A 72089-nucleotide genomic window follows, 5' to 3' on the forward strand; every position below is an offset into this window, starting at 1 on the left:
GACAAATTTCTTAATATCTTTGAGTTTCCCCATTTACATAGTAGCAAAAATAACAGGTTAGAGTGAAGATCAGAAAAATAGCATTTTTGTTCAATTCTAGTATAAAGGATGAAGGAAACTTCCCTATATTTCTAAGTTTTTCTGGCTGGTCTAAGAATTAAATTGACATGTGACAGGATGACAGGAAAAAATCAAACAAATTTAATGATGTGTATACATGAGAGAAACCCAGGAAAACTGAGTAACTTGCTACAATGGCCAAAGACACCACTTTAAATATTGTCTTCAGCCAAATGCAAAAGAGGATGTTAGCGGTGGTGGTTTGGGACCTCAAAGGGCAGGAAGGCAATTCACATGGAGATGGAAAAGCAAATGTTTGGTAAACAAATGTTTGCCATGCCTTGCAGGCACAATGGGATGTGGAGAAGACTCAGATCAAATAGGTCTTGCTAGCTGCCTCCCTGTCTCCCACACCCAGTTCATAGTAGATATAGAATAGTATGAAAATGGGCCTTCTGTCCTTATATTCTTTTAGGCAGTTAGAGAGAAGATCAAAGGTTTTTTTCTGAGTCTTTTGTTCTTAAAAGTAATCAAGCCAAAGAGACATATTTTGGGGTGGCAAATTCTGCTCACCTTTATTTCTGCCTTTCAAACTTCTCCAAGAAGTTTCACTGTCCAGATGCTGAGTTGACAGATTGTTCCATCTCATTGAATCAGTCTCTTGGTACTGACAATAGGTCAGTCCAGTTAAATTCATTTCAGGAGGAGGTGATGCAAGTGGGCTCCCAAAGTTAGGCCTACATTGTGTAAGTAAGCAATCATGTATTTAATGAAGGATTTCTATGGAAACAAGAAAAATAAAGGTTAGTTATTGGAGCAAATTATAAGCCAGTTTCTGAGCTCGGGACAGCCCATCAAGATTTCTCAATGTCAGTATTGAAGCATCTTTTGCAGTTTGAAATGTCTCTGATGACATCATGGGGTGTTCAGGTATCTTTCTGAGTGGCTTGCATAGCAATAGGCCTGAAGATTGTCTAAAAATGGGCTATTGTGGTGATCTCTCTTAAGTTTATATCAAATTTTTTAGCTTCAGTTTATAGGGCTTCAGGAAAAAGGGTGGTTTCAGTTCTCAATGATTCCAAATAAAAAAGATGGGAAAAAATTGAAAATAATAGTTTGAAGATTTGTAGCCAGATATCTGAGGAAATTAAAAGCATTTAGAATCCAGTCCAGTTAACAGGTAGAAAACAAAACCTCAAAGACATTAACAGAACTAGAATCTACTATCCACAAATGTGTGTTATGGTTTCTATAGAAATATAATTTATCTCTAAAATCACCCTCATTTCTACCAAGGAGAGCCAAATTGAGACCAATTTGTTTCCAAAATGTCTAGTTTAAATAAACTTTTCCTGTTTATTACATAAATGCAGCAAGAATGGCAATTAATTATAAAGGTTCTTTTAAATCTACTTTGCTGGAACTTTCCATAAGGAATCTCAGATTAAACTTTTAAAGGCCTCTTGAAGCCAAGAAAGCTAAGCCAAAGACTTGTCATCAGACTCCACCTGCGATACCTATAGATTTGGGTGAATTCCTCTCTTCTCAAGGTCCCCCAAATATCCTGAGTTTCTTGCACCTGCCAGGCAGTGACCTTCTTTACTTCACCTTGTAAGCTCACTGGGAACTGTCCTCTTATAGGGAGTATGGATTCTTATTGAACTTATGTAAACAACTATTTTGCCATGAAAATAAGAATACTCAATAAGAGTTTCCAAATTCTAGAGGAATCAGGTAGGGAGAAAAAGATGAATATTTCCATCCCACTTACAAAGGTATAATGTATCAAATTGCTATAAATCATAGTTTAAGAGAAAACGAAGCTTAAACCGAGTTTAAGTTTAACTACATTTAAGGTTATAAATCAGCCTAAGAGAAAAAGCTTTCCTTAAATCTAGAAAAGCAAAACATTAAGAAAAGCAATATTTCAAACAAAAAGTCATAAGAATTTTGATCATCCTCATTAGTTCATTCAGTCTTACATAATCAATTCTTGATCTTTTGTTAGCAGTTTTATGAAGCCATCAGTTTTTCCATTAGAATTTTGTAATTTCTTACTCAGTTCAGTTTTATGATCTGAGAGTTTACCAGAAACCTGTATTCTAGAGTAAGCATTACTCTTCAGTAAGAGTTAGTAAGAGAGATTTCATCAATCTTTCTGAAGATGAAATGCATTTCCAAAAGCATCTGACTAAGGTAACAACAGTCTGTAAATGAAAAAAGACTTAAAATGGCATGACTAAAGATCTGATTACAATACAATCAACAAAGAAATTCAGTTATTTCTGTAATACACATTTTAAGATAACCACTAGAATTATACCATGACCTATCAGGTTTTTAAGAGTTTTACATAATTTTTAGAACATTTACATTAACATTTACTCATGCAATATAACTTCAGGAGGTTTATCATCACTTATTTGACAATGCTCTCCATGCAATTTAACATACCAAATAAGCCTAATTAGTTTAATATCTCCCATTTTATAGGAAGAGAGAACAAATTCTTTGAGAAGTCCCAGGGGCCCACTGAAAATTCTCAGTTACTTTCAGGTCAAAAACAAAGAAGACTTCATTCAGGATTTGAATTTTTGGAGTTTTGTCAAAAGTAATAAAAAACGTTTAAACGTTTGGTTAAACAGCATCACATGTCCACTGGGAAACAATGCTTAGTCATCCATTTATCCAAAGTGACAGTAAAATAGGGTAAAGGCAAACACAATGAGTTAAACAGTTAAAAAAAGAAAAAACCATGGCTCTCAATAGGAAGACCAACTTTTTTGAACATAAGAAATGATTTTGACAAAACAAAGAATCCTTGCCTTTTAGGTAGATTTCCTCAAAAATAAGGAAGAACTTTTCATAACTTCTTCATCAGGAGTAGATTAAAAGTCCAAGAAAACTATCCTTTTAGGAGAGAGAAAACCAAATTCTAATTTTGTACCAGCTTACTTTTGATATTAAAACTCATTTACTGAATTAAATTCGTTTCAATCTTAGCCAACTTGACCGTGCGCAAAACTCTTTTCTCAGGGTTCCTCTTCCACTCACCTTCTATAACTTTCTTTCTTACACTCAGAATTTGTCCCATGCCTTCTCTCCTTCTTAGCCTCTCCTTAGGACAAAAATTACCTTTATTCTCCTTGACAAAGAATCAATCTCCATTCCTCACATCTTCCTTTACTGAAAGCATGGACCTTACTTTCCCTGCATACAGAGATCTTTCCCTCATTAATTTTTAGTATCTTTAATCACATGTATTAATTAGAAATCCTAACCTTTAGAAACTTTAATTTTTAGTGAAAACTAAGAAGTAAGCAATTATGAACAGTCTTTTACATTAGCATTCTGTGGAATGGCAGACTTATAAATACTTTCTAGAAACGTGCTTTCTCACAGAAAATTTTTGTGTGGCACAAAATCTGTTATTAATTAGCCCAAACATGTTTAGTTTCTCTGTAATAAGAAGACAAAAGTAGGTAAACTTAGACTTGTTTAGCAAATAACATTTCTGTATTTTACCCTATTTGAAAATGATCTAGATATTCAATGAATTTTCCATCATTTAATTTAACTTAGCAAAACTCTGAGATTTCAAGTTACCAAAGAGATTTGTGCAAATTATTTTAAGTCCACATGACCTTAAATATAACTTTTCTAAAATATTTATCTATAAACTCTTACTTCACTTACATTCAACATAAATCACTTGCTTCCAACAATTGTGTTTAGGGTACCAATGAAAACTTCAAGAGACATCAGACAAAATTCGCTATCATTCTAAGTTACTATTTTTGTTGACAAATTTTGTAACAGAGATGACATGAGCTTATTTGACTAATAAGCCCAGGTAGAAAAATGGCTGCATGTCTGTATCATATACAATGCTGATAACTCTGAGAACATAACCTGTCTCAATGAAACCAACCAAGTGAAATGTTTTTATTTAGAAATGGTTATTCTATATCATGATAATTTGAAAAACATTTGGGTTAGTTTCTATTACATTAGAAATGATTTATATAAATGCTTACTTTAAGCCAATTAAATGAAGCTCTTAATTTTGGCCATGCCATCTTGAAGTAAAAAAAAATCTCCCATTTATAACATATATATATGTATATATTTATATACACATATGTGAACACACTGACATAGAGACCTTATAGTTTCGGTTAAATTTTTGCTATGAATTAGGTACAATACCACACTCATTAATTTATAAAAGAATAGTTGAATCCAAATTTTGTTTTAGCAGTTGGAAAGGGTTAAGTTGACCTGCTAAATGTTCTTGCTAACATTTGTGGAGAGGATATTTAAGATTTGTTTTTGCCAAATTTCCAAATACTTTCTCCTTTTGTTTTTTTAATAGTTTCTACCAATTGAGCTAATCAGGATCAGTTTCAGGAAATCTGTCGGCTGCATTTACATTTCTGATTTGGTAGAGATTTGCAAGACAAAGATACTTGCTATCAATTTCTCAAATACTTGGGTTGTAGCCTGAATGATATGAAAAGGCTGATCTGCTCATCCAACTACATTTTCTTCAATTTGCTTCATTATGTCAGGGAGATTTTTAGCTAAGAAGCACATTGAAAGATTTTTGTGTTCTAAAACTTCAGGACAGTGTATGACATTGCACAAAGCCTTTAACTGAGGCTCTCTTTCCGAGTGCATAATTCAACCCTAGACTAATTCACCTTTTGGAGGGGGAACTTCCAGTATCCTTTCTATTAGCCCTTGAATATCATCCTCCAGTTTCCATCTTACACTGTGTGGGCTCAGGCAACCCTCTTGACCCCCTTATCATGTTTAACTAATGGTGCCTGAAGGGCAGATTAATGTGCTCTCCATTTTACAATATCAGGCAAGGGAAATATTCCCCAGTGAGACACAATATCCATCCCCGTCATACAACCCATAATACAATCACGCAAAAGAGATGTAATCACTTCACATAAAGCCCATTCAAATACACCAATTCTCCCACAAAATTTCATCTTAATTTCATCAATTCTTAAACCTATAACCACAGCTTCCATTAGGACCTTATGGAGAAGTCTCAATCTTATAATTTTGGGCAGGGGAAGCGTTCCTGGCCAGACATATCATCCATTCCTTTAAAATATTCAGGAAAAGTTGACATAACCTCTTCATATGATACTAGCTCAAACATTCCAAACTTTATAATTCTATCAACCCTTATACTTTTACATTTTCTCAATCTAATTGTAGCCTGAATCAGAGTCCCATGAATGGGTCTTGGTACCACAGCTCATGGGATTCCTGAATCAAAGAATCTTGGAAATTTCTCTTCTCCATCTCCTGGTCATTTCATCCATTCTGCCATGAGAGGTCGAGCCAGGGGACTCTGGCCCTATTGTCAGTCTTTAAGATGATTAACTTGTCTAACTGCTACCTCAAGTGATTGTTGGTGAGGTTTCTCATTGTGATCTCTGCCTTCTGGCTTTTAAAATTTCTCCAAGCTGGGCTAAATAGAGAAGACTTGTTTGGAGCCCTTTAATATTGGGAGGGCCAGTAGGGAGCCCCTTTTGCCCACCCAACATTGGGTAGTGCTTTATGTCAACTCTTGTTTTAACTTCATCAATGTCTGTTCTATTCATCTCATTTTTAAATAATCATCTAAAGATTTCCATGCTATTGGGAGGAGTCTCATGACTCTTCCCTTTCTGATTCCTCTTTTGCCTCACTTTAATATTTGCTTTATTTACCTTGTTTCCTAATAACTATTTGAAACATTTCAACCTTGTTGAGAAGAGTCCCTTGACTTTCCCTTTGGTTTCTTCCCATTCTCTTGTTAATGAACTAAATGTTTTGTTAGCATCTGTAAGACCATGAGAGGAAGCTGAGACCCAAATTAGATTAAGTTCTTAAGGCTAGTTGTTATTTCTATGTCCACCCCTTTAATTTGGTCTTTTCATAGATATTAATAAAACAGCAGTTTATAATGAGAGCTCTCAAAAAAAGTTTCCAATTTAGAGGACCCATCATTTGGCCGTTGATGAGTAGGATTTTAATAGTCACCTAAATCAATAAGCCTTTATGGCATAAACATGGACCTAAGTGGCATCCTCAAAAGAGAGTGCAAAAGAAACAGCCCTTACAAGATCCAGAAAGTTTGCTCCCCAAAATAATCTAAGAAAGCAAAGGCCTTCATTGCACAGATAGTAAGGATGGTGTAGTGAAAACAGTCTCTCTGGTGTCCCACATTCCTGTCACAAACCCACTAATCTTTGACAACATGCAGGCTACTGCAATGGGATTTTTCCAGCACTAACAAGCAATGAAGGTTAAGATTATAAGGGCCTCTTATGGGCTGGGACCCCTTATGACAAACTCCCCTGAGAGCTGACACAGTTGGACAAAGAGTGCATCTCAGAACCTCAGTCTATTTGCCTGGCTGCCAAGATGCACACCAGTACATGCATCCTCTGGATGGCAGGGAGGATATCCTCACTGGTCACAAAGCCAAGCTATCAAAACACAGAACAAGACAAAAGGAAAACCTCATGTAGGTTTTTTTGTTTGTTTTAATGTGCACATTAATAGCTGTAGCTAAGCCTTGGGTCTCTTGGGGTCAAACTAATACCTGAGAGGGATTTGCCACAGAATTGGGGATTGTGTACTGTTTTTACAGTGTACCTCTTTGCAGGAAAGTTTTATTGAGGTTGTCAGGTGACCTGTCTCCATCTAACCTCTTCTGTGACCAACTTATCCTATCACAGGAGACCTCTTGGGATGGTGAGCACCCTAATGGCTCTTAAATGCTGGACTTGTGCCCACCAATTTTACAGCTTGGCTTCCAAGATGTCCCTTAGTAACAGCTTTTACCTCATGTGCTCATTAACTCACAGCAAGGTTTGTCACCAGACTGTAGGGCCAGTCCAGACAACAGGCTGTCAACGAAAATAATCCATAACCAATCTATAAATGAAAATTTGGGTGAGATTATTCTGAGCTTAAATCTGAGGATTATAACCCGGGGCCTTTCTTCCTGAAGGAAGAAAGGGCACCAAAGAAGTGGGGTGCACAGAGTGGTTATATACCCCCAGAGAGGATGTTTCACATAGGATTGAAATGTCCCTTTTACAATAGTCGCGAGACTGCTCTGTTGGCACAGCGATCGATGGAAACAGCAGGTAGGTCTTCTGTCTCAGTGAACACAGCAGGGTGGCACTCTGTTGTCTCCAGCTGAGGTCACAGGTGAGCTGGGTGGTCAAAGGTGAGTGCAGCAATCAGTTCCTAGCCTAAGGAAAAATGCTTATCCCTAAGGAAATGCTAATGTGGGGGGGAAGTTGCACCTTTATCTCAAGGGCCTTTGTTCTGGCCATAGGAAATGTCTAAGCAGATATGCAATGCGTGCTCAATAGCCACTGTCAGGCCCTTTTGGAAAAAACAAAGTCAGGCTGAATTAGGTTTATACCAAATGGCTTCCTCATATGCTCCAATATATCCTATTGCTTGCCATTTTTATTTGTCAAGGCTTATAGGGCCCATGCCTGTGTCCTGCCCTATGGTTTTTCATTTTGATGACATACAGCACAAAAGACAGAGATAGGGAAAAACAGTGACCATCTCTGGGAGGAGAAGGACCAGTAAAAACCAAAGAGTGCTCTACCAAAATTCCCAGAGTCCCTGAGTCCAGGAAGCTAGTTTCACAAATATTTTCCCTGGCTAATTTAAATTTAGAAGAGGAAAAAACTCACCACTCTTTCTTCCGCTGGACCCTGCAGGCAGAGATCTGGGACACGGACATGGTAAGAACTCTTAGCTGCTGCCAGCTCTTGTCAGAGGTCCAGGATCTGTCAGCTGCAGTAGTCCCAGAACAAGCAGCGTCCAGCCAGTTAAGTTTTATCCCATCCTCATCCTCAACTGGAGGGGAGAAAGGAATTTCCCCCTACCTGTCTATGTTCTTCTGGCTGCTCTAAGAAATTGACATGAGACAGGATGACAGGAGAAAATCAAACAAATTTAATGATGTGTATATATGGGAGAATCCCAGGAAAATTGAGTAACTTGCTACAATGGCTAAAGCCACCACTTTAAATATTGCCTTCAGCCAAAGAGGATGTTGGGGATAGTGGTTTGGGACCTCAAAGGACAGGAAAGGCAATTCACATGGAGATGGAAAAGCAAATGTTTGGTAAACAAATGTTTGCCATGCCTTGCAGGCACAATAGGATATGGAGAGGACTCAGATCAAATAGGTCTCGCTAGCTTCCTCCCTGTCTCCCACACCCAGTTCATATTATAGTATAGTAGGAAAACAGGCCTTCTATCCTTACATTCTTTTAGGCAGTTAGGGAGAAGATCAAAGTTTTTTTTCTGAGTCTTTTGTTCTTAAAAGTAATCAAGCCAAAGAGACACATTTTGGGGTGGCAAATTCTGCTGCCCTGCATTAAGATGTCAACATTATATCAAGAACCATTGAGTAAATAAGAGACTATTTGTCGATAAAAAATATCATTGACATGAAGGAAATCATTAATTGTAAAGCAATTCAGTTTAAGAAACTTTAATGTATAGAACGCTGTGCAACTGAGAATTAAAAGATTATAACTATATAAAACTTAGACTCTAATATACAGAATGTAGGATTTTAGACAGAAGATGGACTACTTTTGTACTGTAAAAAAATAATCCTCTAAATAAATCATTTAAAGAATATTGCAAAGTAGACACAACTATTTTACCTTTGTGAGTAAATAGTTTGCAAGTAGTATGAAATTATTTTCATGTGTGAAATTATTTCATGTTGCATCCTCTTCACACTATTACTTATGCGCTCTCCTAAGTTCGGCTGCTGAAATTCTTTGAATCAAGACTTCATGTGGTTAGTGGACGGGTAGTGAGTCAGAGTCCAGTTGCTGTCAAAATGTCATGAGGCTCGTATTCAAATATTTAACATGAGAAATACCCTCCTATCTTTTTCTTCTTCACCCATTGTCTCAACTTCAGTAAAGAAAAGGAGTGTGATTGACAGTCTCTTCCAGCTCCAGTTGCCCATTATGTTTGGAGTATGGAAATCAACAGGGAAACCAAATTCATGACTCTCTCCTTAAATACTTCCTAATTTACATTCTTTCTATAGCTACATGCATAGATGCTGTCACCTATATTTTTGAAAAGAGTGATTTTGAACTTGGAGTACTACCCACAATAAATTCTTGGAATGATTTAAAATGATTTATTTTATTCTAGGAAATTTAAGAGAGAAATCAATTTAGCAAATCAGATCTCATTGGGCAGGTTTCTTTTTTATTGGACCTGCGGCAGCAAATTTAGCTTAAAGATCTCCTCTCAAATTCTGATAAGGCTAACCAAATAATTAATTACAAAATTTTAAATGTTTATAATAGCAAAAGTGATTTTGTGTCAAATATTGATTCAATAATTTTATATTTTGTGTGCTTTATAAACCTTTATGCTGCATTGAACTCCATGTATAATCAATGTATTTAATAATCTTATTTTATTTTTTAAAAATGTGAATTCATAACTATAGTGTTGAGAAATTCTGAGAGGATAAGGCACAAACCTATTTATACAGGCTGGATGTGTTAATGGAAGGATGTTGGAAGATTTTAGACAAAAGAATAGTCCCCTTTACTTCACAGCTAAATTCTCAAGGTTTTCAGATCATCCATAAGCAACTTAACTGTTTTGATGACCCTGCCCAACTTACCCAAGTGGGAGCCTGTCTATGCTGACCCCTTTGTGAAGCAAGTTGCTAATTTACCTCCAAAATGTAAAAACATGATTTGCTGTGTCCAGACTGCATTTTTTTCTCTCTTCTTTCTCGTCATAATTCTCATTTTTCCCTTCGTTTGCCGAAAACAGTTTCTCCATTTACATGCAAATAACTAAAAATCTTGCAATTATTCTTTGTCAACTTTTTCACAATTTTTAGAGCTATGTATTTCTTCCGGCTTTGGTTTTTGTTCATATGAATTTATTGGTGCTGAGTTATTTGTTGAAAATATGAGCTGCAGGATAATTTTTCCTTTGGGAAATATGATTTCAATTGTGAACATCAGCTTCACTATATGGTTTCAAAGAAGGCTGTGGATTATAGTTTAAAATAATTTATGAGCTCCACGTGGTGTAAGAGGCCTCTTTAGTTTACCAATTTAATAAAGTAATTTCTCACTTATTTGAACAAGACCCCCAAATAGCTCCTGGTAATCGGTAGGACATCATTAAAAAATACCAGTGCTATAAGTCTCACTTTTTACTTGTTTGATGTCTATTTTCAGTTGTTTTTAATTAATAAATTTTACTAAATTTTACATATTTCTAAGGTTTTTTATTTTGAGCCTTAAAGTAAAATTAAAAAATAAAAATTTGAAAGAAAAAATTTTTAATTAATTTTGATTTTCTTAAAAAAGTTAGTAGGTTAATTGTATTCAATTTTTAACAGTGACTATGTGAAATAATTCTGTATCATAATTTTTGACACCCAAAATATTATATAGGCATTCAATTTAATTGAAAACTCTTTATAAACATAATTTTAATGACTTTTATAATTCCACCATAAAGATATTTCACAGGTTCTTATCTATTCTTTAATAGATTTTTCAATTTATTGCTATTATAAATCTATTAAGATAAATATATTATTCATGAACATTTTTCCTTATTTCCTTTACTTCTATTTAGTACTAAGCAATTATATCTTCCATTTATTTCATTCTCTTTATTCTCATTCATTATTATGACATTAGTTTGTAATGTCACTATATTGGTTTCTCTCTCTCTTTTGCTTCTTTGCTGAGTAAGTTGTGTTGAAGTAACTGTGGATGGGCGTAAGGTGAATTGTTACCACCCACAAATCTGAAACCTTTGAGATAATTAAAGAACTTCGGAATCAAACAGGCAGCCATCTTGTTTACTTTGTGTTTAAAATCTCCTGCGGAGGGAGCTCTGAGTCTGATGATTTTCTCATGACTCTTCAGTGAGAGGGAAGCAAATGAAATTATTTGATATTTTAAAATGAGCATCTGAAATCTAGCATTTCTGATCTATAGTATTGCAGATGTGTAATTTCTGAGAGAACAGAAAAGAGTAAATGATGAGTCTACCTGTTAGAATTCTAAGGCAAAGATGACTAAATTGGATAAAATTGCACTCCAAATGTTTGTTATTCATCCTTGCTAGTTAAAAAGTAAACTCCCTTTATTTATAGACTATAAATGTTTATAATTTCAAATACATTATGTACATTAAAAATGTAACATAAAGGAGAAATTTGAAGAATAGTATAAAAAGAAATTTAAGGTCTAATACTTTCTTCTTGTATCCCACTTGTTCTTGTGGGGACCTTGGCATGTCTCTTTTACCCCATTTTGAGATAAGTGAGTTGAAGACAACTAAATGATGCCAAAGTATGAGCTAATAATATTATGCTGTCAGACTATCTCTGTCTCAAATGTATGCAATTGTTTCATCAAGTGTTAGAAGCTATTTTCCCCATGAAGCACTGAAAATTCCTAGGACAACTCTGAGTTATATTTATGTGTAAAACAATTTATATCATATATCTCTAGAGAGATGTGTAAAGCCCTGAAGTATAAACCTAGCCAACTTATAATGGATCAAGAAGTGTTAGAAGCCAAAAGCAGAACAAAAGAGATATAAATACCTCTGCAATAGAATCAAGTATTGCAGGAAATGGAGGCAAATGAGTCAGTAGTCTAAACGTCCTCAAAATGATTAACTTTTCGTAATAATTCAAGTGAAAGAGACTTTCTGTAATAACTGCAGTTTGTTTTTATGTATCTAGTACGTCCATAAATGTTTACAAACATTTTTGTGTATGCCTAGGTACATATGCATGCATATTTAAATGCTGTAATAGCTGCTCTTGATTCTACTCTGGGAGCATTTCTTCAGAATCAAGGTTGGATATCAACACAATAATGGGAGAAAACACTAACCTTACCAATATGTGTTGGGGAACAAGTGAACAACTCTTATGATGAGAAATTCTGTCAGCTGCTAGGCCTAAAACATAAACATCAAAGTAATCCTGAGTAAATATATTATACCCCCCTCAAATTAAGTTTTAGTAAAAGCAAATATTATTATTTAAATAACTATTCTGATGATAATCAAAGATTAATTTTCACCCAGACAAGTATTTTCATCATGATTTTGCTGATATAAACAAAATTCCATTGAAGGCTCTGATTTTAGGGGGAAAACACCCTTAATTAAGGGTAGTGCTTAAATTAAGAGATCAAGATTATTCCTGAGCAAAAATTTTTTGAATATTACATCTTAACCAGGTTAACTTCACATGCTAATTTATGCAATCAAAATGTCTTGACTTTATATCAAATATATATCACAGATGTTTTAACATGTGCCTGGAAGAGAAAGAATCATAAATCTATTAAAAGGGGCCATTTCTGAAGACTCTGGTGTTCCCTGCACACATGACGTGTTGGGATGTTCAGAGTCCTAGGAATGACTCAGTGATTCCTGACTTTATTGAGAAGTTAGCTTAATCTGAATCTAATGAGAAAATCAAGAATATGTTCTCTTCTACTTTTATTCTCCTAGGAAGAGGGAGAAACGAACAATTACATGATTACTTGTGTTTTAGTTCTCAGTACTTCCTGAAGGAAAAGTAAAGTGACACTTGTTTGATAAACATGTATTCTTTATATGTGGTTCTCTCAATAATGTACAAACCTTTACCTTGGAATTGGAAGAGATGGCAATAGAATGTGATATTTTGTAGGGCCACTCAACTAAGTAGTTTACACAGCCTGTTCTACATCCTATAGCTATTTTAAATTGAAAAAAAATGACAACATTGATTTATATCCTTTACTCCTAACTGACTGGTAGCAGTTGGTGGTCTAGCAGCCATTTTGCAGACCACACTTTTAGTAGTGCTGCTATCATCGGCAGTTGTCATGCAAGACTGCATGCCCATGGCACCAAATCTTTCATGCTTTTGGGAAAAATCTGGATTTTTATAGGAGATTTCCTATTTTTTTAAATGTTTATCTATTGGCAACTAATTCAGTTGTTAAAAGTACTGTTCAAGTCAGAAAAATTGAGAAAATTGGATGTTCTTTAATATCCAATTTAAATATCACCTCTCTCTTAACACTTCTCTTTTTCCATGATCACTGCCCTGGTCTCTCAGTCTCTAAGAAATCTTCTCTTCTGTTTTGGATTGTGCCATGATCATTTATGTACGTGTGTTATATTCCCCCCTTTGCTGTGAGCGCCCTCAATCACAATCATTGTTCGGGTCTTTTTGTACTGTCTCATGGCACTTAGCACAGAGACTTGCTATTGGTAGATGCTCAAAATATATGTTGAATGTGTTAATTTAATATTTCTAGTTATCTGAAATTAAAAGTTGCTTATACAATAAAGAAACTTAGACAAATTTTAGGTGTGAAAAAATTCATAAATGTCTAAGAATAAGCAGAGAAGTTGGAAGAAATGTTTTAGACATGTACGTGTGTGGAGCTATGGAGCAGATTCAAATTTATGCCTGTGCTTAGCAGATCCTTACAGTATTTCTCACCTACAATTAAAATATCCTCAAAGGCTATAAAAAGAAGAGAAATCTTGCCCACTAATTTGGTTTGAGTTTATGATATCAATCTAGTCTAGTCTAATGTGTCCATCAAATAGCATGAATACATTGATTTTAAAATCTTCTGTGGGGTAGACTTGAGGAAAAATATTTTAAGATAAAAGCGGATCAACCTAAAAATATCTCTGTTTTTTTCTTTTACAATTCCAAGTCACTGTTTTATGTATGCTATTGACTCCACTCGGTAGCAGAGAAGAAGGAATTTGTGATGAGAAATGGAAATAATAAATATGAGTGCAGCCTTTCAGGTGAGATCCACAGGCAAGTCTCTCTCTCTCTCTCTCCCTTTCTCTCTCTTCCTCCCCTCCTCCTCTTATCTTCTCTTTGTCTCTCTCACATACACAGGCCCTATAAAATCAGATCAAGAACAGTACTCATTTCTCAGAGGATATAGAGATTTTAAGGAAGAGTGATGGTCACGGAGAGAAGGAACAGGGGTAGGACTTCTCAGTTTAGTTCCCCTTGGGTCCCAGCCTATGACTGTGTGGTTATAGTAGTAAGGAGAGGGCAGGTCCTAAAGATGCCAGTGACATTTTCCATGCAAGACAGGATCTTACTGGATCTAAGAAGGTCATTTCTTACTCTTCAAGTGCTTTATAACACATGAATAATTTAAATATTCTTTTCCAGACTTCTGGGGCCCTCTTAGTATTTACCAGGGCCCAATTTTCATTCAGAGGAAGAAGGCATGTTTAGTTCCTAGATTCTCTGAATAATATCTTTGCCTCTAGTTTTACAGTATCCTAGAAAGCTCATATCCTACATATGAGATTCCTGTTATTCTATAGGTAACACCTTTAAGCGTTTATTTCCTTTTATAAGGATGAAATTCACCAAGGTAATTAATTATCCTTCTACATTATGAGACAAATTTTTGTTGAATAATTTAATCAAGGTCAGTGAATGAGAAACTTCAGTGCTTAAGAGGGGAATTAAGAGAATTTAGGGAATCTTGCTCTTAGGAGATCAAGGACTTTTTAGAGTGCAGTGAGAGTAAATGACAAATTCCACTTTGATGTCGAGTACTGAGGCCTGTGAAATGAATTCAGTCATCATAATAAAATACAATGACAATTCTTTTTATGGTACTTCAAATATGTGATGTGATATGTTAGCAACAGACAAAGAAGAAAGACTAGAAACTCTAAATACTGTATGCTTAAAGAAATGCTGCATTTTCACTGCTAAAATTTTCAGTTTTCATCTTATACTTTTGATTTTTGGTTGGAGTGTTCACCCAATATTCAAGGGCTTTGTATAGTAAATATCACCTTAGTGATATCAGTTATCAGTAGTAGTGTTATTAGTTGTGGGTTCTCAGGCATTTTGTATAGGAGTAGTGGCTGCTGGAGCTGAAGGAGTGATAGGGCTTATGGCATTAGATTCTGGAATTGTGGTGGAATCTTCATTAAGCTCTGGGTCATATTCATATTCAGAGGCTGAATCATAATCTTCAGTGCCATAAGCATACTCTTCAGCGTTGGTGACATCTTCAGGCACAGTGTCAACAGTTGTATTGGTAGCAGTGGTGGCATTGTCTAGAGCAGTGGTGGCATCAGGGAGAGCAGAAGCCACTGTTTAGGCATAGCAGTTTTCTTCCTTTTTATGCCAGTCTTGGCGGGAGGTCACTGTTTGGATTTGGACTTGTCAGCTTAGGTCACTTTGTGTGCAGACTTGTGGATTAAGTTCTGCTTTATTGAAGTTGATTTTGGTTGAGGCTGTTTCTGTGCAACCTTGTTAGCTAGAAATTGCTTTTTGTTAGAAGTAGACTTCTTTGCTGTATCTTGGGAAGACAATGAATGCTTGGGTGTAGACTTGGAAGTTGAAGATCTTTTAGATTTAGCTGCTAGAGATTGGTTTGGTAAAACTGATATAGATGATTTTGGTTCGTCCCAGTAAGTGAAGCCTGACTTGATAACTGCTTTGATGTCTGGGCTCATCTTACTGCAGCCTGGGCATGTGAGGACTTTGGTTTTCATATTTTGGAAGGTGAATTTAGCCTTGATGGCTTTTGTCTTGACTAGTCATGAGTTTTAAGACTCTCACTTGTCTGCAAATAAAAAACATATAAGTAAGGTACTAAATATGTGTGGCTTCAAGTCACAGTGGGCGTATTTAAAAATATTCACCAGTAAAAATTTTCAAAAAATTAATTTTTTCCAGATTTGATTTTCATTTTTTCTTTTCTTTTCTTTCCTCTTCTTTCTTTCTTCCTTTCTCTCTTTCTCTTTCTCTATCTCCCCCTCCCTCCTTCCTTTCTTTTTTTTTTAAAAAGACTATTCTATGAAACAGTTTTGGGTTCACAGCAAAATTGAGTGGAAGGTACAGAGAGTTCCTGTATACTCCCTGCCTTCACACACACACAGTTTCCCCACTATCAATATCCTGCACCAGAGTGGTACATTTATTACAGTCAATGAACATACATGAACACATCATTATCACTCAAAGTTTACATTAGAGTTCACTCTTGGTGTTGTACATTCTCTGAGTTTTGTCAAATGGATAATGACGTGTATTCACCATTACAGTAACATGCAGACTAGTTTCACTACCCTAAAAATTCTCTGTGCTCTGCCTGTTCATCTCTCCTAATCCCTGGCAATCACTGATCCCTAAAGGGAGTAAACTCTCTCCATAGTTTTGCTTTTTACAAAATGTGATAGAGGTGGAACCATACAATATGTGGCCTTTTCAGATTGGCTTCTTTCACTTAGTAATGTGCATTTAAGTTTCCTCCATGTCTTTTTATGGTTTAATAGCTCTTTTTTTTTTTTTTTTTAGCACTGAATAATACTTAATTATTTGAATATTACACACTTTATTTATCCACTCACTATGGAAGGACATCATGGTTGCTTCCAAGTTTTGGCATTTCTGAATGGAGCTACTGTAAACATCTGTGTGCATGTTTTTGTGTGAACATAAGTTTCTGACTGGTGTTTTATAATATTCCCATTATGTGAATATACGGAAAGGGATATAGTCAAAGTTCATGGTAAAATTTTTTTAAAGCAATGAAGCATGTGTTATCCTGGTTACAAACATAATGATGTTTTACTCTGAGATGTTTTGTGACATATGATCAATATGAACATCTTTATCTTTTTCTAAATGAGAAGAAAATTGCCTGTTGATGAGTATTGAAAACTTACCAAGAAGAATGTAGTGAGACTCAAGATCATCATAGATAAGATGAGGACTTTCATCTTTTCTTTATGGACCCTAGCAAGAAAAAAAAAGAACAAAGAGAATGTGTGCTTAATAATATAGTGATAAATAAGCTATTCAAATTCACAGTTATTTTAGTAAATTGTGATATTAAGACTTCTCAGGAAGCAATACTATGACTAAATAATTTGCTGATTACTCAAGGGCTTTCTGCACCTTTTATAAAGGTCTAATAATAGAGTAATTTAGAGTAAGTGGGGTTAACAACTTAATGCTTGTTCAAATATGAGTAAACACATTATTTAAGTAAAAATTATTTAAAATTGTTTTAAATGTATTTAATGTATTTAAATGTATTTTAAATGTGTTTAAAAATGTTTTTAGTTTAAACATTGTAATTTGTACATGTACGATGAAAAGTCAATGCTTCCATAGAGGCTTGGAAGGATTAAAGCAAGAATTGGAGTCAGCACCCACTTTATTACCAGGAAGTGCCTTAGACAGAGTGAGGCATTGGTATTACAGCAACTTTTACTCAATGAAGACAACTTTGTGTTATGATTTTTTACTTAAATCACATTTTCTCAAAGCTGCTATTCAGCCACAGAACCTGAATAATTCATAGGAATAGGCTTTGATTAAACTGCAAAGATAGTGAAAGTGAATGGGACTCTAGCCTTTGAATGGGTATGACCAGTTCCCATGGGTAATTAGTATAATAATTTTAGAAACAAGTTCGATTTGTCTGAGTTAGCAGATCATTTCAATTATTAGTTTATTTAGCTATTAGAGTTGTGTCCAAACTGTGGAAAGTTCAGAGCCTAAAATAAAAATCTGTGTCCCAAACTCTTATCTGCACGGATACTTTGGGAGTTTCTTCTCTGTGTTCTGGTCAGATTTTATCTTCTCTTAACCAAGCTGACTCTTCTCTGGTAGTCATTGTCTCCAAATGAACACTAGTGAGTACCTTTTGAATAAATAAACCCTTTATTCCTGGATGTCCCTCCTACTTGTTTCCTGTTGGGGAGGGACTGAGAAAACTAATATGATTACTGTTGGCAAGGGTTAATACTGATTAAAAGAAAGTCAAGTCTGTTGGCAAAATCAGTTGTTTGCGTGGATTCTTCTCATGGAAATATTATGTTTCACTGTTACATATTTATTTAAGAAAAAATAAAGAAGAATTTTACTCTTTACAAAATTTTCATTAGTTGTACTATTACTTGAAATCATTAGTTTAAAATTTATTGCTTTGATGGCACGAGGTACATCAAGGTTTTATTACTTAAGGTTCTTGACTTAACCAATTCAACAGTGGTTGTAGGTATTTTGTGATGAATGATTCAAAAGAATGATTTTTATATATGGGAAATAACTACATTAATGTCAAATATTAATTTCATAGGAATGTTTAGGAGTTTAGCCTCACTTTCAAGAGTTTCTGGGATTTCTCAGTATATTCCAATAAAATATACACATAAAAAGAATACACTTGATTTTCCAAGTCTGTTTCTGTTCATTAGCCTTGGCTATTAGGTTTATAGCCTTTTTTCCAATATTATGGGCATCTGGTCACCACTACAGTGTATCACATTAGGAAGATTAAGAAGAGAACATGCCATCATCACCTTTTTCTAAATAGTACGCTAAAGTTAAGATAATACATAATATTGATATTGCAATTTTGATATCATTCTATTGACATTAAGCTTTCTTTCCTTGAAAACTGAGATTAAATTATAAAAGCATTCTCTCTTTACACTTTTATATTTCTGTGATTGGTAATATGATCTGCAGCAATTTTCTTTTGAGTTTAAAAGTAGCCTAACAATATGTCACTGACTTTGGTAGTTTGATTCGTTGTCACTATTCAACATTTTTTTCCTGGATTTTGGTAAGAAAAGTCTATCTTATTTAACCATATTAAACAGATATTTCAACTTTAGTCATTAACAACCCATTTATTCCTTTACTTACTCATTTGTTTAGCAAATATTTATTTAGCTCTATGCTGTATTAGGCCTTACCTTAGAGAGACAGTAGTGAGCAGAATATGGTTCCTATGCTCATAGGGGCTTACAGCCCAGCAGATGTGGACAGGCAGGTGTGACAGAGTTTGATGAGTACTAAGGGGGAAAGGAACCGTCAGGGGCAGGATGTTATGGTAACGTATTAGTGGAGCACTTGATCTTGGAAGTTCAGGAAACATTTTCTTAAGGATATGACATCTAAGCCAAGGAGTCAAATTTTGATTACGTGACACAAATTATCAAAAGGGCTTGAGCAACTTCATAAAAGTGCAGGTGATGGTGATGGCGCAGCTAAAGCAGTCACAGTTTTTGAGTGTCTGAGGTGTACGGTATGAAGATCTAATGGAGAGAGATGAGGTGGTAAGAGCAAGATCGTGAAAGCTGACTTTATCTTGTGGACAATGGATGTCTTTGGAAATGTCACTTAGGAAATTTAGGGATAAAAGAATGAACATTTACTGAATGCCCAGTTGATATAGGGTACATTAATGAACATCTCAGATTGAAGGTTGTATATCCTAGTAGTAAGATAACGAAGGCTGGTGGATTGACTTGCTAGGGTTCAGAGCTAAACTCTACCACTTACTATCTTTTTGATTTTGGGCAAATTACTTAATCTCTCTGAGTCTCAGTTTCTTCATTTATATTTGAGCATAATAATAGTACCTCTGTAAGAGAGTACTGTGTGGAATAAATAAAGTAATACCTGTAAATTCTTTGTTATAGAACCTGACACATATATCAATAAATAAATATATATGTTAATTTCCATTCTATTTATTGCCCAAAGTCACACAGTTAAGCAATGTTGAGCTAAAACTTTAATCATATTCTCTGTAAATCTAAAGCCCATAAATTTTCATTATCTTAATGTTTAACCATTTTGAAATTGTTTTCACATACACAAAATGAAGATCAATAACAAATTACTCAGGAGGTTATTGATGAAGATTAAGTAGTAGATATATGTGAAAAAGCTTTTTATATTTTAAAGTGCTATATGAATGCTTATTGTATAATAACACTGGATTCTGGAAGACGTGAGAACTTTCATACAAGGCTGTTTTGCAGGACTGAACAATAAAATGTTTTTCTAAATCTCATTAGACTATGAAGTCCTAGAGGTGGGGAAGAAACACGCTATATTCACATAGTGGACACTTGGCAAATAATTGATGATTGAATGATTGAATCTCTGGATTTCTTTTCTGTGCTGAAGACCCAATTTCTCATTAGTTACAAACCACCTCCACTTAGATGGACCATCACATCTGAAAATAATTTAAGAAAATCCAAAATAGCCAGTTTATTAATGTATTGTCTTAACATATAAATGGTAGGTGAGGGATTTACTATGCAATATTAGGTATGCAGAGTACTTCACCTAGTTAATTCAACAGATACAAGTATGGGGTAACATCATACCAAGGAGGTAAGTATTTAACTTAAAATCATACTTTTAACAAGTCTTATTATTAATGTTATTTAGCTAGATATATCATTATTATATTAACATGAGACAATATTAATACTTGACTGTTTTTCTTGTTTCAAATTATTCTGCTTCATATTCTTATTTCAACTACCAGACTGGAAATGCTTTTATAGTAGTGTTCACGTGATTAAGAGCATGAACTTTAAAGAAAAATTATCTGGGTTCAACTCTCACCTCCACTTGGGGAAGATTATTTCTCTTTCTAATAATAATGACAACAATATGTAGTCCATGAGTATGTATTAAATGAGTAAATACATGTAAACAAATAGACGATTGACCTGTAATATGTATTGTATAAGCATTTATTATTAAATATTATTATTGTTTTGTATCCCACAGTAATTTTAACAGTACCTTGTACATAGTAGATGATAAATGTTTAACTATTGAATTAAATTCTACTTCTTCTATGTTTTTACTTTGTTTTTCAAGAAATTAATGTTATTAATGGTCATAACAAGTGAGGCCCGGCCATGCCATGTTCCTGAGCGTGCCTCTCTTCCAGACTCCAGCGTTAGACTGTGAGAGCAGGTAAAAGCCTGTAAGTCACTCCTAGTAAGAGCACATCTGTTGAGGTTACAGGAAAAGATTAGTTGGATGACCAGTAGGGCCTTCGTAAGGACTGAGTCATTTGTATTTTTCCTGGCATGATGTGTTAAATATGAAGCAAGCACATAAATGACCCGGTCATTTTCCTTGCAATATTTGTTTAGGGAAAAGATTATGTCATATTTTTGGACTTTGAGTATTCACCAGTTTTTGTAGACTGGAGACCTCAATTCCGGAAGCTTTCTCATGTGTGTGTGTGTGTGTGTGTGTCTGTGTTTGGACAGATATGAGATTGTAACTTCTAGTCTAGAGGAAACTGGTCACGCGGGTCTAGAATCTCTGTCAACTCTTGTAATTGTGCCACGTATTTATTTGTAGTTGTGGTCAACTGTAGCCTGCCTGTGCCCAGAATTTGCTCTTGGGAGTGATCTAGACCAGAGTTAGCAATGCATTTGGCACTTAGATTTAATGCTAACTCTAGAGTTCTATGACTCCCAAGAGTCACTTTGTGGTCCTCTGGATTGGAACATCATGGATCAGTTCCTCTCTGGTCCCAATGACTTAGCCATAAATTTAGATGTTCCAGTGTCATCCTGGAGAAGGCATTTTTAATCAGTGTTAGACCATGGACCCTGAGAATCAAATGAAATTATGGACTTTGTTCCCAGATCAGTTTGTGTACTCAGACTCACACTAAATTTGTCTTGGAATCTCAAGGTTTTGAAGATCCTTGGGGCGTAGCCACAGACTCCTCCCGAGTGAAGAGATCCAGTTGCATTCAATTGGTTTTATTGTGCAAGAATCAAAAAATTAAATGTGGCATGAATGTAAAATGTAAAGGGAGAAGAGAAAGAAGCAGAATCTGTGAAAATCACATTCTCTCTTGACTGAGGCAGACAAGCGGTCAAAGCAGAGTTTGAAGTAGTCATGTGGTTTCAGCAAGACCTATAAGAAATGATGACAGTTTAGGAATTGAGTTCATAACATGTCAACAGTTCTCATGATATGTAGACTTTTATTTAGCTTCCATGATTTGTCTTATATGTCTGTATTCAAAGAGTTTATCAAATAAAATATTTAAATTTAAATATTCAAAATTGACATATAGTGAGCTGAAAATAATTGACTTCACCTAATATATACAGAAAGATGCTCTCTTTTACCTGCATCCTTATAAGTGACATACAGTGATTTTAACTTAGAAATTTAGGTTCATGCATTTTGAACAAATGTAACTATTGAAATAATTATTATTCTATTAAAAACATAATTATGTAATAATATATTTTGGATCAATAAAATATATAACTACGTTAAATTACTTCCTTTCATGTTGTCTCCATTAATTTTCTCATTTTGTTTTCTAAATTTTAATAAGTCAAAAACTTATCCAGCTTAATAACTTCTTTTTCTTACTAGATGTCCTATTAAAAACCAATTAAATAATACAATTTACACATATGCAGACCTAAGGAAACCATAGTGTATTTTCTGTTTTTCTGCAAATTCGACAGCCCATATGGAAATAGGTGGCATAATGATTAAGCCTCATTATCTGAAATCAAACAGATTTAGTGTGGCTCCTGGTCTGGAACTTTCTAGCTATAGTAACTTAACATCAACAGGCCTATTTTTTTTCACTTGTGAACTCAAGATAGTAATATAATCTGTTCCCTATGGTTGCTATAGGAATAAACTGAGATAATTATGTAAAGTTTTTGTCATTTAGTAAAGACTTGAGATGTTTGCTAAAAGTAAATTTTAGTATTTATTAATTTTACTTTATCTTTCCTAATGCATTACACTTTACAAATGGATCAACTTTTAAAATTCTTTCGTAATACGCATTCTCACTTGAATCCCATAGCAACCAAAATTATGAGAAAATGAAAATTCAGAGAGAGTAATGACTTGTAAGATGGAGTAAGATGGAAGAAGCAGCTTTCTCCGGTCTAAAGCTATTACCATTATATTACAGGTCACTGCGTTATATTTTAGGTCATAAAACACGTAGACAGTGTGATGCACTAAAAATATGAGTTGTAAAGACTCCCAAAATTTTGTAGCTGTCTCCCCAAATTATTTCACACCCTTTGGTCATTTTCTATTTATTAATCTTTCTCCTGTTTACCTTCTTCCTATAAGTTTCAAATTATTTTAGACTCTGCCATTATCTATTGATTCAAATAATACGTAGAAACAATTTGCATCACATTTAAGGTTCTGAAAGTATCCTTTTAATATGTATGTACTTTTCAAGTTAGAAATGAGAATTCTTCTATAGATTTGTCTTAGAATAGGAGAAATTTGAGGTGCTAAGTTCAGGGATTCTTTCAGAAATGATGTCTGAAATAAAGGAATGCATGGGAAACATATTATGCCTTTCATTCTCTTCCTACTAAAATTCGAGGGCAAGAACACTGTGAAACAATTAAAATGTATTTAAATTCACATCCTATAAAAATTGTTCTGAGAAAATTCATTTTTGAGACTAAAAAACCCGTGAGTTTAACATAGTACTTAACTCTATTGTCTTTGTGTGTGTAGCATTGAAATAAAGCTGATAGATTCTAGGAGTGTTCCAATTGTTGAAGAAAGGTTTGATAATAAAATCCCCATTTTTCCTTCATTTTGTAAAATAAGATTATTTTTCCTTTCTTGCTGGAATAGAGTCTAGTGTAATAATTGTATGGCACCATCAAATTAAAATTATAATTAGCCCATTTGCCTGCTCTCAATAGACTTAATCCCTTTATATTATTACAGATTTTATGATTGTATTGATAAATTCATGAATCTTGTCTATTGTTCATTTTTGTCTTTTGCTCACTTACCTTTGTTGTCTTCTTTGATGTTTCCTTAGAGTTTTTAGACCACAGGTGAAGTAACTGGAACTGTGGTAGTCTCAGGTGTGCTGGCGATGATGAATTCTGAGGAGGCGTCTGGAATGACTGCATTGTTCACTGTTGGTTCAGGGGTAGGAATAGGTGTAGGCTCAACAGTAGCAATAGTATTGATCTTAGGGATGACTGTTTTCTCCTGAAGTTTCTTTGGAGGAATGGCAATAAATGATGGATGCGGGCGTGGATGACGTACCACAGTGGATGGGTAGATATTTGGCAGGACTTGCCATTGAGGAATTTGGACATGTGGCCTAACTGCAGCTGGTCTTGCATAATATTGGTAAGGCATATGTTGATTATTAATTAGTACAGCTAGTCTATGTTGGTAGTAGATGGGTTCATAACGAGGAGAGCTATTCAGCACATAATAAATTGGGATATATTTGACTGTTTTCAGATCGAAAAACCTTTCATCATTCTTACGGCACTGCAAAAAGAATAAATTATGCAGAATGGCATTATTATAGGCGGGCACATTGAGATATCTTAAAGCAGAATTTTTTGAAATAATATTTTATAGCATTTGATGTTGAATAAGTACAGTATTGGAAGTAGTGAACCCAGCAACTATATTATTTTACAAGATATGGATTTGAACACTCCCACTTCTTGATTTTCAACAAATTTAAATATTAAATGTTAAAAATAATAGTAGTTTCAGACAAATTAGATGAGGTAATCCATAAATATAAACCACATTGCCCAGAGCTTGGCATATATGAACAGTACTCGGTAAATGTTGGGCATTATAATAAATACAACAGCAAGAAAGATCTCACAGAGAACTTTGACATACTATACATAAGCATACCACACACACAGACATATATATGTATATATATTTTTTCATATGTGTGCTTGTATGTGAATATGTTTTTTCACCACATATTTGTAATTGTTTACAAATTTTATTTATCTAGAGATTAGGCTGAGGACACATTTTATCTAAACTAATTATAGCAGAATAGTAAAATAATGTGATGTGGGAGCCTTCCTGGATCTAAACTTTAGATTCTTTTCAGCTTAATTTTATACATTAAAGATGAGGGAGTTTTCTATTTTTGTTTGCCTCTGTTTTATTGATTATGTGCAGTTATAAAAAGATGTCATTAGACCTTTTCATATGACTAGAAACAAATCAGCAAAATTGCACTGCAGAGCAAGCATTTCTCATGAAAAGAGACATATTTCAATGTGTTCATTCAAACATATTTGGGAAACAAAAGGAGAAAGTAAATACAGGCGTACGAGAAGTATTCAAAGATGGATCAGAGCAGGATCTTTCCCCAAGTCTTAAAATCTAGTCAATAGAGATATCGAGTTTTGCTTTTGTTGTCATTTTTTTCCCAATATTAAATTCTGAGAGAGTTTTCTCACGTTACTAAATATACATGAAAACCAAAAGCACGTGACTTGGACTATGAAATGAAACCAAGATTTTCAGATGAACTGAGGTCAGTTCATATGATTGGTTGCTAAAGTGATGTTTTTTACAAAGATTATTAGATTATTTTGTGGAGTTTATTCATTTAGTTTTTAGACAGAAGGCATTTTACTGTCATTGAACTTTGCGGAATATTATACTTTAGAGTTCATGTTTCTAACAGAAATAATTAAAATAAACTTACTGTTGGTTGTTCCTGGTTTTGCACCTCTGCACCCTGGGGAGATTCAAGGAAGTAATAAGAAATTAAAAGTTAAAAAAAAGCAAGACAGAGTCTAGTTTTTTTATGGTTTTAAAAATTAAGAAGGCAAAACATTTTTTTTGTTTTTATTTTAATATTGTAAAATATTGTAAAGTATTTTCTATGATTGTTTAATCTATAAGACCTGTGAACCACTCAAGAAGTGTCAGCAGGGGCCATGGCCGAGCGGTTAAGTTTGCGCACTCGGCTTCAGTGGCCCAGGGTTTCACCGGTTTGGATCCTGGGCGCAGACATGGCACCGTTCATCAGGCCATGCTGAGGCGGCGTCCTGCATGCCACGACTAGAAGGACCTACAACTAAAAAAAATATACAACTATGTACTGGCAGATTTGGGGAGAAAAGGCAGAAAAAAAAAAGTGACAGCAATGTACTACTTAAATTAGTAATAATAAACTGCGTGGTTAAATTGTCTTTAAAAATCACCACCTAGGCAGAAAAATTCATGGTTGAAAATAATTTGATTATCTGAACACTGTGCCAACAAATGTACATAATATTTACTTGAATGAAAAATATGAATGATAAATTCAGTTTGTGTTGAATGTACATTCTTAAAAATAAGAGGAGCATTTAGCATATTTTGTCTTTTTCTGCTCTCCTACTAAGATGATTTATGAGGTTTACTTAGATTGAAAAGAATTGCCTCTAGCATAACATCAATATATAAATGTTATATAGATAATAGTGTTTTTAAATCAACTTTCATTTATCTTTATGGTAGTTTTCTTAATTCTAGATTGCAACATGCATAGGGAATCAGTAGTGAAAAGACAATTTCCATAGGCACGTATATATAAAGCTTTAAAAACTCATGAAGATTTTGTAAACTTTTGGGATGAGGTCACTATATTAAATGTTTTTTAAAAGACAATTCTAGTTTAGGACTTTTCACACATATTTTTGGATATAAAAAGACTCTAGAAACTTTTTGGAAGGTGTAGGTACAGAAAATCAGAAATTTGATTAAATAATAAAATTCGGGGTGTGTTCAGACAGACTTTTCTCTAAATGTATTAAATCACTTTAATACACTTAAATCAGTTTAAAATTAAAAAATATGAATATTATAGAAAGTTTACCTACACAAAAATTCCGATAATCTAGACATCTTACTTTAATATCAATCTATATATGTATTCCTGGTATATGTTCATTTCAGTATCTGTATCTTGCTTTTTTTCAAGAAGCATGATCCCTCATTATTTTTCCATTTATCTCACTTTTTGTACTTACATATGTGTAGTTGAAAAATAAATAATCAGTGATTGTGTCATGAAATTTTTATTCTTTATTGTTAAGTATTGTCTTCTTTCAAAAAACTGTTTTATTATAATCAGATGAATAAGATCTGTATACCAATGGCCTTTTTAATAATTTTCATTTATTCCTTAAGACAGTTTTTCAAAGATGTGATCTTTGGGGGAACAAAAGTTATTTGCTAGTGTTGGGCCCTGGGGAGGCCACCACAAAATATCTCACAATAGCACATTGATTACTTGGAATTAAAGTTACTTAAGAAGCAGAAATGGCATTCTGACCCTCCTGTCTCTGTTCCCCCTGAAAGCAGAAATGAATCTCTCCTGTGAAAGGTCCTCTCCCTACAATCTTATCACCAGAACTAGGGAATTTGGGGCCAAGAAGCCTGCAGAAACAAACCTTTTTAATTTATTACCTCAAGCCTAAACTCTGCATTTAAGCAGAGTTAATCAATCCTCACTAATTATGTACCTCAAATATAGGTTTCTTTGTCCTGTCATTCCTCACAAATTTATTGTTTCCTTGTGTAAAAGATATAGGTACTGCCTGCTTCGTTTACTTTCTGAGCATCATTTCTCTATGATCTCCAGTACATACATATTAAATTGGGTTTTTCTGCTGTTAATCTGGTCTTGTGTCAGTTTTATTATTAATTCAGCCATAAGAGCACAAAAAGGGTAGAAAGGGGATTTTACCCCTCCTCAACAATAAAAATTATCAAATTGCTGTACAAAAAAGTGCCAACTTATAATCCCACCAATAGACTATAAGATTGTATAGTTCACTCATAATTGCTGGTAATAAATCTTATTTTATCTATTTTTATTTTGGAAAGAAGGGATAAATTAGCACTTAAAAGATGTTATCACATTGCTGTTTCAGTTGCATAATTTTGGCTACTCATAAGATTGAATGGTAAAGTGTAGACACTGTCGTTCTTCTTTTGAGTTATTTGTTCACGTCCAAGGGGCTTGAAGCCTCTGTGAAAATGGGAAGGAGTGGCTGGGGAGCTAGAGCAGGCTCAAGTAGCTCAAGAAGAGTTTGCCATAAGGCAGGCAATTGTGGATCATTTTCTGATTTAAACTTTAATGCCTGTCACTCAAAGAGAAAACCGAAGTTCTAAATGTGCAAGTGGCCACAATAGAATGGAATTTCAAAGAATAAATGAAAGAAAGTAAATGTGAAAGTCATTTACATTTTTAGAAAGTTTGACACCAAGAATTTACCTAATAAAACTGTTTAATAGATATTAACTTAAAAGCAAGTCTAAATTTAATAATGAATTATGAAACAAGGGCTGGAGCCTTGCAAAATTTTGCAATCTAAGAGGAGGTCATATAGCATCATCTTGTATCTGCCTTCCTGCCTTGCTGTTGGCACATAAGTGCTTGGGATTCCCAAATCAGCATGAAAATCAAACTGAGCAAGAGCCAAAACGACAAAGCAAACAAGTCAAAAAAATTAAAAACAAAAAAAAGCATCTTTTTATCTTGATCCAGTAGCCTTAAAACACAGCATGTAATTCAAGAAAATGCCTGAAAACCATAGAGTTGTTTATGGATGTGATCCCTGGGAGGGACTCAGTCAGTTGACATAATGGGAAGAGTATAACAAAAGATGCCATAATGTTTGAATGTTAAAGATAGATGTGTCAAGGTTTTGAAACTGGTGGAAAAATTTAAGCAAACTCTTAATCTCTTAAGGTTTTAGTCCCTAAAGAGATTGGAATCTGTATGATATAGGAATTTCAAAGAATTCCTGATCCTGGACTATGATTTCTATATTTATCCTTTATGAATTATTTTTAGGGCATTCTATACTTTAAAAATATTTTCAGGGGCCAGCCCAGTGGTGCAGCAGTTAAGTTTGCACCTTCCGCTTTGGTGGCCCGGGGTTCGCTGGTTCGGATCCCAGGTGCAGACGTGGCACTGCTTGGCACGCCATGCTGTGGTAGGTGTCCCACATATAAAGTAGAGGAAGATGGGCAGGATGTTAGCTCAGGGCCAGTCTTCCTCAGCAAAAGAGGAGGACTGGCAGTAGTTAGCTCAGGGCCAATCTTCCTCAAAAAAAATATTTTCAGTATTGTTTTTTCCCCCAGAATGTGTTTTCTCTATAGTATGAGAATTGTAAAGGTTTACTATACATGATAAAGTGTAATTTCATAATTCCTAGGAACTAAAAGCATATCCAGAAGAACATGACTTTAATTTTATAATGTAAATGAATTCAAAAATAAATTACTTTTAAGAAAATATAGCTAGTATGCAGTTATTTTGTTCTATAAAGTACACCTATATTTAGAAATATGAAAAATTAGAGCTTTTAAATAAAATTTTCTTAAGGTCTTGATACAGATTGAATAGATGAACTTAACTCACCAAAAAAGGCAAAGTTAATGCCAGGATATTCACAACTAGGAAAAAACTCTTCATCGTTGCACCTGAAAATAAAAATTAAATTGAAAGGATTTGTTACTAACAATTTAGGAATGATTTAGAACAACTGTTTTTGGTTCAAGGAAAAAAAAGCAAACTGATTTATGGGTACATTTAGCCAATGTGGAAAATCTATTTTATCAAAAGCATTAGAAAACCAAACTTGGAGTAAATGTTTTTTGAACTTTAATTTTTGGCTGTATTACTGAAAGTATCATTACAAGGTTAATCATCTATTCATTTAACATATACTAAGAACCTATTAAGAACAAGGCATTATGCCAAATTGAGATTATCAAGGTGAATTGATCTTGTCAACAAGTAGCATCAATTTTAGGAAGAGAGTTGTAACATACACAAATCACTGTGAGAGGAAAGAAAGTGGAAAATGCCACAAAAGTGATTTTCTACAGATAGAAGGTTTCAGTCAGGAGAATCAACAAATTCTTTTTTTTTCTTTTTTTGAGGAAGATTAGCCCTGAGCTAACATCAGCTGCCAATCCTCCTCTTTTTGCTGAGGAAGGCTGGCCCTGAGCTAACATCCATGTCCATCTTCCTGTACTTTATATGTGGGATGCCTGCCACAGCATGGCTTGCCAAGCGGTACCACGTCCACCCCCTGGGATCTGAACCTGTGAACCCGGGGCCACCAAAGCAGAATGTGCGCACTTAACCACTGTGCCACTGGGCCAGCCCCTCAACAAATTCTTTATGTAGGAAATGGCATGTAGGTGGGACTTACCTATGTGGAGATTAATAGGGAGAGAATCTTTTCAAGTAGAGAGAAAGCCTTAGGACTATCAATGGACATTTTGAATGGAATGTTTTATGAGAAGGGTAAGATAAATTTGGAAAGAAAGTTTAGGGCAGAAAAAAGGAGAGCCTTTGAACGGCAGGTTAGAGTTAGGCATGGCTTTGTAGACATCAGAAATGAGGCTAGTGGCTTTCGAATAGAGACTGATGCGACTACACATTCCTTTGGAAGACTGAGTTCCGGCCCAGGGTTTACCTCCACTTGTATAACTTTGGCCAAGTAATTTCTCTTGCCTGGGCCTCCCCTTTCTCACTTGTAAAATGAGTTTGAACTAAGTGATTTCTAAAATTCTGTAATTCCACAATCAATCTAACGGGAACATGCTGGATTGTGGGGGAGGGGTAGTCTGAAACAGCATTCTTCATCATCTGCTTCTCCAGGAATCATTAATGATATAATTAGCTCGATTGCTTTAATAAGAAATATAGATATGACAGTTACAGTGGCTTTGAATGAGATATTTAAAGAAATAAATTAGCCTTATCTTTCTAAAGGAGTGTACAGTTGTCACGTCTGCTTGATTCTTTTTTAATAAATCATATTTTTAGAAAGATATGTATAACACATCAAACTTTTAATATTTAAGTACATATTGTATTGGTGAAGTAAATACTAACTACATCTTGTTGCAACTATCGTTATTGTCAGACTTGTATAGACTTGAGTCCTACAGACTGAGTTTTACAAAAGAGGCCCACAGTAAAAGTCCAGGCTTGGGAAAGTGAAGCTCATCAGACTCCGTCTGCCTCCGATTGTCGGTAATCATGATTAGGAAGGCCGTCTACTAAACTGACTTCAGAGCCTCTGATAGCATGTTACAGGATGGAAAAGAACTCAGGTGGAATCAAATTCGAACAACTCACAGCAAACTGGTTTCACTGAAAGGGGCAGAGTTCTCTGTTAATTCTTCACTTGCCAATTAACTTTGTTTAAATTGAAACATAATTGACATATAACATTGTATAAATTTAAGGTGTAAAATATGTTGATTTGATACATTTATGTATTGTAATATGACTGCCATTGTACTGATAATTAGCCCCTTTATCATGTTACGTAATTATCATTTCTTTTTTGTGATTTGAGTAATTAAGACATAGTCTCTTAGCAAATTTGATTATAATATAATATAGTGAATATAGACAACAATATTATAGTTACCAGTTAACTTTTAAGATTATAAACTGAACAATAATATTTCCATGGTGAATCATAAGCTCCTTTTCAATTCTCACAAAAATATATAACACACACATAACCATTCTGTAAAATGTTAGTAATTCTTTCCTTTTAGCATAAACAGAAATCAGAGAGATAAGACCATACTTTACTTCTCCACTACTTAAACCAGTGAGTACTTGAATTTGCCTCGATCACTTGGTAAGACAGAAATAATTTGTGAAACAGTAGAACTGCTCAGCTTTCACGAGGATATAAAGGACATGTTTTAAAACAATAGTTAATACTATAACAAAATTATGACTCTTAGAAATAAAATTTGAAATTAATTAAGAAATCAATCTGGGTTATTATTACATATCCACTTTCCTGAGAACTTAGCCCTCCACATTTGTCTGTGGGAATAGTTCCATTGACTTGGACACTTTCTTTTTTTAGGATTTACATTGTCTTCAGTGGTTTAGCCAGTATTAAACCCTGACTTTAACCCAAAGTGAAGTTAAAAATAAATTTGTTCATAACACCATCTAGAATCTAAGATTTAGGTTAGAAACTACTTTAAAAATGATGTCAAAGCATATTCAAGCTTAACAAGAAAAGCTAAAAGGAAGAAAATGTGCTTCTAAAATAATTGGGTTGTGTTAGTACTACCTCCAGTGAAAAGGAATCATTCTCTCTGGACATTTCAATATGATTACCTTTTCTTTTGCAGGTCAGTCTTGCTTGGCAGCGGGTTGAGTTGACCTCTCAACTGTAGAGAAGACTCAAGGTAAATAACTGAAGACTAATTAAAAACCTTAGTGTCTTGTGTCAGTAACTTATTTTCCTCCTACATTTTACCCAATAGGAAGATGGCAAAAAGGAAAGATTTGATGACAGCAGGGTCATCTTTGGGTCAGTCTTAGTTAATGAAATTCAGAGGGGGAAATAGAGTTGTCATCCACAAAGTCTGAAAAGAGGCTATTCACACATTTTAGAGAAAGAATTTTTATGTTTTATGAAGAGATATAGAGAAATTTTAAAAATATTAATTTCATTCTTAATCAACTAATCCCACCTGAATTTAAATTGGAATAGAAAGCTATTGTTAAAATGGAAAATAGCTTTTATATTTTAAGTGTTTCTTTTTAGTTTAAGAACCTGAATAGCAAGCAACTGTACTTATATTATAAGCTGTGGTTGGTATTCTTCCTTCCAGAATCGCAACTACTGCATTTTAAAAACTAGAAAACTGACCCATCTCTTACATACCCAAGAGCAGCTTTTTACAAGTCAAATCCAAATAGGAAATACTTTAATCAGCATAAAGAAAGGGGCCATTTGCATTTGAGCTGCAACATATATTCTTCAGTAAGCTCAAGCTATAAGCATTTAATATATACTTGTTGATCGACTAACCTCTTATGAATCGAAGTTGTTTCTAGATTTTTAAATTTTAGTAATACGGGTGATCCATTCTGGGTGTACAAGCAAATTATTGAATTGGGCAATAATTGTTCTGTTTCAAGAACAGCTCATTCTGCCTTACAGAGTATATACCATAAAACTCCCAATATAGGGGATATTTTGGTAAAATACAGCTAAGCAAATAATTTGCCTAGATAATTCAGGAAAGAATATTTTCTTTTGCTTGCAGTTCTCTGGGAAAAATGTTAACTGTGACTTCACTTTAACTGTGAAGTCCTGACCAGGTTGAGGTATTTACAGGAATCAATGTAAGCCTGCCAGAATACAAACAAGAAATAATGTCAGCATTGTAGTTATTCTTGTATTCCTGTCTTTTTCTTAGAACTATTTCATGTCTTAGAAAGTTAGGAACAATGTTCAGAACCCTAGAAAGCTTATTCAGTTTGCACAGAGTAAGTTGAGATTTTTCATTTCTCAGAATAGTTGGCTTCTGCTGTTCAGAGAAAGATGGCAGAGTTTCAAAACTGAAAAACAAAAAAAGCTTTTAAAGTAATAAGACTAGCCATTCTATTTGGACTGTTTAGTCACACTGTTTTCCTTTGGTTGTCAGGTTCAGGTGAAAGTTGGAAGATTATGATCTGGTCAATCCCCAGATTCTGAAGGTGTTCTATTCCACACGGCAATATCTCAGCCATTCATTTAGAGCCATAGAATAGAATGACAATGATTTTCAGTTGAGTCTTTATTTATTTAATTCACAAGTTCCAGAGACCCAGAAGACCTTTAAAAACATTGTTTTAGCAGGAAAATATTTCACCTGGGAATGCTAGGAATCCTACCCCACAACCAAGAGAAAAACATTTCTACTGCGGGGTCACCCATCCACTTCAAACACTAATCTGGCTTTCTTGGGAGAGTTGCAAAATTGGTTATTCTTCTTCGAGCACTTAAATTATTTCAGGTACTGTTCCAGGCATTAGGGGTAAAGTAGTAACCAAAGCAGGCAGATCCTTGCCCTTGTGGAGCTCACAGGCTAGCATTTCCTTGAATACTAGTGACAGTGAACATTCCCCATATATACTGACCTAAGGCAATCGAACAGAGCTAAAGAGTTTTGTGTGAATATTGCAGAAAAACTAGGTAAACTCTGTATAGGAGCTATGCATAAACCCTGGTGCTTTCCAAAGAAAAGCAAAAGGAAGATCAGAACTCCCATAATATAAAATCCCAAGATGTTGGATGGTGCCGAACAAAGTCTCAAAACTTAAAGGATTTGTAACCTGGAATTGATTCACCAGCCGTGATCTAGTCATATATTCATGTTAGATGTCACGGCCTCCTCCTGAAACATCCCCGGCCTGTGGGAGGAGGACCAGCAGGTCTTCTCAGTCAAGCTATAGCTTCTTTTTGTTTAGGTCGTGATAACCAGCGTCTATTTACATAACTACTCACCCAGTGAAGTCAGGCAAGACGCTATTGTGTGTTCCTAAGTTCACATTTCAAACGCTGTGAAATAAACATTTAGTGATAAGTGAAATGATTATTATTGACTCATATGCATTCTTTTACCTGTAAAAACTTCCTATTGTTCTGTTAGCATTTCTTACATCTAATATGTACTTTATCTCTATTTTCTCTTCTTTTGATGGTATTCAAATGCATGTGGTTTTACTTTTTTCTGTCTCATTTTATTTCTTAGCTAATTCGTTAGTACCAGGCTGATCTCAAGTCTCTATCATGTGCTCGAAGTACAACGTTTGTGACAGTAGTTGCAATGTAAATAACTAACATAACTGTCTATATGATTAGTTCTTGAGATATCAAAAAATTAACATTTTAGTGCAGAAATTTGTTTGCTTCAGAAACCATTGCTATGATAAGTGAAAATCATGGGAAAATAGCCTAAAATGCTCTTAAAATTTTTTCAACACTAGCAAAATGGAATATCAAAATTTTGCTTTGCTGTAAACAATTCAGTTAAATAAACTACGCATGCGCCATAAACAGTTCTTTTTAAAAACAAGGCATGTTGGGCAATACGATAGACAGTCACAGTCTCTGCTTGCAGTGAACATGTAGAGATAATGTTTTCTGTTGATTGGGAAACATTGAAAGGAGACTCTTTTGAGGCTGTGAGGAGACATTTGATGTCATCTGGAGCCCAGAATGAGTGTCATGACTTTAGCATTAGTGCATACATAAATTCATGCGTAAGTAACTTCTAGGTTCCTAGGGTTTCTGGGTCCCTTAAAGGTCACAGGTTGAAAAATACAAGGAATCAAGAAAACTTTCAATTTATGTAAGCATTATTTATTTGTTATGGTCCTAGGACCCTCTGTAACTCTGTCTTATAGTTACTCCAATAGTCCTCTCACACTATTCAAAATAGATAGCCAGGTCAACTATGACCTCCACTTGGCCAAATCTAATGCTAATATTTAGATGCTCTGTTGCAGTCCCAGCAGTCTTTGGCATGGTGATTGGTCTTTCTCACTTGTAATCATTTCTTCTTTTTTTTTTCTTTTTTTCTTTTTTTTAAAGATTGGCACCTGAACTAACATCTGTTGCCAGTCTTCTTTTTTCTTCTTCTTCTTCTTCTCCCCAAAGCCCCCTAGTACATAGTTGTATATTGTAGTTGCCGGTCCTTCTGGTTGTGCTATGTGGGACACCACCTGTCAGCATGGCTTGATGAGCGGTGCCATGTCTGTGCCCAGGATCCCAACCGGCGAAACCCTGGGCCGCGGAAGTGCAGCGCGAGAACTTAACCACTCAGCCACAGGGCCGGCCCCCACTGGCTGCTCTTAATTTCTCTTTTTCCTCTTATTTTTCTCAAACTCTATTTTGGAAAACTTTTAAGGATTCTTCCTGAGTTCACCACCCCTCTACATTTTTTCCCTCTCTGTCTTTAGTATCATTACACCTGACTTACTCCATTCCTATAGGCTTAAATATCATCTACCTTCTGTTAACTTCACTGAATTACAGATTCAGACATCCAACTGTTGCTTAAACATCTCCATTTGTATGTGAGATAGACATTCCAAGTTTATCATGAACAAAGCAGAGTATTTGATCTCCAAACACATTTCTTTTCTCAGCCAAGTCCTCCACTAATCTTTTCCTTGTTAGTAAATGGCACCATGATACTCCCAGTGGCTCAAGAGAAAATCCTGGGGGTCATCTTTTGCTCCCCCACAATTCATTAGAAGAATTATAAGCCCTATCTCAATATATCCTGAATCTGCTGCCACTTTCCAGTCTTACCTGCATTGCCATAGTCAGTCCCAGCTACTGGCATCTCACACCAGACCATCCCAATAGTCCCCTTTCTGATCTCACTACTTTCACTCCTGTAACCTTACGATCATTCTTCACATAGTTATAAAAATGTTATTTTTTGAACATATGTCTGATATGATTATTCTCCTACTTAAAATCTTTCAATGGCTTCCTTTAGCACTTAGAATAAATTCCAAGCATCTTATTAGGCCTATTAGTTTCTGTATAATATAGTCTCTCTCTATCCTTCTTACCTTATCTTCTCTTAACTTTTCTTTCACTATGTGCAAGATTCGATGACATTTTTGCACCTAGAACATGCCAGACTCTTTCCTGAATTAGGAACTTTCACTTGTGTTCGTAGTCGCTAATATGTTCTTACCTCAATTCTTCTCATTAGTGTCTTGTTTATATTATTCAGGTTTCAGCTTGAATGTCCTTCTCTCAGAGACACTTTCCTTGGCACCTTTTCTAAATAGGCATTGCCTTTCCTTTATCACTCTATTATTTTACCTTTTTATTTTCTTCATAACATATCACACTATGAAATGATTTTTTAAAATTTACATATGTTCACTTACTCTTCTGTGTCTGCTTTTACTAGAAGGTAAGTCCCCCAGTGCATAGACCTGTGTCTGTCACATACAGACTCTCAAATGTTTGTTGCACAAATTATTAATTATTTGGACTATTTGTTTAAGTTGAAAGTTCTTGCCTCAACCCACAATACTTCATCACAATTTTTAGGGGAGGCGTATCCCTGGAAATCTGCATAGTTAATAAGCACCTAGATAATTTTTCATGCAGATGGAAGTTTGGGAATTACTGCTTTCTTCTGGATGAAGTCAGAACCTGGTCATGAAGAAATTTTTAAAGTGGACAGGCATATTATCTGCTTCCCCTGGAGTTCTAATTTATTTCAATGAAGCCTAGTATATGTGGATAAGAGATGGGTTTTCTGGGATTGATTTTCCTGCAAGAGCATTAAAACTGACTTCTCTTGACTGCTGGGGAAGCTGGGCTCTCATTTGGGGTGATTATAGCTAGATTTCAGTGCGGCCCTCTGGTCTTATTTCATCCTCCTACTAAAGCTTTGGATAGTTGAGAGAAACTAGAAACGTTCTTCAGCTATTGGAGGGAGGGCACTTCAGTTGTCAATGCCTTGCTTTTCATCTTTTTCTGTTGTTGTTAGCTGCCTTCAGCTACCTTGGTTTGACCTACCTTTGCCAGAAATTTGAACTCTCCCTGGGTATTATTGAACTCACATAGAATTCTGGAAAATATTATCTCCTAGATATTTTAGTCATTTACATAAGGAAATAACTCATCAGGTGATATTTGTTCTCTATGTCTGTGTGAAAAATTAACAGAAGTGTTATGTACTGAACAAGAATATTACTAAAGTGTTACCTTCTCTTTTGTTTCTCAGGTCAGAGGTTATTCCTGAAGTTAAGAGAACTTTACATATTTTTTTTGGGGGGGGGGGGAGATTAGACCTGAGCTAATGGCCACTGCCAATCCTCCTCTTTTTGCTGAGGAAGATTAGCCCTGAGCTGACATCCGTGCCCATCTTCCTCTATTTTATACGTGGGATGCCTGCCACAGTGTGGCTTGACAAGTGGTGCATAGGTCCATGGCCAGGACCTGAACTGGAGAACCCTGGGCTTCTGAAGTGGATTGTGCGAACTTAACAGCTATGCCACTGGGCGAACCCCAAGAGAACTGTATATATTTCTTTCGAATATTCCTTAGAAATAGGTTCTAAATTGTTTTATTGCCATCTTTTGCTTCCTTTTACATTGCCCAATGGAGCTAAATGTCATTAAAAATACTAATTTGAGTACAGTTTATCCACCCAGGAAACATCTGTTGAACATCTAATTTGTGCTGATCTACTTGTCAATAACCTCTTTATCCATTATGGGTAAACGTCACCTTTCCTAATTTGTGTAACCAGAGCTATCTTCCCCTCTGCTTTAAAAGAAAAACAAACTCCATGGATACTTGGTTGGAGCACTTATTATACTTATTGAAATTGTACACATGTTTATCTCCCCTCATTAGACTGTAAGATACCTAAAGGTGAAAGGAAAATTTTTTTTGTCCAAATCCCTAGCATTTAGCACAATGATTGACACAGAACAACTATTTAGTTTTTTTAGTGAATGAATGAAATCTGAAAGATTATATGGAGGATGTGTGAGTCCTCTCCCCAAGGCACTAACAGAATAATGGAGATGATTTAGCTCTCTGTCTACTTTTCCATGAAAGCCTCTTTCAGTAGTTAGTATGTAAACTCCACGTGAATGTGGTACCCAGTGTCTCTATAGCTGACTACATTTTGAAACAGCATACTGTGTTCAGGGACACACTAATTTTATCAACTGTTTTAGTTGAGATGGAGATCATTCATGGTCAATTTAGTTTGGGAAACATAGTTAAGAAAAATGATTTTTTAAATTGGCATTTTCAAGAATGTTACCATATGTATATGTACTGCAAATTTCCAAGAGGTGCTTTGAAGATAAATATTTATTTTTTTGGCCATTTGGTAAGATTAATGCTTCAAGAAACATGCCTTGGGAAATGGTGTGTAGTGGATCCTGTCCTGGTAAACCAACACAGGATTAAAAAAGAAAACGGAAGTTTGATTGACAGGTTTATCGGGATTTGAGCCACCGATCACAATAATCAAAGATGTCCAGACCAGAAATGATGTTGCCCAAACCCACTGGGGGAATAACTGATTAATTTTAATAGAATATATTCGCTTTACAAATCTAGTAGTTAAAAGTAAATGACAGTGTCTTCTTTTTTCCTAGAAAGTTATGCTAATTTGAGATGAATAAAATAAAAGTTCTAATCTGGGAGTTAAGGACATATGTCAAAGACAAAAAAAAAAAAAAAAACAGAAGGAAGACAGTAAATTACTTGCAGAGCTGGACCTCCCAAACTTCAGAGCCGACAAAGTTTACCTTTGGCTCCTCTTCAGGGCTCTCAAATCCTTCTTTCTCTATGCCCCTCCAGCTTGGTTTCCCATGCCTTTCCTCAGTCATGCAATGGCCTCCAATTGGTCAGCTGTAAGGTTTGGAAGTAATCCCCATAAAACTAATTTACCAACTTATATTGAGAACAGTTTGCTCCTCTTGCTGTCCCTCCCATAGTTTTAACTGGGATCGCTGACTTTAATACCAAAGATTGAATATTTAATGCTTGAGGAACCTCTAATCTCTGAAAATGGCCAAGGGAGGCAGCAATTTCCCTGCTCATGTCATGCCAAGAGACCCATTAGGCTGGCCTTGATTTGTAGCCAGCTTATGGGTCATGATAGAATTTCCCTCATTCACACTAAGGGTCTCAGCTAGGAACAATTTAAACTTGAGGTGGAGAAACATAATCTTTGTTCAAAGAGAATTTTTATAATTTCCTGCTGATTTATCTGTGGAGACAAAGGCTGCCATTGTGACACAATAGAAGGCTCATTGTGCAAGAAGAATCTTGTTGGATGACTTTTGTAGTATACTGCAGGAAAGTTTATTTTCATCACCACCTGCTACCTTTTCCTCCTTCAGGGGTTAGTTTCTAGGGTATTCATCATGGGATTTATGGGAACTGATGATCAGGACAAATTGTTCCTCAATAAACTTCACAAAAACTTTGCTATGGGCGTTTGCTTTAAATGGAAGAGAGTATACTTGATGAACTAAAAGCCTCTAAACTTGGTTTTCCCATAGCTGATGCAACTGTTAAAGGCTTTAATACATAATATATATATATAATATGTATAAATATATATGTCTATGTAAATACATATATATTTGTGTTGTGATGCTTTTGACAAAATTCTTGGGACAAAGAATTTTATTCACAACTTGACATTTTATGGGCCCTGCAATTTCTGTAACAAAGTATTGGTAGACACCAAGTTGTCCAATTTTCTAATGTTGTAATTGAGTAAGAGAGAACTGTTACCATTTAAATATTGATTTTAAAAAGTTTTTTTTCTCTCACAAGAAGGAATCTTTTGCTAACTTATATGTTATAGGTCAGACATATGAAAAAGATCTTTTTTTTGAAAATTAGGAATTTGAAAGTTTTATTAATGCATTCCATTTATCAAGCATCACTGACTACCTTCTACTCTGTTCAGTATTGGGGAATAGTTGCATTGTTGTGACACTCCAGTTATATTGTTGTGATACTTACACTCTCCTCAAGAAAGATACCAAAATGTAAATGAATTATTTTATTAAACAATGAAGTATAATAAGATTCAGAAAATGGTGGAAATAAAATGCATTGTGAGAGGGTCAAAGTGGTGAGTGATTCATTCCTTTTAGAGAGATGGGAGGAAGCTTTTCTTGAAGGTCATAATGTTGGATTTGGGTCTTGAAAGATAAATTGGAATTAAACAGTGAAACGGGCATGGACATTCCATGAAGAGAAAGCACCATATACAAAGGCACAGCAGGGTGAGAGTGAAGGCCAGTTGTGGGGAATGGCAATGACCTCGTGTGACAGTTGAGGATGTGAGGGAGGCTGGCTGGTGGCAGGGGGATTTGAAAAGAAGCTTGAGGTTAGTGTGTAGAAGGCTTTGAATGCTATGGATTCATAATGTAGGGTTTTATAATGGATTTTATACTGTAGGCAATAAGAGGCCTTCTAAGGCATTTCAGCAGGTCAGAAAAATAATTCAATGTATGTCTTGAAAGATAACTCTGGTGGTAGTGTGGCACCTAGATTAGCAGAGGAGCAGATGGGGGTGGTTATCCTTATTAGCATCAGTTTGATTTTTCCTCCTGAAATAAAGTAAAAGCAGATGGACTTAACTGGTCTTTGGCACCGCCATTGTGGAGTCCTGGACTCAGAATTAGAGATGCTGCTGACACAAAGCCTTAGGAGTTGGGTAAGACTGGTTTGTATTTCTTTTCTGCCCTGTACTAGGTTTGTGATGGTGAAGAACACAGGACTTTCATGATCTTATTTCCCCACATATGAAATGTGATTACGTGAGATTATGTGAGTCTCACATAGAGAGCGAGCAAAGATTATGTGAAGATTCAGTGATGTAATGATTTGAAAAAGCATTTTGTAACCTACAAGCATGATATAAATGTTATCACCCATAATCAGTTTTTTGAAGTTAGAGACAATACTTGATTGTTTTTGATATCTTTTACCAATCCATCAAACTTAATATGCTACTGTACATAAATTATAAACTCAATTGAGTAATTGAGTCTCAGTTACTCAAAATTTTTTTGAATTAAATTAAATCAACCTCTGGCTCTTATTAGTACAACCAACGTGACTACACAGCATAAGCTGCTGAACAGACTTTCATTCAAGGTACATCCAGGGCTGGTTGATTTTGGTCCCCTCCACTCCCCATACTTTCCCTAGAATGGTTAGTCATCAAAAAGTGCATAGTCGAATCTGTTAAAATTTATTTTGCATTCCTACTACCAATGCACTTTTAGAAAATAGAAAACCAATATCTTCTCCTTTATGTTTACTAAAGAGAACCACTAAAGATATTGACGACAGATTACTGTTGGCTACTTCAATTACATTTATTTTTGTTTTGTGAACAGGAATATTGATTCTTCAAGGAAGTGGCTCTCATTCAGTGTAAAAGTGACCTGAAATAAATGACAGGCATACAGTTATTAATCCCAATTGATCATTTGCTTGTGAACTTGTAAACTTTTTAATTATAAATATTGTCTCAAAAGTATATCTAGTTCAAGGACTGGGAAACTCTCTAAGAAGACTGAGTAGATGCAGGAAGGAAGGCAGAGGCCTTTAGTGTGGGTACTAACTGAAAGTGTTTGTTTCTTAATACAGTCCTCTGGGTCCTAATGTCATCTATATTATAGTCTTTATTCCCTCAATTCACCTGGTAATTAACAGACCATCGACTTTGTTTTTGATATCATGAGATGATGGGGTCTCTATTATAGGTGGGAACATTCAGCCTATAGGATTTTATAATAATATGACTATCAGAAGCTAGGTTTGAGCTTTTAATATTAATTAGAAAAATACATGACATTCTAAGGAATAGACTGAAGTATACCTTAGACCTTAGATCCACAAGTTCATCTATTATGATCTCCACTTTGATTAAAGTTTCGCCTTCTTCAGACCTCTGATTCAGCCCAAAAAGGCACAGACATTGATGATAGTAGAAAATGTTAAAAAATATTTGGTAAAACTATTTTCATAAGAAAGGGTTTGTTTCTATTACAACACAGCACATGAGGTATTTAAACTGCTATGCTGGTTGGATCATGGAAGGACACATGTAAGTACCTCTGAGAGGGGATCCTAACAATTTCTGCCAGAGAGAAAGAGTGAAACAAATTGTACCTTAATGGGGCTAAGTGGGAACACTGTAACACGTTTTTTTCATGGAATGATATATTCCAATCCAGAGACAACAAACATAAAAAATCACATGCTTTGTACTGTGTATACTTACCACTCATTTCATCCTGTTTCCTATCCATTAAGAGGAGGAGTTGTAGCGCCAGATAATGGTATTGGAAAAGGAAAATAATAATATCCAAGCCATGGAAATCTTTGATATGGGAATGGTAAATATGGGCCAAATGGATTTTGGAATGGGGGCACATTAAGCTGTGAAGCTGATTCATCGCTGTCACTGATCTGTTGATAGAAAGAAATGGAAAAGGCTTGTTTTACTCTTTATGACAGAGAGTTATAAAATAGCCTTAACATGTGGGTCTTCATTTTCAAGTAGAGGCTTGAGAAGCTCTAAGATCATTTGCATTTTCTCTGTGTACTTTAAACAGGGATTTGATTAATTTGTCTTATTTTAGAAAATTACTTAGAGATAACCCTGTTTTTGTACCTTCCTACTCATAGCCAAATTTTCCTGATAATCGCCAAGGGAGAGGGGAGTTATGAGGGGACATCAAATTTCTCCCTTTGCCTTTGTACAACATCTTGACTCAAACTTTGTGTTAGACACAGTCTCCTCCTTACCTCTTTTCTTTCTTCCCTCTTTCCCTCTCCATCTTTTATCCGTATCCCTATCAATTTCTGTATCCCGAACGCTGTTCATAGTTTTGGTCTCAAAACCATGCTTCCTTTCAGATAATAAGATTTCTAAGTGTATAAACAAATCTGTTAACAAGACCCTTCCCTTCAAATTTTTTCTTTTTCTTAAACATTTTGATTAACTGACCAAAATAATCCTTCAGTGAATTTGCCACTGGTGGGACTATCAAAGCTTGCCCACATCTCCTAACTCTCAAGTTGTAATTATTTTTTGCCTTTTCTGGAATGGGCTTTGTAGAGTTAAGCAGAGTGGAGGCATGAGTAGTTATGAACTTGTATTAGGCTAGATAATTCTAATAAAAACATCATAACCCAATTCATCACAGAGTGATTCAAGTTTCAATTTGTTCCACTGTTACAGGAGATGCTGAGATAACTCCCTTTATAGCAGCAAAGATCCAATCCCTGATGTCTACTCTGTTGAGTGTTAATATCCAGACTCTTTAAGAATTTCTCGAGAGTTTGAGAAGTTTGGATAAATGAATATCTTTAACCACAGTTCTGGATATTTCACATAGAAAGCATAAATGTTAAGAAGAGGAAATGTAACTCACACTTCGTTTCTCTCGTTCCTGGTCTTGAGAGACCTAAAGTTCAAACAGTGAAATTAATTTAACTCATGCTGATGAAACACATAAACTGAGAAATATATACATATGTATGAAGGAAAGAATTTGATTATGCGCTACCTAGTATTGTTTTTTGGTATCGGTTTTTTAAAAATCTAGGATTTGAGTGTTCAGAAAATATTGTAGAAACTATTTTTTCTGAAAAGTGTTAATGTGTCCTAAATGACTCAACTTCAACTACTGTACCAAAGCTATGTGGAATTGAACTATGCGTTGAAAAATATATGATTTATAATATTTTCTAGAACATAATATTAAAGCGGCACTCGCTAGGAATGTTTGTAAAGTAGAACGCAGTGTGTGGAGGAGAAAAGTTCCTAGGGTTCATGAATTAGAACAAAAATTACATAAATACTCTGGAACATAGCAATGGTTACTTACCGGGAAACCAACAGTTACTGCTAAGATAGCAGTGATGAGAAGGAGAAATTTCATCTTATTCAGAGATACCCTAGAAGTCACCAGAAAGACCAAATGTTAACATGAATTCAGAAGATCCAGCTGCAGTATACATATTATGTTACTAATAGCTCTTTGACATTGGGCAAGTCACTTAACAATCTTAAGACTTCACTCTGTTAATGGAGAACATTATTTTTTAGTTGAAATCAAAGATACTTTGCAATTTTACAAAAATATTACATCAATTCTTTTAAAAACAAACATTCAAGTATGATTTAAGAATAATACTTCTCTATACATGGTAAGAAAAGTAGTTTCTGGAATGAAATACTGCCTCAGTTTCTGCAGAAAAAGTTAGTGGGTGGGCAAGTAGTTATTTAATGATCTCACGAAGTTCAGAATGGCTTTCTACATAATAATGATCACTAAATTAATTTAGATAATACAAATATTTGCCTTCGTTCCCAGGCAATTCAAAACATTCCATGGCTGTTTAGAGGGACCTATTCTTGACATTTGGGAAAAGACATTTCCAAAGCATTTTGTTCTATTTTAATTTCCATTGTAGACTCTTTATCTTGTGATACACTTTGTTATAATTAATATATTAATTATGGTTGCTAATAAATATTTCAGGAAACAGCTTAATTAAATATTTCACCAATGATCACATACCTAATAGAGAAGTAGACAGTAAAATATAGAACTTTTTGCATTTAAAAAATATTTTGTCACTAATACAATAAACACGTGTATAATGCTTGATCTCAAACATGAATGGGTAATTTTCTGTATGGCACTAGTCATTAATCCTCTTCTTTGTCATGGCGTAGGTACAGTAGACATTAGAGAACATATGGTGAGTGGTTGGGGAAAGGCAATCAAGTTGGAAAGAGGGGTTGGCTAGCGGACTTTTCTTTAAATTGCCCTCATTCTTATTAATTAATTTATTCATTCTTTATTTATTCTTGATCACTGATTAAGTGTCAGACACTATTCTAGATGTTGGGTATATGTAGCATTTGAGAACGTCCCTGATTTCATGGATTTAGTAAGCGCACTGTTATAGATCCATACATTACAAAGTTTTCTGAAGATTATTTACTTTAAAGTTTTATGTTGACAGAAATGTCAGTTATCCACAACATTATTATTATTTTTTGGTGGCTTTGAGGTAATTAATGGAGATTATAGGGGGATTTCATCACCTCTTGATGCTTCCTAAATATCTATGAGACGGAAGAATAAAATAGAAAAGAAAAAATGTACTCAAGGTTTGATCATATTGTTTTTATTTTATGATCATATTGTCCTCATTTTTTTATCATATTAATCAAAATTCAAATTGGGATTTAAAAAAAATACCAGAAGACATTATGATTGTGACAAGACAGTCAAGTTCAGAATTCTATAGGAAGACTGGCAGTACAGGCAATTAACAGTAAGAATTTTATACACACACACACACACACACATATGTATACTCCTCATAGACACACTTACACACAGCACAACTTCTAAGTGCAAAGTGTTGTGCTAGGTGCTCTCAGGGACATAAGGAACAAGCTTGATTTCTGCCCTCTGGGAGCTAGTAAGGAAAGACAGACACAGATATTTTTATAATGTAAGGCAAAGTGTGATAAATGCCATACATAGAAATTACAAAATATTAAGAGGACATAGAAGATAAAAGAGACATATTAAGGAAATAGTTTTGAACAGGATAAAAGTCAAGCTGGGGATTTACAATAGGAAGCTATTCAACTGATTTCAAGGATTATTCAAAACCACATTAAGCAAAGAGGTAAATAAACCACATCAGAGACTTCCAGATCATGTCTTACAGTCAGGACATAGTATTATTACCAACTCCCACCTTTTATTTTTCTACTTCTTAAGTTGAGGTACCCATAGCGGTATACTGCTGTATGCTGGGGAAGAAATCTGATGTCTCTGAATAAATTAGCTGTATCTTCCTGGAGCATTAATTTTATTCAAGGATTTATAGGAAAAACACAAGTAATTTTTATATTAAAATCAACATGATATGTTATAGAATAGGAGGTAAATACAGCAATTTTTAAAGATGAAACAGGAGGCTACAAATAAATTGGCATTTGTTCATACTTTAGAGAATATGTGATATGTATGTTGCCTTTATTTGCTGACTTGAGACCCATAAAATTCAAAAGGATGAGCCTGAGGCTCTGTAACAGTCTCAATGTGCCACCCCACCAGCTTTCCACCCCAACAAAAATTTGTTTATGATAGTTTAAAAATATGCACCTACTATGACTGAATGGTGATTTTTAAGAAAAAGTTTTAGAAACAGGTATACTCCAAATGATGGTCTAATTACTAAGTTTACTCATTCAAGCAATCATTACATGACAGTCTCAATAATTTTAATTTTGACGGTTTACAGGACATGTGTATATATCTAAGTCTATATAATAATATAATTGTATATAAGGTATCATTTGTATATATAAATATAAGATGCATATATATAATTTTAGTTTACAATGATATTTAAGACCTCTCTTACCTCAAACTTTCCAGTCAGTTCCTTCTCTCCGTTGCTGTTGCTAAGAAGTGGGTAGTGACTGGCTCTGGAATATTCAGCTATTTTATACACTCAGAAGTGAATGGAATGGAGAAGTCTGTGGCTTGAAGGCCTCTCCCAGGGATCAGTTATTACTCAGTTAAATCATCAGCTATCACAATGTGTTGAAATTGAGGGATAACCAACATTTACAGTTTCATCGAAACTTTGGTTGATGACTACTAAATGCATCTATTTGTGGTTTCTTTTCAAATATTGTGTATCTTGTATATTCAGAGCTTATCAGTTCATGTAATGTTGCCCCATGCTCTTATTTTAAAATTTTTCCCTTTAATTTATATAATTAAAAAATATTTTCTAAGCATCCTATTGATATTGATTATAATCTTTTGGAAAACATTCTTGATAGTGTAATTTTAAGAAAGTAAAGAATCTTAAAAAACGTTAAACACGAGATTAAAACCTTTTGCATGATTCCACTTCCAGCTCTTTGCTTTAGTGATCAGGGTTAGAGCTTCACACATCGATGGGCTAGATTTGGGAGAATCAATTGTCTTGTTTACCTTGTGAAACACTATACTCTGTTTTTCAATTAAAGATGCACTTACAACAGAAAGGGTACAACCATTAAATGTAGGACTAAAATTGTACCTGTTATAATCAAGAGTCATACAACTTGGGATTTTTACCATTTATTTGAGAGCCCTCAAAGATACTACATCCTTGAGTTCAATATCTATTTCAGCAGAGTTTATGTGATCCAAATTGTGGTAATGCATCAGTGTCCTTTCTTTTCCTTTTTTCCTTTCTAGGAATTAGTTCTCAAGAGAACTCAGACAAATGATAACAGCTAACACTTCTTGAAGACTTTCAATGCTCCAGTGCAAACCTGAGCACTTTATATGCAACTACATCATTTAATTTTCAAAACAACCAACCCTAAGAGTAAAGTTCTAATATCAGCATCATCTCTATTTTACAGATAAAGAGACTGAGAAGTAGAGAATGCTAGTAACAGGTCTAAGGTATTATAACTGCTACTCTGGCAGAGATGGTATTGAACACCAGCAATTTGGTTCTAAAACTCACACTCTTAACTAGTTCTTCATGTCTTCATTGTAACTAAAGTTTAAAAAAATCAGTGCAAATCCAGGAAACATTTAATTTTCTTTACCTATAGCTGAACGTTCACTCTTTTTTTTTTGAGGAAGATTAGCTCTGAGCTAACATCTGCTGCCAATCTTCCTCTTTTTGCTGAGGAAGACTGGCCCTGAGCTAACATCTGTGCCCATCTTCCTCTCCTTTATATGTGGGATGCCTGCCACAGCATGGTTTGCCAAGCAGTGCCTAGGTCTGCACCCGGGATCCAAACGAGCAAACCCCCGGCCGCTGAAGCAGAATGTGCGAACTTAACTGCTGTGCCCTGGGCCAGCCCTGAACATTCACTCTATCTCACTGATTTAAAGAAAACTGCTTCAATCCGAAATCTAATTTATCAAACCTAATATGTTGTTGTATATTGGTTTTCATTTTGACCAATCTGGGGGTAGAGTAGATTTCCCAGGACTAGAGATAGCAGATGTGTGTGTGTGTACATGTGTGTGTTTGTGCATGTGTGTATAACATACTATTCACTTCCTTGTCTTACAACTTGTGTTTCAATTTCTTTTACTGATCTGAAATTATTTTAACAAAAGCAGCCAGTTACCAGTTAATTGTGAAAACCATAAATGCTTTTTCTGTCCTGTTTTTGACATTTTTTTGGATTTAATAGTGGTAACAGATGACTCCCATCTGGAAATCTATTTTTCTCTTCCTTGGCTTCTTAAAAACCACTTAATGTTTTTCAGCTCTTTTGATAGCCACCTGAAAGTCTTTCCTGACTCTTCTTCCTCAACTCATTGGACATGACCTCTTATCTCTTTCGTCCACCCTCACTCTGAATAACTTATCTACTTCTAACTCCCTAACCCCTAAAGTAAACCTTTAGGTCAAAGTCTTTATCCAACTGCACATTCCATTTAGAGGTCTGAGGGGTATGATTCAAAACTGAACTTATTATTTTTCCCTCCACATCTCTCCTCACTTTTATTTAATCTCTCAGCTGATGGTCAACAGTCAGTCATTCATCCAAGCCAGAAATCTGAGTCTCCTTCTTACCTTTGGCATCTAATGGTAATTAAGCTGTGCCTTCTTGTATACTCCTGGAATCGGTCCCGTCCATCCTCATTGCCATTTCCTTAGTTTGGCTCCTCATTCTCTTCTGGATTGTTACAATAGCCTCTGAATTATGTTCCATGTCTCTGGTTTTCTCCCTCTCCAATCCTTCTTCCTCATATTCTTCTAACTTGGCTTTCAAACCTTTTGAAATTCAACTCATGGTAAAAAATGCATTATATGTCATAACTGGGTATACACACACATTCACACACAATTGAAACAGGATTTGTTTTTTAAAAAAAGAATAGTTTCATTTATTAAACTTTTTGAATACATAATATTTTTCCAGCTTTATTGAGATGTATATTTGACATATAACATTGGGTAAGTTTAAGGTGTCCAATGTAGATATTTGATATATGTTTATACTGTGAAATTATTACTACCATAAGGTTAGTTAAAGCATCTGTCATCTCACGTAGTTACCTTTTTGTGTTTGTGTGGTGAGAACATTTAAGATCTAACTCTTGCAGCAACTTTCAAGTATACAATACAGTATTGTTAATTATAGTCACAATGCTGTACATTAGGTCCCCAGAACTTATCTATTTTGTAACTGAGTGTTGGTACCCTTTGACCACTATCACCCATTTCCCCCACCCGCCTGCCCCTGGCAGCCACCAATCTACTCTGTTTCTACGAGTTTGGTTTTTTAGATTTTACATATAAGCAAGATCATACATATTTGTCTTTCTAGTGAGCACTTTTTGCTTTCCTGACCTTTGCTTTTCTTTATGTTGATCCACAGATAGTCCTGATTAAGCTAGAAGGTTGCATAAAGCCGTGGTTAGTGAAATTCTAACTACCAGGAGGCAGCAGGAGTAACGAAGATGTCAGCTGTGGAGATCCCCAAGCTGACTGAGGCAGGAAGTGCTCTAGATTTGACAGATCTGTAATTAGGTTTTCAGATCTTCTTTATTAGCTGTAAGAGAACATATCAGACTTTCTGAGTCACAGTGTTCTTATCTTTAAAGTGAAGATAAAGATGATTATCTCTGAAATTGGGAATGAAATGAAATGAAAGGTATAAAAGCACTCATCATGGTGTCTGACTTTGTAAATGATGGTTTCATCAGCATCAAAGCTGAAGCTTTGAGTAATTCAGACCTCTTCCTGCCACACATCCTCAGGGTTCCTCAGATACTTGGGTTCTTCAGCTAATATAAACGTATATGAAAGCACCTCACATAGTAATTGGAACCTGATAGGAGCTTAATGTGTTAGTTAAATCTGAATATAAGTAGGAGAATTTTGTAACCCACCAGAATCAGGAGGAAGTGATTATTCTGTCTGGTTGGTGATCTAGCTTCACCCTCTGCATAACCCACCAGGCACTGTCTAACAAGCTGTAATTCTGGCTGAATTCAGGCAATAGAAGCTGCTGTAACTTTCTCTTGTTAATCTTAATTCAATTGGCTAGACTCTAATAAACAGAAAACATCCTTGCCTAACAGAACAAAAATTATAGATACAAAAACCCTCTCTGTCAGGTCTTCAGCACATGGTTGTTCTTCAAAGGGCATGGGTGACCCAAGGAGGAGGATGTTTTGTCCAAAAAGAGGTCGTGAGTGACCTTCAGAAGCTGGACAGCCTATCGTAGGAAGGAGAGCTTAGATTTTTTTTTGAGGACTCAGATGGCAGCAAGTAAAAATTAACATATCAAGATATTTAAAATAATCTATAAGGAAAAATGTTTTAAAAGTTAAAAACACTTATCTCTGCTGATATGCACAGAGAGGTTGGCTGACCACAGGCTAAGGAGTGGCAGACGGAATTTTTGTGTGGCCAATGGGATTGGTTATTTGACTTCTCTGTGCCCTTTCAATTAAATACGCTTAGACTGAGTGGTAAACAGGGATGAGAAACCTACCGGAACAGGTTTAGCAATTAGTGAAATAAAAAAACCCATAGGCTTCTTCTCATAAAAGGATTAGAAGTAATGGAAGCGAAATGCACGTTTTAGCCACACTATGGGAAGCCTTAGTTGTGGATTAACTCACTATTGTTTCAACAAGAAAGCAGAAATACCTCGTTCCACATCTTGTGGCTGACAGAGTTTGTGGAAATTCAATACATACGTTCTTTCAGCATTATCACTCTCTTCTGTGGATTGAAAACCATGAGAAATGATCTAACTTTTAATAGGCTTGCATACATGTCAATACTAAGGAGGAGTTTTTTGTTTTAAAAAGTCTGTGACATCTGTATCTAAGAGAATAGATACAGACAAATCTCTGAATTCTCTTCAGAGCCTCTGTAAATGTCATATATTCAGCTAGAAGTGATTTTAGTGACTATGGATTCCTGCAAAAGAATTAGAATCCTATGTGTCAATGTTGTAGATTCTGAGTGGTTGTCAATTCCCAAATCTCCATGGCACACTTGGCCCCCCGTTGTTAAAAAGGAAAGTGGTCATAGAATTCTCATGCCTGATGTCAACACCAGCAAGTGCTACAGTCAGGGCCAGAGAGCTTCGTGTCCACCATACTGTTCCCTAGAATGGGCCTGGCTTACACTGGTACCAAGTATGTGCTTAATAAATACTTGTTAAGTAAATGCATTCCCCTCCTCAGAAATCGCTTTGGATATTTCCTGGTGCTCTTTATCAGTTATACAATAGCTTAAAGCCCAAAGGCTGACAGCTGAGAAGCCCTGTTTATTAACTGTCCCCACCCTCATGAGACGTGATTTTATCAGCAAAATTTGAATTTTATCCCAAATTGTATTAGTAATTTGATATTTTTCATACGACTCAAATGATGGAAATTGCCATATTTGATATATATTGCAAATAGCTTATGTAGCCCCTATTGCCATTTTTGACATGTATTACTAATAGCTTATGTAGTCCATTCCAGAACTCCACTTTGGCTCTGCAAAATATATAATTTCTTTTCTCAAATTCAAACTAATATTGGTTAAGCACAAAACCTTAAAAAATTAATGCCCTCTTTATGTAGTATTCTATTTTTTCTAGAATGTTTGACTAGAACCTAACTATTCTGATATAAAACATGGTTTACAGTACCACTACCCTGTCCGTGTTACACAGATCCCTGTAGACACCTCCTGTGGTTCCCCCTAAGTAGACGTCTTCCCGTGATTCATACTCCTCACGCAGAGGTTAGGACAGCGGCCTGTAAAGTCATGCATCCAGGGTTTAATCATGCCCCTCCACTGACTGGACTTGAACAAATCTCTTAATCTTTTATAAGCACCCGGTTATTCAGCATTAAAACAACAATAACGATGTTTTTTCCTGTTTGCCTCATAGCCTTAATAACTTAAATAAAAATGATGTTTTCCTATGGCAATGTGTTGAAATCAAAAGTCTTGAACTTGAACTGTTGGTCTCCTTCAGGAACATGTCAGATCTTCTTCACATTCATGGTCCAGAATTTCAAGTTTTCCCCCTCTTTATTTTATCTTTGAATTATTAAAATATAAGAAGGTTTAAGTATTTAATAAAGATTTTAATTATACTAAATCCTAAAGGATCCACATAATTAGAAAATATTTTATTAACTTTACATTATTTAAGGTAACATTGTCAAAATGCATGTGTGCTAAAAGCTGACACATGCTTTACATGAAATCCACTAGATATAGTCACAATAGCCTTCTGGGTTAAGCTACGCAATTAACTGTATTTTACAGATGAGGAAAATGTGGCTTAGAAAGCTAAGTATCTAAGATGACAAATCTAGTAAACTGTGTAACTGGAAAGCAAAATTCATCAGTTTCTAACCACAACACAAGTAACATGAAAGGAATTAGGAAAAAAAATCCACTTAGTGACTCATAAGGAGACTGCAGAGATTTTAAATAGTTATATAGGGGCTGGCCCCGTGGCCAAATGGTTAAGTTCACGTGCTCCACTGCGGCAGCCCAGGGTTTCGCTGGTTCGAATCCTGGGCGCGGACATGGCACCGCTCATCAGGCCCCACTAAGGTGGCGTCCCACGTGCCACAACTAGAAGGACCCACAACTAGGAATACACAGCTATGTACTGGGGGGCTTTGGGGAGAAAAAGGAAAAAAATAAAATCTTAAATAGTTATATAATCTACTTTAAAAACTGTTTTTATATCAAAAGAAGTTACATTCCAACCCATTTGGACAAAAGTCTACAATATATAACAAAGATAGTCTTTTAATTTTATATACTTGAATAATAACTATTTATTCAAAAGGATATACATTTTAATTTGGGCAAGGAAAGTTTTAGACCAGCCACAAAATATTTTTTTTATAATAATTGAAAAACTCAGAAGGCAAATACTAAAAATTGTTTGTTTTTAAGACTTACCAAATATATAAAATTCGTAATAGAATTTGATATGATATTCAAAACATATTGGTAGCACTTTCATGTCTTATGATTTGGGGAGAATCATGAAATAGGGCTGCTCAGTTCTTGGCCCTTGCCATTTAAGTTATGAAGTTATTGATGGAGAGAATCAGGTTGTGTTCAAAACAGGTTATACTGATTAATTTATTAAGAATTTATTGTGCTTTAATCAGAGGTCAGGCACTATGCAAGTCACTGTATAATACTGATCAGAGAAGACACAGTCCATGCCTTCCTAGAGCTTACAGCTTATCAGACAGAATAAATAAAAGTAACAATAGAACTTACAAGTGAAATGACTAATGGAGTATGGGTACTGTGGAAAAACAGAAGAGGTACCCCCAGCTGAGTATAAATGGCATACTATAAAGTATACCTGAAAAAGTAAAAACCTGAGAAGTGATATGATATTAGTCAAATGAAGAGAAGGAGGAGTAATGTTCTCAGGAGAGGGAACAGAGTGTGAAATTCAGGTAGCAGAGGTTTATGGAATATTCTATAAAATATAAAGGAGTTTACTTTTGCCTAGAATGTAATGATCAAGGGCTTTATGACAGATGAAAGACCTGAGACCCAGGGAAGCCTATGGTGGAAGTCCCAGTCCAAGGAGCAGAGATGAGGTGAGATGTCCCAGCTCAATGAGTGAGACAGAATAGAAGGGGCAAATTCCTCCTTTCTCTGTCTTTTGTTCTACTCAGGCCCTCAGTGCAATGGACGTTGACCATCTACATTGGGCAGGGCAATCTACTTTACTGAGTCCACAGATTCAAATGCTAATCTCATCCAAAAACACACTCACAGACACACCCAGAAATAATGTTTAATCTGGGCACTCTGTGGCCAGTCAAACTGACACATAAATTACCATTACATAAATTAATCATACAAGGAAATGTTACTGACACTCAGAAGTAAAATTGGTCAATAGGAACAGACCCACAGACAATCTAGATATTGAAATCAGCAGATAAAGATTTTAAAATAAATAGGATTAAACAAGTTAAAGGATTGGTGGAAATATGATTAATATATTGACTAAAAGGTTAGAAAATTTCTGGACAGGTGATAAAATTGTTAAAAAATCAAATGGAAATCCAAGAGCTTAAATTTTATAATACCTGAAAAAAATTCATTGGATGATATTAACAACAGAAACAGATTGAATATAAGAGGAGAAAGAATCGGTGGATTTGAAGAAGGTCAATAGAAATTTTCCAAACTGAACCACTGAGAAAAAAAATTAACAAAGACTCAATGACCTGAGGGATAGTACCAAGTAATCTAATATACATGATATTGGAGTTCTACAATGAGAGAAGAGAGAAAATGGAACTGAGAAACAGTCAAAGAAATATTGAGAAAATTTTTCCAAATTTGATCAAAAACCAATGCACAGATCCAGGAAACTCAGTGCATAGCAAGTTGGATTAATATGAAGGTAATCACATTTACATCTATTACAGTCAACCAGCTAATACCAAAAATTCAGAGACTCTTTTAGGAAGCTCAAGAAAAAAGACACACTGCATACAGGGAAACGTCAATATGAATGATAACTGACTTTTTATCTGAACCAATGGAGGCCAGAAGATAATGTAACAACATCTTTAAAGTGTGAAAAAAAAATTGTCAGTTTAGAATTCTATATCCAGAAAAGATAATCTATAAAAATGTTGACTTAATAAAGATATTTTTAGATAAATGAAAACTGAGGGAATTCACAGTCATCAGATAGCAACTGAATAAACTTTAAAGAAAGTTACTGAGGTTAAATGAAATTGTACTAGATGACAATTCAGACCTATAGGAAGTAAGGAAAAACACTGAAATTGGTAAATATGTGAGTAAATATAAGCATATTTTTTCTTTTTTAAAATTAAAAAAATTAATAGACATATGTAGAAGTAAAATATGCAAAAACATTAGCACAAAGGACAGTAGAATATAAATGGTATTATACTATTGGAAAATAATTTTCTTACATGTAAAGGTAGCATATTAATTCAAGATAGACCATAATAATTTAAGGAATACACAGTGTAATCCTCAAAGAAAACACTAAATGATGTAAATCTATTAGCTAAAAGGCCAATAAAGGAGAAAGAAAGGAAGAATAATAAAACAAGTTTAATTAAAAAATAGGAGAAACAAAGAACACAGGAGACAATAGAGAACAAAAAGCAAGTGGGTAGGCTTAAGCCCAATCGTATATAAAATTACACTAAATTTGGATGGATTAAACATTTCAATTAAAAGACTAATTGTGGGACTGGCCCAGTGGTGTAGTGGTTAAGTTTGTGTGCTCTGCCTTAGCAGCTCGGGGTTCATTGGTTCGGATCTTGGGTGCAGACCTAGGCACCGCTTACCAAGCCATGCTGTGGTGGTGTCCCACATATAAAATGGAGTAAGATGGGCACAGAGTATTAGCTCAGAGTCAATCTTCCTCAGCAAAAAGAGGAGGATTGGCAGCACATGTTAGCTCAGGGTTAATATTCCTCAAAAAAAAAAAAAAAAGACAAATTTTGAGACTGGGTAAGAAAGCAAGAACCAACTATATGCTATTTATTAGACACATACTTTAAAAATTTAAACACACAAGCTGAAAGTAAAAGGATGGTAGAGATATGTCATGTAAACACTAAGCATAAGAAGCTGGTATGTCTGTGTATGGGATTAGAATTAGCCACCCCAAGATATGTCTCTTTGACATGAGGATTATTTGGGGCTGGTTACTTTCAAAAACTGCAGACATGAGAGAAACTCTGAAAAGTAGAAGTTACCCTTTGTAAGAGACTTTTACATTTGTAAGGGAAATCTCCATCTGTAAAGGTGTCTCCTTCTCTGTACCAGGAAGAAGGGAAGACAACCTTAGCTCTAGAAATGCTTATCAATGTATCAATGTGGAATGCAAGGACTTTAATCTTGCATAATAATCTTCCTCTTGTTTACTGTGCTTTTCTGATAATCTCCCAAAACTGACTCCCCCCACCCCCAAAATCCTCCTTTGTCTTTAGCTGAGGGTGGTATTTAAGGTGAGAGTTTCTGCCATTTTGGTGAGTTGCTCAGTTTTCCTGAACCTCTCCCATGTATACATGTTATAAAGCTTTGTTCAATTTTCTTCTGTTATTCTGTCTCCTGTGAATTTAATCTGTAGCCTGGCCAGAAGGACCTAGAGTGGGTAGAGAAAATGTCTTCCTCTCCTACATCTGTTAATATTAGACAGAGTAAGGTACAAAACATAGCATATTATTGGAGATAGAGTCATGTCATAATGATTAATAGATCAATTTCTCAAGAAAACATGACTCCCAGATGTGTATGCACCTAAAATCAGAGCTTCAAAATATATGAAGCAAAAATTGTCAGAAGTGGGGGAGAAAAAACAAATCAACAATTGCAGTCAGAGATTTTCACATCTGCTTTCAACTGATAAAATATGGAAAATTTGAATGAAACAATGAACTAAGTTGATATAATGGATATTTGTACAACATGGGGCTCAGCAACTTCCAAATATTCATTGTTTTTTAAGTGCACAGGAAACACTCCCCAAGACAGACCTCAGTCTGAGCCATAGACTAGTCAAACAAATTTGAAAGGAATAAAATGATATAGAATGTGTTCTCTGAATTCAATGGGTTTAATTACAAATCAATAACAATAAAGTGTTGAAAATCGCCAAATATTTAGATATTTATCAACAGATTTCTCGGTAACCTATGAGTTGAAAAAAAAGGAATGATTAGAAAGAATTTTATAGCTTTGAAATGCTTATGTAAGAAGAGGAGAAATGTTTAGAATCAGTGATCTAAGCCAGGGCTTGGCAAATTATAACCTGAAGATCAAATATGGCTCATGTCTGTTTTTGTAAATGAACTTTTATCGGAACGCAGCTATGCCTATTCATTGACATATTATCTCTGGCTACTTTCACTCTACAACGTTTGAGTTGAGTAGTTGCAACAGACCCTATGGATGACAAACCTCAACTGTTTACTATCTGGCTCTTAAAAAAAAGTTGGCTGACCCCTGTTCAAGCTTTTACCTTAAAAAGCTAGAAAAAGAAGTCCAAATTAAACCCAAGGTAAATAGAAGAAAAGAAATTTTTAAAAAAGGAAATCAATTAAATAAAAACTCAGCAAACAAAAAAAATCAACAGCCTAACTTTTTTTTGTTTGCTATAGAATTGACAAACTCCTAACCAGATTGATAAAGAAAAAAGGGGAGGAAATAGAGATTACTGATATGAGGAAAGATGGAGAGAGACCATAATTACGGATAAGACAGACATTCAAAGGAAAATAAGGTGGCATGAAAAATATTTTTATGTCTATTATTTCGACAACTTAGAGAAATGAACAAGTTGTTTGGGGTTGTTTGTTTTATTGTTGTTGAGGAAGGTTAGCCCTGAGCTAACATCTGCCACCAATTCTCCTCTTTTTGCTGAGGAAGATTGGCCCTGAGCTAACATCCATTCCCATCTTTCTCTATTTTATATGTGGGGCGCTTGCCACAGCATGGCTTGATAAGCAGTGGGTGGGTCCATGGCCGGGATCTGAACCAGTGAACCCTGGGCCACTGAAGTGGAGCACGCAAACTCAGCCACTACACCACTGGCAGGCCTCTGAACAAGTGTTGTGAAAGACAGTCTTACTAAAGCCAACATAAGAAGAAATAAAAAATTGAGATAACCCTATATTTAATAAAGTAATTGAAGTATAATTAAAAATATTTCCCCAAAGAAAGCTCTAGGCTCAATGACTTCACTGGTGAGTTCTATCAAACATTTATAGAAGAAATAACGCCAGTAACACACAAACTCTCTTACAGAAGAACAGAACATTTCCCAACTAATTTTATGAAACCAGCAAAACTCCAATATTAAAGTTGCCAAGGACATTATAAGAAAAGAAAATTCCTTATAGCATTCATGAACACAGGTAAAAATCATTCATGAAATATTAGTGAACTGAATCCAGCAATATCTTAAAAGATACTGCATTACAACAAATTGGTGTTTTTTTTCCAGGAGTGAAAGGTTGATTAAACATTAAAAAATTAAACAATGTGATTCACCACATTAACCAACTCAAAGGGAAAATTCATATTGTCATTTCAGTAAATGCAGTGAAATCATTTGACAAAAGTCATGATAAAGATTCATGATAGAAATTCTCACCCATCTAGGAATAAAAGGGAATTTGCACAATCTGATAAAGGTAATTTATGGGAAATGTACAGCTGACATGATACTTAATTGTGAAATAATGAACGCTTTCTCTCCAGTATCAGGAACAATGCAAGTGTGTCCACTTTTATTCCTTCTAATCACCATTACACTGGATACCCTAGTCAGTGCAAAAGGTAAGAAAAATAATTAAAAACTTATAGATTAAATGCAAACAAATGAAATTATTTCTATTTCCAGAAAACATTCCTTTTTTAAAGATAGAAAATGATATAGAATCTACAAAGCAACTATGGAAACTAATAAATGTGTTTAGCAAGATCATAGCATACCAGTTCAATGTACAAAAATCAATTGCATTTCTATATGCTAAAAAATGGAAAATGAATTTAAAAACATAAAATATTTAGAAATAAATTTAACAAATATTGCAAGACCTCTTCACCAAGAACCATAACATATTTCAGAGATAAATTTTAAAAGACCTAAATAAATATATTCCATGTTCATGAATTGGAACACTCAGTATTGTTAAGATGCCCAGTCTTTCCTAATTGATCTAGAGATTCAACACCATCCCATTAAAACTCGAGCAGGGCAGAAATTGATGAACTGATTCTAAAATATATGGAAATGCAAAAGACATAAAGTTATAGTAATCAAGACTATGTAGTATTGATGCAAAAACAGAAAAAACAGTTAAATGGGACAGAATAGAGACCAAAAACAGATGCAGAAACGTAAGGACAACTGATTTTCAGTAAGTTCCAAGGCAATTCAATGAGAAAAGGTTAGTCTTTTAAAGAAATGATGCTGTGTAACATCAACTAAGTATCTGTGCGGAAAAAATTTATCCTTGACCCTATCTTCATACTCTACATAAAAATTAATAGTTACAGACCTAAATGTAAAAGCTAAATCATTAAAAATTCAGTAAGAAAACATAGGAAAATATATTTATTACTTTGGAGTATGTAAAGATTTAATAGGACCCAAGAAACAGTAATCTTCAAAAAATTGACAAATTGAAATGCAAAAAAATTTTTAAATTCTACTCTTCAAAACCCCATCAAGAAATGGAAAGACAAGCTACTACTGGGAAAAGCATTCAAAATACGTTTATTTGACAAAGTGCTTTCATCCAGAATGTATAAAAAGCTCTTACAATTCAATCATAAGAAAATAAACAAAAGACTCGAATGTAACTTTCAAAAATGAAGACATATGAATGTCCCATAAGCATGGAAAAAATATTATTAGTCATTAAGAAAATGCAAGCTAAAACCATGAGATGTCTCTTCATACTTGTTAAGATAAAGTTAAAAGGACAGACAATTGTGAACTATTTAATATATCAGGCAAGATATAGACAATTATTTAATAGATTAGGCTGAGATATAGTTTTATGAGTCAGTGGTTATTTATAAAATCTTATTAAAGTCACAACAATGGAAATGTTCATGCAGCAATTTTTGAGAGAGCGAATAGGGGATGGAAGTCAAACTCTGTAAAGGTTAACCTTTAAGGGATATGTGGCAGAACAGGAACTTACAAAACTCATTTTTTTCAAAAGAGATAATTCTAAGTGTTGGCTAGCAGGTAGAGGAACTGGCATTCTTATATATTGCTAATCAGAGTATGAAATGGTACATCGCATTAGAAACTACTTAGCAGTTACTTATACAGTTACCCTCTGATCCAGCTCCACCTCTTGGTTTACTCAATAGAAATGAAACCATGTCTACGAAAAGAGTTGTACAGGAACGTTCACAGTGGCTGTATTTCTAATTGTCACTAATTGGAAGCAGCTCATGTGTTCTTCAACAGGAGAATGGATAAAGAAACTGTGGTACATTCATGCAATGTAACATACAACTGAAGCAATAACAGGGATAATCACAAAAGCATTATGTTGAGTAAAAGAAGCCAGACACAGGAGAATATGTAGCATATGATTTAATTTATATAGAGTTCTAGAGCAGACAAAATTAATATATGTTGATAGAAATAAAGAAAAATAGTAGTAGCCTGGCCGGAGAGTGGGGGAGGCTAGACTGACTGGAAAAGAGCAGGAAGGAACTTCGTAGGTGTGATGGGAATGTTCTGGACCTTGATAAGGGTGATGGTTACAAGATATGTACATTTATATGTATATGTAAATAAGTATATATGTATATATAAATAGAACTCATTGAACTACACACACAGTCTACGCATTTAAAAGTGTTACTAGGGGCCGACCCCATGGCCAAGTGGTCGTGCTCTGCTTCGGGGGCCCAGGGTTTCACTAGTTCGAATCCTGGGTGTGGACATAGCACCACTAATCAAGCCTTTCTGAGGCGGTGTCCCACATACCACAACTAGAAGGACCCACAACTAAAATATATAACTATGTACTGGTGGCCTTTGGGGAGAAGAAGGAAAAATAAAATCTTTAAAAAAAAAGTGTTACTAGACTATGATGAAAGATTGCATATAGTAATATTGGAGGTGAGGTCATGCATAGACTCTACATTTCAATCTTGAACTCATGCTGTTATAATCCATTTAGATAGGAAACACCTCGTGGAGAAGGTTGGTAGGGAAAATTTTGAAGCTATATTATGAATTACCAAATCTAAGCAAAGTTGATTTTAGAGAAATTATTCTATATAGAATTTTTCTGGTCTAACCTGTTCAAAATTGAGCTACTTTTTCTGCTTTGCCTTTCATTTACTGGCCTGGAAGGGAGAGCTTGAGATGCCAGGGTTGAGACAAACAAGCAAACAAAACATAGTTCTTGGTATGTATTCTGCTGATGTTTCCAAAACCCATACATACTTGCCTTCCTAAAGCTGGTAGCAAAAATGATAGTGTTTAAAGCTCTTTTATAAAATATTTTGGAAATGTAGACTTTTATTGATAGTGATTATAGTATTCAGGTATTTAAGCATAGTCTTTGCTCAAGAATACCTTAGCAAGACTTAACATCTTCCTGAAACAGATTGGGTACTGAACAGTCAGGGATTAGGGAATTTGTTTTTTAAACTGAATCACTCAATTGGATCTGTAAAAACTATTCAGAGTAATAAGGTTTGTTAGAATGCCTGGAATACAGAACTAAATTCAGCATGCTTAGTTCTATATGAAGGTTTTCAACAAAATATTTATTCTTCAAGTCACTTCTCAATGTTTATCATTGCATTCTTTTATTTATGTAATACCCATTTTATGCTTTTATATATTAATAGTGTATTTGTATAATCCCCATGTTTTTCAAAGTATTTTTTATTATATCCCCTAATATTGCCAAACTCTTGACTTGATTATAGCTTAATGCTTGGGTTTTTTTCTCAATTTTCCCTGAGTTCTGCTTTTCCCTCCATTGAACCTTGGGACAGAATAACTATGTTGTGCTCATCTCTCCTCTTTAGTCTCTGACCACTCTCTTTCTCTTCCTCCGTTAAGAGAAAAGTTGAACACTTGCTAAGTTCTAGAATGTATTCTAAACACTCAGCGTGAATTACTTGTAATTTTTTCAATGACCTGGTGAACTCTTAGAATTTGGGGACACATGTTCTTTCTGTTGTTGTTGTTATTGCTGAGGGAGATTGGCCCTGAGCTAACATCCATGCCCATCTTCCTCTATTTTACACGTGAGATGCCTGCCACAGCATGGCTTCATGCACCTGGGATCCGAATTGGTGAACCCTAGGCCGCTGAAGCAGAGCATGTGAACTTAACCGCTACGCCATTGGGCTCACCCCGACACAATGTTCTTAAGTGCTGAATACCTGTGTTTTATCAGAAATCTTGGTGTTTGACTCTCTGTTATATCCAAGATTAAAAGGTCAGTCAATTTCGCAGGATTATATTCATTGAACTCATCAATTTAGGTGAAAAGGATACAGTATAAAATGAAAGTAGAATAGGTGATTATTGTGTTATTCTTCCATAAGGTAATTCCAGAGTTGTAAAGTTACTAAATGCTGGAAAAAGTAAGATTCTAGGAACGTTGATCAACTTTAAAGCCTGGAATACTAACCAAATTAATTTCACACCACCTAATACATATTCATTTATTCACCCACTCATTTACTTTTTCTTTCATACACACATGTCAACACACATCTACATACGAATATATTGTATGTAAAATGTATTAAATGTGAATTTTCCTATTTTCTCAGAATTTCAGCTGAAGGTCCGTAGTTACAAGTGAAAGGGGGAAAATTAACATTTTCTGAGTACTTTATATGAGCTGGGTAGCTTACATGCGTTATTTCAAGTAGTCCTTTCAAGAAATTCTAAAAGGTAGGTATTGTTGTCTCTGTTTTACATTTGAGGTGACTGAGACTCAGACAGGTTAAGTAATTTGCTGAAGGTTCAAAACCAATTTGAAAACCAGATCTGATAAAATCCCAAATCGATGCCTCATTCTGAATAGGATATTGCCTCTTCAGACCATCAAACATCTTCCTGGGGATCTACCTTTTGGGATGAAGAGAGCCATCTCTCTAAATAGCTGTGTCATATTGGGAGCATGCACTTCATGATATCTGACACCAATAATTATGACTCTACTAGGGAATACCTCAGAAGGAACCGAGCTGAGTGGACCTGGGGGAAATGATGATGTCATTAGGTATAGACTTTGGTTCATCAGTCCCAATCACCACACTCACAACTCCAATGACAGTATATCTTTATTCTCATGAATGACATTATTTTTCAGAGCCATCCTTTATTAATTCAATTATCCAATTGATTCAGTGATGTTAGCTTTATTCTCATTGCTGTTACTTTCCAGATTATGCAATGATAGAATATTTGAAAAGCAATATAATTTTGTAAAGACAGGACTTATTAAATGGTTGTATTATTTTTCTATAACCTGTTAAAGAGTGTAAAACTATAAGTAAAAAGAAATTCAAGAGAAGAGCTAAGAAATTTTGTATACTTCAGATGACTGATACTAACATTGTGGAAGCAAATAGCCTAAAATGATGTCCAAGGCACCGCCACATCCTGTCCTCTGAAAAATAAGATAGAAGAGTATTTTAATACGATTAGACTGTTTGTTTAAAATTTCCTAGATATTTTCTAAATTGCTTAATAAAGAAATAGAAAACTTTAATTCTGCTGGCATTGATGCCATAAGGTATGAGGTCATACCAGACTGAAATGCCTTTGGTATTTCCGTTAAATAACTTATATTGACTTGCATTATACAAAACGTTACATTATAGGAGGGACTTTTCTAAAGAGCTGCTCATTGTATTCACTTCTACTTCTATTTTTAGAGAATTTTTTTCATTGGAGAATGCTAAGTACTCATTTTCACAGAAGAAGGAATCAGAAGAGACTCAGAGGCAGCAGAGAGGAGATGTCAAAAACGTTTCTTTTAGTTTTCCCTTCAAGTCAAATTATTTGTTTTTTAATGTGTATTTTTTACTTCTTGGAGCCATCCCAGTGGGCCTATCAAACGCCGACCCTGGCCTCACAGCCAACCAAGCTCAATAGGACAGCTAATTAATCAAGGTTTTGTTTGATATAAAGGCCATGGAATTTTAAATTTCCATGTCATTGTGCAATTTTTTGTATCACTTTGAGACTTTATTTCATTCCAATCGAAATACAGATGTTTCGGCATTACGACTTCTAGCATGCAAAGTGAAGCAGTGATTTGGGAGAACTGACTCTGTATGTAGTGTCTGTAAAATGTCTTTTATATGGACCTAGTATATTTACCATTTTTGTTTTCAGGTGTACACCAATTTTATGGCCTAGGCTGACATGATTGTCAAAAATTTACTTTTATTTCTTAAAAATTGCTAGAGTCTCATAATTATTATTTGCTTTGTAGGGATATATAAGCACTAACTCGTTGTTTTCCTTTTAATAAGACTTCTTCATTATTTCCCCTGAAAGTTTTTTTTTTCTTTTAATTTATGGTATGTCATGGTACTTAATGCATGCCTCTTGGCAAATACCTACCAAAAACTCTGAATGATTAGGACAACATCTTACGGTTCCTTTAGGCTACCAGTCTTGGCCTAGTGAGAAAAGGACATTCTATTATATCATTAAGTCTCTCGTTATTTCCATGACCAAGTCCAATAAATTAAGCACTAACTTTATATTTTTTATTAGCCATCAATTTCCTGCATGAAGTGAATCTTCGATTACTCTACCTGCTTTTCCATGAACTCTGGGGTGATAGTTGGGTCTATAGCAGAAGCGAAAGAATTTGTTGTGCTGGGTTTTTGTTGTGAAGTTGAAGGAGTGAGAATTCCTGCACTGGCATGCTTAAAGTTTATCATTTCTTTTTGTAAATTTGGTATCACTCCCCCTGCTGGCTATAGAGAATGAGAAAGAAAACAAAGTGGTTACAGGTTTAAGCACAAGGTCAAAACTGGGAAGAATATAAAGCAACAGAATTGAGATGCAAGGCAAGGAATTTATTTAAGAAGTAAATACCTTTATTAACTTTGTAGATTATAATCATTGTTTTAGAAAGACTATACATATATACCAGCCAACATGGATATCTCTTGTACCTGCCTTTAAATGAATGGACTAGGAAGAGTATCTGGCATATACTGTTCCCTCAGTAAATATTTGATGAGCTGAGTAAATTGAATCTTGATTGGTGAAAGGTTACAGGGGGAAAAGGTAGCAACTGTTGATAGAATAATAATAATAAAGTTTTCCTTAAAATGAACAATAGTGCAGGAACCTGAAGGTTGTCAGTTGCTGGTTTCTGGTAGCTAACAAAGTATGATAAGGAATCTTACCATCACAGCACCTTCAGGAGCTGTGCCTATGAAGAAGGGATCAAAGGCCAGTTGCTGCTGTCCACCTGGTATAACCTGAAAAATTGGAAAGTTTAAAAACGTCTAAATTATTAATTTGTAAAATATATTATTTTGCACCCAAGATAGTTAAACACTTCCCAGCTTCCTATATTAGTGTCTTAAAAACAAAAGTAATGATTTAGATTTGAGAAAGAGAAAAGTAACTCCTGACATCAGGAAACTGGCCTGACACAACAGCCCTCCTTCAGTGATGTCAGGAGCTTGCCTTACAGTCTCTGCTAGGCCCTGGTGTTCTGCTGAACATTAACAGTTCTACCTACAGAAAACCAACATCAGACAAGTTGCCTGTGAACACTATGAAGTGCGACAAAAACAAGACCACTCTGTAATCTTGTCTACAACGAGGTTGCTGTGCAAACCATGAAAATACTGGGCATCCTCATACCATGGCCAATCTGAGTAACTCTTGCTTCTTTACCAATCACAGCCCTTGCCTCCCTCCACTGTTCTTACCTTCTAGGTAAGAAATGTCAAGTTACACAGTCATGGAACTACTCACCACTTCTTGAGGACACTCAATCCAGAGTGAATCATCACTCCTTGAACTCTCCCCAAAATCACCTGACACAAGCCGAGACTCTTAGAGAAGTCATTTCAGTATCTTCCTATTAAGACACTCCACAGTTCCCCATGGTGTGTGTGCTCCGTTGTTGCAATGAGTGGATAAATTCAACTTTGTTCAACTAGGGGTGTGTTCCTGGTAGGTTTTGGCTAAAGGGCACTGGTAGATTAATAGGTTATGAAGCAAGTAGTTTCAAAAATTAGTTTTTATTTTTTAATGAAAAGTATGCATTTACTTACGGGTTCTGCTTGTTGTGGAATATATCCAAATTGAGTATAGAATGGCATCTGTCAGATTTTTGAAAAACACGTTAGATTTGCTCTGATGATTTTTGTCACAATTTTATGATGAATGATTACTTAAAATTATATATATTTTTATGTTATACTAAATGGGTTTTTGAACGTTCATGTGCTCTAAGTGGTAAAAATTGTTGTTAAATTACCAAACCAAGCATCCTTTTAACACCATATGATTTCTAGGTTAAAACTCTCTCTCTCTCTCTCTCGAAATTAACATGACTTAATTGGAATGGCTACTAGCAGTCATTTAAAGCAAAATTTTCAGTTTTCTCTCATTTGATTTGGCAAATTTTAAAGTGGCAATAAACTATTAAATTTTTTTTTCCATTCTAACTAAAAGAAATCTAGTTATGTATGAGCCACCTGAATTTACATTAGGATTCTAAAAATTTATTGCAAGTCTACAAAACTCAATATAATATCTAATTGTATCTCAAGATCTAGCAATTATAGGTAACTTTCATCATCGTATTTATTTTTATTTATTTTTTAAATAATAACCACATGTATATATGATAAGAGGGAAGCCGGTAGATTTTTAAAAGTTAGAAAACTTTATTTTCCAAGATGATTCAGCTTTTAGCTTCTGATTTTATTGTAGTCCACTCACTGACTTCATTCTTTTAAAATCCAGCTTAGAAGCAATTCCAAACTAGTGATACGTTAGGAGAAAGCACTTTATCCTTTCACGATCACCACTTCAAGCTGTTGACTTTCTGCACTAAACATACTAATATATTCTCTTCTCTGAAAATTTACCGTATCTTCTCTGTTCCCAGATGGAACTAGTCAGATTAAAGTCAAACACTTGCAGTACCTGCTCCTCGAATAGCTGCTGTCCTATTTGTGGAGGCGACTGCACGACTGTCTGCTGAGCTTGTTCCCAGGGCAGAAGCACGTAAACTGGATAGTATTGAAGCATCTATTTGTAAACAGAAAATTGTGTAAGAGCTTCCTTTAGATCAATGTAGGCTTTTCTTTTTTTTTTTTTTTTAAAAAAACAAACTTCTAATGTTAATATTATTATTTTATTTTATTTTTTTTAAAGATTTTATTTTTTCCTTTTTCTCCCCAAAGCCCCCCGGTACATAGTTGTGTATTCTTCGTTGTGGGTTCTTCTAGTTGTGGCATGTGGGACGCTGCCTCAGCGTGGTCTGATGAGCAGTGCCATGTCCGCGCCCAGGATTCGAACCAACGAAACACTGGGCCGCCTGCAGCGGAGCGCGCGAACTTAACCACTCGGCCACGGGGCCAGCCCCTAATGTTAATATTATTTTAAAGCTGATTTATATCTAGCAATTTTATGAACAAAAGAATGCATAAAGCAGTCCTTCCCAAACTTTAGGAGCAACTTATATGGCATATGATACATGACTTTATTTCAGAGTTGCTTGGTCAAACACATTCAGGAAGCAGTGGGTTCAACTAAATAAAAGGCTTTTTTTAAAACGGCACCTTAGACTTTATATACAAATTTTAGACCTTATATTCAGGCTTTATATACAAATTACTTCCTGAATATCTAAGAAAAGACTAGCCTCTGAAACATTTTCCCTATATTTTTTTGAGAATCAGCATTCTGCAGGATGTGGTGTTAGCAGTTCTATCGTAATAAATGAATTGTCAAGAATGTATTGCCTTTAATTATTGCCATTTTATTAAGACAATTCATATCCATTTTAGAATACTTGGAAAATCCAAAAGTAGGCAAAGAGCAAATAAAATCACCTGCTACTTCATCACTCACATTATCATGCATTGGCTTTCACTTACATCTTTGTGTGTCTACAGAAAATGGGGATCATAGCACTTACATAGAGTTTTGTATGCTGTTTTGTTTCCTTGCATAATTAAATAAGAGCCTATATTAGACAGAAGAATTAAAAAAACATCAACTATGGTTTGAGAAGAAGTATATTTCGTGCAATGGTTCTTAATCCTGGCTAGGAATCAAAATTACCTATTGAGCCTTTTAGCAGACAATCGTAGTTGGGATCTACTCATGGGGTTTTGACTGATTAAGTGTGGGCAGGGGGCCCAGACATTTGTAATCTTCAAAATTACCACCAGAGATCCTAATGCAAAGCCAAGGTGGAGAACCACTGGTTTAGTGGTTAAAGGAAGGGTGAAGAATTATATTCCAACTCAGCGATTTACTTTCATTAGGATTGGGAATTTACTCTCATTAAGACTTAGCTCCTGATCCTTAAAATGAAGTAATTCCACTCGTCATGTGTCTAACCCTCTAAATGCTATGGCATAGAATGAGATAATGTCTAGAAGGAGCTTTTGCTTTGTAATGGGGGTAGGACAAAATTATATAATTATAATTATAGTATAGCCTAGTGGCATAACTTTTTGTGAAATGGTCAATAATCTGTTGGTGAATAATATAATTTATCTATATCCTTATTTCTTTGAACCCAGGATATTATAAAATTAATTAGCCTAATCTTGAGAGAGTTCTCTATATTACTCATATAATTATACTAGTATACATTCATTTTTTTTTTTTTTTAAGATTTTATTTTTTTCCTTTTTCTCCCCAAAGCCCCCTGGTACATAGTTGTATATTCTTTGTTGTGGCTCCTTCTAGTTGTGGCATGTGGGACGCTGTCTCAGCGTGGTTTGATGAGCAGTGCCATGTCCGCGCCCAGGATTCGAACCAACGAAACACTGGGCCGCCTGCAGCGGAGCGTGCAAACTTAACCACTCGGCCACAGGGCCAGCCCCCTATACATTCATTTTTTTAAGATTCTCTCATTTAATGGAAATTACGACCATTTGATTGTAATATGGAATTAAATTGAAAATATATAAGAACTTGGAAATGTTTAGAACAAAATTTCATAACTGCCAAATAATGTGGGCAAGAGTTTCTTATCATTACATATCATATTTTGTCAGTTTAATGCTTCTCCCTCTGAAACAAAATTTAAGGTTGGGCAAAGTCAGCCCATGGTATTTCTCTTGAGTTGTTTTCAAATGCCAACACTTGAAATATGGAGAGGATGTGACCCACTGCTTACTGAGCTCCTTTATTCCCAGTACAGCAATGGCCTGGAAACTCAGGGGTCCTGGGAACTCTCCTCAGCTGGCCTTTCTTCAGGAGTTATTAAGTGGCCCTAACAAACTGATGTCAGCCCAGCAGTGGTGGTGTCCAGACAGTGATGTCGCTGTTGGGGTTTTTATAGCCTTGATATAGGAGTTAGAAGTACAAATATAAAAGAAAGCATTCACTGGAGAGTGTATGTAGCCATCTCTGTCTAGGAGTGATGGTATTCTATTCACTTACCTGTGCTTGCTCTTGAGGCATTTTGAAGAACACATAGGGCATAACCTGCCAAAAAAAGGCATCATAGAAAGTTATACTTGACTCCTTAATTTAAAATTCCAGAGCTGTTTTCCTTGGACCTAGCCATGTAAACTTATAATTTGCATTAGCAGACTTCTATGACAACAAAAGGTCATCTATTATATGTATCATCATTAATGCAAATTGCCTTTTTTTAAGATAAAATTTTCCTAATTACCTTTTCCAAGAAACGTTTTAACACTTTTGATTTGTGGCTGTGATCCTAGAATGGCTGATTTAAATGGCATTTTTCATGTTAGAAATAAAAAAATAAAGTACTTCCAGTGATGGTAGAAACCCACTGTGAGAAAGAATTCTTGCTCAATAACTCCTGTCTTTTTTCAAAGCTGATACATACGCATTTTCACATTCAACACACATTATCTCTCCTCAGAACAACAAGACGGAAGAGGCCCGACTTACTTGATTAGGGCCTTGCTGCGTCTGTGGTGGTGTTTGAGGCTGTGACGGGTCCAGCTGTCTCACCTGGGTGCCTTGGGCTGGGAAAAGTATCTGATTTGGGAACAGTCCAGCAAACCGGTCTAGGGTTGATAAAGAGAATTGGGAGAGTCCTGGAATTTGAGCCTGCGCCTGCTGTTGTAAAATTCCAGAGAAAGGAGGAATCCATGAATTAAATGGGCCCTGGAAGGACATGAAAGAAAGGAAGCATTTCTCTTTCATTTTAAATCAGTCCTGAGCAAGAAGGAGACAAAATGTAGATAATTTCTATATTTCCATTCTTGCTTTATAAAAAAGGACAGCATCTTGGCATGCTATGAGCTGTGCAAATAGTACGAGCTGTGCTGAATTCCCTATGGTCACGAGAAAAATGGGGCAGAATGAGGTGGATAAAGAATACAGTTTCTGCAGTTGCCAGACTGGTTTCATTTTTTTTTAACCAGTTGGCTGAGTATGACTTTGTGTAAAAAAGTTAATTTAACTAGCTCATAGTTGTGAGAATTTGTGCCTGGTATAGACCAAGTTCTCAATAAATAAATGTTAATCAGACAACAGTTTTAACTTTAACCTTCAAACAAATGGTTGTTAGAACACATAGAACAAATTCATAATTTTAAAAATTGAAGTTTTTAGAAATGGAATCAAAACATTTTGTTTTCATACAAAACCATAAGAAACGAGCAGTAGAAGAATATTCTTCAAATGATTATTGAAATAGAGGTACCTGAAGCTGTAGAGGCTGAAGGTGAGCATGATTAAGATTCAGAAGTAGCTAGAAAAGGAAAGATCACATGAAAACAAGGTTACTACACATGCTAAAACTATTAAGAACAATGTTTAGTACAAATAGCACAAGTCAGAGCTGACTGATCATAGTTTCCTGTCAGAGGTGAGCTGTTTTCTCACTGAGCTTGTACAAAAGTCCAGTGGTTAGAGGCTGGGGTTTAACTGCCTCTCCCTTGCTGAGTCTGAGATTGCACAACTTGAGCTCATTCCAGGCGTTTGGTTAGTCATTTGATGCTCTTAAACCCCTATATACACTTGTATTAGATGCTTTTAGAACAACAACAAAAAAATGCAGGATGCTGTGTCTGCCTTTAAAGAATTTATAGTCAAAGAAGGGAGGCAAAATAATATTCTAGAAATCACCTGGTATACAAAACAAACACGAGCGTTGGGAATGTATTCAGATGGGAGAGCTAGTGATAGGCTGCAGGATAAATCGACGGAAGGCTTTTATCTGTTCCCCACAGAGTTTCCGTTGAAAAAACCAAAACACAGGAGATTGTTTTAAGTATTTAAACCAACCTCGTTGCTGTTGCTTGTGGACAGAAGGCGCTGTGGGATAAGCTAAAACAAACAAACAAAAACAGGAATGGTAAAAGAAGGATTTGTTAAAGGTTTTACACAATGATTTCAGTTGTACCACGAAATCACTTACCGGGGCTGACATTGTGGCTCCCAGTAGCACAAGAAGAATTATAGTTCTCATTTTCAGATGAAATATCTAGAAAATAAGTTGTGAAAGTTAGCATTAAAACGACTCTCTAGGTAACAATCATAATAAGAATAATTAGTTGGTATTGTTCAATCAGAAGAGTAGTTGAGTGAATTCTATAGTATTTACTTATATATTAAGATTCAAAATAAAAAATATAGATTTATAAATATCTATAACAGAACTTATTTTTTCTCAGAGCGGTTGTTTATAAAAACCAAAATTGTTTGCTTGTCCAAATGAGTCACTTGTAGTAATGATATAGTTGAATGAGTTAATGAACAAGATGGCCTCAACCCTTGTGCTGTTCTCCACGCAAGGGAGTGGGTCCTCCGGACCATGAGAGACCCAGGACTGGAGTCAGTGAACTAGGTCCTTATTATGAAAACAAATGTAATGTCTACTTAATGTAGTAGTGAAAATACTACAGTAAAGATCTGATGACAACAGAGCTTTCCTATTTATCCAACCAGATAATTTCCATTTAAAAGTCTAATAACTTTAATATGTATTAAAACTAAGCAACTAAGTTGATATTTTTCTAAATCAGGGGAAAAGATTATAAAATTAAACTGTAATATTGTTTTATAGTGCAACCCATGAAAGTATATAATCTCTTGTCCTCAGATGTGAAAACTCCTGCTTTAGTTCAACTCACTGATCTACATTTAGGGTGAT

General features: G+C 35.1%; 2 protein-coding genes across 2 annotated transcripts; both read right to left on the reverse strand.

Annotated features, from left to right (window-relative positions):
* Positions 1 to 23824: 23824 nt before the first annotated feature.
* Positions 23825 to 29255, reverse strand: CSN3 (casein kappa). The gene is made up of 3 exons (XM_046655958.1): positions 29202 to 29255; positions 25488 to 25520; positions 23825 to 24286 (listed from the first exon to the last, which is right to left on the reverse strand). The coding sequence occupies exons 1-3, from the start codon at positions 29253 to 29255 to the stop codon at positions 23825 to 23827; spliced, it is 549 nt and encodes a 182-aa protein (XP_046511914.1).
* Positions 29256 to 64354: 35099 nt separating this feature from the next.
* Positions 64355 to 71405, reverse strand: ODAM (odontogenic, ameloblast associated). Its single transcript, XM_046655889.1, has 10 exons — positions 71355 to 71405; positions 71222 to 71263; positions 70638 to 70685; positions 69878 to 70096; positions 69395 to 69439; positions 66917 to 67021; positions 66037 to 66084; positions 65155 to 65229; positions 64552 to 64716; positions 64355 to 64413 (listed from the first exon to the last, which is right to left on the reverse strand). The coding sequence occupies exons 1-10, from the start codon at positions 71403 to 71405 to the stop codon at positions 64384 to 64386; spliced, it is 828 nt and encodes a 275-aa protein (XP_046511845.1). The 3' UTR covers positions 64355 to 64383.
* Between the last annotated feature and the right edge of the window lie 684 nt (positions 71406 to 72089).

The sequence above is a fragment of the Equus quagga genome, chromosome 3 (assembly GCF_021613505.1).
Source record: "Equus quagga isolate Etosha38 chromosome 3, UCLA_HA_Equagga_1.0, whole genome shotgun sequence".
Lineage (NCBI taxonomy): Eukaryota > Metazoa > Chordata > Mammalia > Perissodactyla > Equidae > Equus > Equus quagga.

Bases quoted from the DNA above. Each gene is read 5' to 3' on its own strand.
- CSN3 (XM_046655958.1), bottom strand. From the start codon at position 29,255: ATGAAGAGTTTTTTCCTAGTTGTGAATATCCTGGCATTAACTTTGCCT. The intron at 25,521-29,201 runs GTGAGTTAAGTT...GAATCTCCCCAG, and splicing joins CATTAACTTTGCCTTTTTTG to GGTGCAGAGGTGCAAAACCA. The intron at 24,287-25,487 runs GTAAGTTTATTT...TTCTTTTTGCAG, and splicing joins AAAACCAGGAACAACCAACA to TGCCGTAAGAATGATGAAAG.
- ODAM (XM_046655889.1), bottom strand. From the start codon at position 71,405: ATGAGAACTATAATTCTTCTTGTGCTACTGGGAGCCACAATGTCAGCC. The intron at 70,686-71,221 runs GTTGGTTTAAAT...TTCCTTTTCTAG, and splicing joins CCACAAGCAACAGCAACGAG to CTACTTCTGAATCTTAATCA. The intron at 70,097-70,637 runs GTACCTCTATTT...ATGTCCTTCCAG, and splicing joins TTCAGCCTCTACAGCTTCAG to GGCCCATTTAATTCATGGAT.